We start from the raw sequence: 72,089 nt of genomic DNA, 5'->3' as shown, positions 1-72,089 counted from the left end.
GAAGTTAAATATAGACTGATGATAAACTAAAAGATAAGTATTGTATGCCACAGCTGAAATGGGGAGAAGATAACGTTAGGAAAGCAGTTTGGGAACAGACCAGCTAGGGCAGGTAAGAAATGAAAGCTGAGAACGGTGTTAAATTTCAACTTTACAAGAGAGAAGGGGGTAAGTTTGTTTGGTAATTAAACTGGAAGCAATTAACAAACTGTATAATAATAATGCAACAATATAACAAATTCGAACACACAGAGGAATGCAATACTAACACATGAGGCATACAAAATGGAGAAAATACTTTGCACATACGTTTTAAATTAGCACACAAATTCCATGAATATAATGCACGCACCACCACAACATTATTGAAGAAAAATACACAGTATAACAAATACAACCCCCCCCCCACACACACACACACAAGCAATCCGTGTCTGGCTGAGGAAACTTCCCAGGAATTATCACGAATTATGTGATTACTCTGAAGTGTTGACGTTGGCCGCTGATTCTCTCTCTCTCTCTCTCTGCACAGTTTTTTCTGTTATGCTCTACCCTTCTCTCCTGTCCTAACCCGTTCCTGTTCTCCAGTCTCTCATCTCTTCTCTTTTCTCCTCCTTTCCTCCTTCTCCGTTCCTCATCACCTCACCCTTTCATGCTAATAGTGTTTACGTCTCTATTAATTCAATTAATCCTCAAACGTTTCCCTGAAATTACCACTCCCCCCCACCCTCGAGGGAGGAAGAGGAAGACACAGGGAAGCAGAGGAAGACAGGGAGAAGAGGAAGACAAGGAAAACGAAAAAGAAAATGAACAAGTAGAAGTGAGAGACAAGAAACACTCGAGCACGATACTAATATAGCAACAAACTGACACACAGCTCAACTCTGGAACTGTCTTCCTCCGTCTGTATTACCTTCTGCCTATGAACTCCAGTCTTTTAAGCCCAATGTGTCCAGGTATCTCGAAATGAACGGATCTTGAATTTGGCTTTTTTTTTTCCTTCGAGGGAACAATCTTGCAGACTTCTAACCCTTGGTTTCTTCTTCCTTTCATGCAAAAGGCACACAAAAATACCAAGAAATATAACACACACACACACACACACACACACAAAGGCTGAGAGGGGGGGGAGAGGGCAGACAGGCAGGCATGTGTACAAGTGGTAACGCGTGCGAAAAGAAAATAAACTTAGTGAGAGAACAGTGTAGAGGAAGAAACTTATAAAGGGAAAGGTGGGATACACACTAATGCTCTCAACATGCACAAAAGACATAAAAAATATTTTCTCTCCCTCTTCAAGGAAGAAAGGCGGATGCAGAGATATCCTAATGGCGTCTGCAAGCACCGACGGCACAGAAAACTCTCTCAGTAACACAAAGGACTTACTGTATCAAAAGAAAAATGTGAAAAGAAAAAGTTTTCTCTCTCTCTCTCTCTCTCTCTCTCTCTCTCTCTCTCTCTCTCTCTCTCTCTCTCTCTTTCCAGCCACATATCACACAAAAATAAGTACAAACACAATAACAGCGGAAATAAATCTCTAGTCACACCATAAAACTTGAGACACACGCATATGTGCAATCTCTCTCTCTCTCTCTCTCTCTCTCTCTCTCTCTCTCTCTCTCTCTCTCTCTCTCTCTCCATTAATGACATGTGGAGTGCCCGCTATTTACCATGGTGGGGACAGTGAATGAGTAAGACAAATGCACTCCCATCAGAACGTTTGCCAAGTCTCATATCTACGGTAATAGTATACCAAGACCAACAGCCTCTCTACAAAATAGTCTGTTTGCTTAGGGGAACAAAACCTTATTTCCCATGGGATATTTGTGTACCTGCGAGTCCATGCAAACACCTACACAAATAGAGAGAGAAATACACAGAAATATATACATGTCAAATGTTGTACATCCAGACACACCAACCCCACATAAACCAATATACAAACTAAAAAGTATACATAAAGAAACAAGTATCAGTGTACGTCAACCAATAAACATAATCTATCCAGATATCTATCACCTATTCAATCTATCTATAGCAATATACCTAAATCTTAGGGACTTAGAGGGGGTGGTTACAAATTAATCGCCTCCATATTACCCTGTCCTCTGCGATCAGACTGACTTCAATCATCACTGGCGAGGTGCGGGTTGGAGACATGAACACAAATTGTCAAAAGGCCACAGACAAGTTGCCAGAGTAATGTATAATATGGCACTTAAGAAACACACAGCATATGACAGGAGTGCAGATCCGAATGTGTACAGCACGTTTGAAATCCTTTGGTCTCGAAACTGTTAAATATTAAAGATAACAAGCTAAACTAATTAACAGTAATTTAAATCTATTAACCCATTCTTTACCAATAATTTTAACCAGTTGAGAGAAGTCCTCATTGCCAAAGCATTAAAAACTTTCTCACTGGTAACGGCAAACTGAGAGTGGAAATTTATGAAGGATTTTTTTTTTTTTTTTTTTGTATGCGAGGAAGAAGGAACCAAAGGCCATGAGCCCGCAGTAACAGTTCCCTCCAAGAGAAAAACAAAATACAATATAGAGCCAAATTCAAGATCCGATCATTTTGAGATGCCTGGACACACTGCGTTTGAAAGACTGGAGATCATAGGCAGCAGGAAATACAGACAGAGGGAGACAGTTCCAGAGCTGACCTGTTGCATAAATGAAAGACTGGGAGTAACGGTTAACTCTTGCATTAGAGAGTTGGACAGAAAAAGGATGAGAGTTTGCTGCCAGACGGGTGCTTCGCGCCCGTCGTAGAGGTGGAGGAATGCAAGCAGAGAGTTCAGAGGAGCAGTGACCATTAAAGTAGCGATAGCAAAGAGATAAAGATGCAACCGTGCGGCGAAGAGACAGAGGTTGAAGGGAGTCAGTAAGAGGAGGAGAGTTAATGAGACGAAAAGCCTTTGCCTCCACCCTAATGAGAAGAGCTGTATGTGGGGAGCCTCCCCACACATGAGAGTTGTACTCCACACAGGGGCGGATAAAACCCCTGTATAGAGTCAACAATTGAGCAGGGGTGAAGAAAGTGCGGAGTCGGCTTAGCACACCCAATCTCTTGGAAGCAGATTTTACAAGAGATGTAATATGATATTTCCAAGATAAGTCCCGAGTAAATGAAACCCCAAGCATGTTCAAGGATGATGCAGGATTAAGCTGAATATTATTAAACATTAGTGGGTATACCTGTGGAACATTTTGTCGGGTTGATAGGTGTAAGAACTGAGTCTTAGATGCATTAAAGACAACCATATTATTTTTACCCCAGTCAGAGATACGAGCCAAATCAGACATTAGGTGTGCCACAGCCTCATCCCTTGCTTGTTGAAGTAACTGTTGAGATGGGCGTTGCGGGAACCGAATGGAAAGGTGAAGGGTGGAGTCGTCAGCGTATGAGTGGATAGGGTTAGATGTACAGCTTAGAAGATCACTGATGAATAAAAGGAAGAGAGTTGGTGATAGGACAGAGCCCTGAGGAACACCACTGTTGATAGATCTAGGAGAAGAACGATGGCCGTCTACAACAGCGGCTATAGAACGACCAGAAAGGAAGCTAGCGATGAAGGCACAGATAGAAGGATAGAAACCGTAGGAGGGCAGTTTGGAAATTAAAGATTTATGCCAGACTCGATCAAAAGCCTTTGAGATGTCAAGTGCAATGGCAAAGCTTTCGCCAAAGTCCCGAAAGGAGGATGACCAGGAGTCTGAAAGGTAGGTGAGAAGATCGCCAGTGGAGCGTCCCTGACGGAACCCATACTGACGATCGGAAAGAAGGTTGTGATAGGAAAGATGCCTTAAAATTTTTCTATTAAGAATTGACTCGAAAACTTTTGAAATACAGGACGTTAAAGCAATTGGACGATAGTTGGAGGGTTGGGAGTGGTCACCCTTCTTTGGGACTGGCTGAATGAGAGCAAACTTCCAGCAAGAAGGAAAGGTACAAGTTGACAGACAAAGGCGAAAGAGTTTGCCTAGGCAGGGTGTAAGCACAGAAGCACAGTTCTTGAGAACAACAGGAGGGACCCCATCAGGCCCATATGCCTTGTTAGTACTGAGGCCAGTGATGGCAGAAAGTACATCAACTGAAGAAATTTTAATGTCAGCCATGAGGAAGTCAGAGGGGGAAGTGATGGAGGAACAGCACCGGAATCGTCTAAGGTAGAATTGGAGGAGAAAGTCTGTGCGAAGAGATCTGCTTTATCAGTAGAAGAAATAGCTACAGAACCATCAGAGTAGAAAAGAGGAGGGAAGGATGATGAGGTAAAGTTGTTAGAAAGATTTTTGGCAAGATGCCAGAAGGAGCGGGAAGAATTCGAGTCGGAGAGTTGAGAGCATTTAGTATGGATGAAATTATTTTTAGTAGAGCGAAGAACAGACTTAGCACGATTCCGGGCAGAAACGTAAAGATGGTGTGATTCAGGGGTGGGTTGGCTCCGGTACCTTTTGTAGGCCCTCTCCTTGTTGCGGACAGCATTAGAACAAGCGTGATTAAACCAAGGCTTTCTTGCATTAGTCAAAGGATATGAGAAAGGAATGTATGCTTCCATGCCCGAGAGAATAACCTCCGTAATGCGCGAGGCACACTCAGATGGCTCCCGGCCATGGAAGCAATAATCATTCCAGGGAAAATCAAAGAAGTACTGCCTGTTCATGTTCATGTACGGATGCACAGCAGTCCTTGCAAAAGCTCTGGCACAGCAACAAAGGCCACAAACTTATATGCACGCCAGTACCGATGGCTTATTCTCTGTGCTTGAGGTGGAGAGTTTTAGTTTGTTTGGTTGGTATTTATGGCTATCGGCCACTTGATAGGCCATTAAGCCAAAAAATATATATACATTATCTACACTTACATGCACTTCACATTGTACAGTATATATCCTACAATATCTATGTGCCAGTTCTCTAGAGCATTAGAACTGCGAATTTAAGGAGACGACAAAACAGGAGCAGTAGGGCTCGAAGGCTATGGAGGCTGACAGAAGGTTATGCTGTCGAATCGCTGGAGTCCGAGTCTGAGTCAGAGTTAGGACCGGTGGATAGATGGGACTTCACGACCCCGAGGGTGTAAGAGAGGATACGGTACTCCTCGGGGCCAGTTACAGCCTGGAGGGACCCCCGGCGCAGCTCTGTGAAAGAGAGCAATGCCCGCCGATAGTCCCCTCTGGCATACTCAAGCTCGCCAGCTTCCTCTGGTGCCGAGCCCTCATAATGACGCAGCTGGTCCTCTAAGATCTCGAGGCCCAGCTGGGGGAGGGAGGCAAAGTCATCCCAAGATAACTGTCGGCCCGAGCTTGTAGGCTGTAGACTCGCCGATGCCTGGCTCTCTGGTGGAGGACGGGTCACAGAAGGAGGCGCCACTGAAGTCACAGGGTCGTCGGGAGCAGCAACAGCAGGTGGCGAGGAGGGTGTGACATCCCCCACCTCCATGGGCACCTCAGGGAGTGGCTGAGAGGCAGACTGACGGGAGACAGCACGCCCCGACAGCTGGATCCTTGTCGGGGGAGCAGAGGGCTGCAGCTGCAGTACCCTCGGAACCAGGGAGGTGGGGGTTGCAGATGACCCAGAACGACACTTAGGAGCTCTCCTCCCAGGCCTCCTCCTCACCACGGGTGTGGAGGAAAAAGAATCGGGAATGGAGATGGCGGGGAGCCCGTTGGCCCGGAAGATGGCAGGCAGGCGCTGGGCTAAAACTGCCAAATCTCCTCCCGAGAAGGCCTTGGCAACCTCCACACACATGGTGATGATGGTCGAGTGAGAGGAGGCAGGAGTAGCAAGTAGAGGCTGACGCTGACGACGATCACGAGGAAGGGCGTGGGGAGAGCCCCGCACTGCCTGGCCTGCAGGGCCGGTGACAGAAGCAGCTACAGGGCCCTTGACATCCTCTCCGACAACAAACTCCACCTCCTCACCAGCAGCAACAGAGGGCACAGGGTGGACTGGGTGGGGGCCACGATGGAGGACCGGTGGAGGAACACATCCTTCCCTGTGTCCCGGCAAGTTACGAAGCCGTAACCCCTTTGGACGTGGTACCACTTAACCCGCCCAACAACCTTGGCTGCCATGGTTCTCTTCCCGTAGATGTTCTTCCTCAGGTCAGGAGCTGGTTAGAAAGTCTTGTTTCTGCCCTTGCGGTCGGAGGTGAACTCCAGGTGGAGAGGGCAGCGGCCTTTGTTTTGGTGGGTATTGTTGGTGGTAATGGGGTGACATGGGTGTTACGGGAAGCGGCGGGCGATGTGAAAAACTCAGTTTCCATGCAAACCTGTTGCAGTGAAAAATATATACCGCTTAATTCAGCAAAGATTTTTTGCTTTGTAAGATAATGCGGTGTTGGATATGCAGGGAATTACTGAATCCGTTACTCTGTCGCCCAAATACCTGCTCTCCGTTATCCATCCCTTCCACTCCAAGGCCTTTACTCCCCATTCTCTTCCCTTCTCTTCATCCCTTTGTTGTCTTATCTCCTCCCTCTCCCTCTCCCTCCCTGTTGTTTCTCCTCGTTCACCTCTTTTGATGTTTTCTCCACTTCCTATCTATCCTTTACCAGTATCATCTCATAAACTGCCAAAGTCATCATCATCATCATCAGAATTTATTATTGTTATAACGGCATTATTATAATTATCAGTACTATTATTAACAATCCTATCCGTTCTTTTCTTTCCCACGGTACTGCAGAGGGACGCCTTCATGCAGTGGCATCGAATAACTGGGCACTAGAGCTGCCCTGTTATACAAACATCCCTCAACTCTCTCAATGTCCCCTGAAAGGCGGATGGTGGAAAGCAGAAAACTGGCAGCTGTAGCCTGCGGTCTACTGGGTTTACATTCAACTGATTATGAGACAACAACTACAACTACTACTACTACTACCACTACTTTCACATCCGTCTCATGTTTAGAAAACACACAAGGTAATTGTATCGTCAGATCGCTCTCCTGCAGGTTTAAGCTGACTCACAGACCTCATGAGCCTCTATCCTCCATATCATGATACCAACATCATGAAAAAATAATTTGAGGAATTTGCTGTCATATTCTAGTTGTCTTCACCCCTTTACTACGAAAATGTTTTATAATAATCAGATCAATGTTACTTCCAGACAATATTATTAGAGAGAGAGAGAGAGAAAGAGAGAGAGAGAGAGAGAGAGAGAGAGAGAGAGAGAGAGAGAGAGAGAGAGAGAGCAGTGCTGCATGCTCTGATTACTTAGGCTGACTAAATTGCCAATCCATCCCCGCCTGCTGTCTTGTGGAGTGTTCTCGAGTGTTATATTCAATACGGTACCTTTGCCGTGCAGTGTTTCGTATTATGTGCCTGTTTGGTGTTGTGTGTACAGTAGTCTTCGGACCCTGTGTTGTGATGTGTTGTATTACGTCACTTTGTGGTGTGGTGTGTTGTCTTGTCACTGTGTGGTGTGAAGTGTTGTACCGTATTATGTCACTGTGTGGCGTGGTGTGTTGTATTGTCATTGTGTGGTGTGATGTGTTGTATTATGTATCCGTGTGAGTTGTATTATGTCCCTGTAATTTTTTTTTTTTTTTTTATTATTGTGTATTCAGGTGTTTCCTGGTGAATGGCACTGGTGTGGTGCCTCAGCAAGCCAACAGTGGCATAGGGTTACAGGGAAGAGGCAGATTGTATTAGCATCTAATTAGCTCAATGGTTTCCCAATGGCCCAACAGCGTACTTGTTTCCTGTTGGTGCATGCTCTCAGGCAAAGCTTCAGATGTTGAGATAAGCTATGTGAAATAATACGTAAATACTGCCTCAACTGACTAACTGCTCAGAATAAGGGTACAACGTCTTACTAAATGAATGAAATAAAAAATTAAAGATGTGATTCTCTCTCTCTCTCTCACACACACACACACACCTCACCCACAACCACACAGCCGCCCACAACACCAGTAAAATCACAAGCCTCGCCCTGTCTCCCCGCCCTTCACCTACCTGCACCTCAGCTTGAAGGCCGCGCTAATTACGTCTAAAGTTAATTACCTGTCAGGATAACCAGGCAAGGTACAAACACAAGGACCCGGGGAGCAGTTGCTACCAAGCCAGGAACACACACACACACTAGTCACCACAAAGCCATCAACACATAAAACACCAGTCACCACACACAAACCCAACAACATATAAACATCAGCCACCACACACACAGCCATCAACACAACAACATTAGTCACCACACATACAACCATCAACATTCGTGTGTCTGTCTGCCTGTGTTTATCTGTACGATGCGTGTGCCCCTGCCTGGTTGTCTACGTCTGTCGGTCTATGAATTAGTCTGTGCTTATCTCCGTCTCCCCTCATTTGCAGACTGTTTTCCTGTCAGTCTTATTCAATAGCCTCTCTCTCTCTCTCTCTCTCTCTCTCTCTCAGTAACCAAGTCGGTGGTAGCTTTCCCCCCTCCAAATGAAACACTAGTAAACACTGAGTAAAGAAGCCCCACCAGAACCAACGCCTAGACTTCACACACTACCTTCCGCACAATATGGGTTTGGTTCAATACACAGGCTACTGGGGGAAAGGATGGGGAAGAAGGAGGGAAAGAAAGAAGGAAAGAAAACACGGAGATAGGGGAAAGAAGGGAGAGGGGAGGAAAGAGGAAGGAAAGTGTGAAGAACAGAGTGTTGAGAACAGTTGGAATTAAGAAATTAAAAGAAGCGGAGGCAAAAGTGACGCAGAAAGATGAGAAACAGACACTGCAAAGCAAGGGAAATGAGGATAGAAGTGAAACTGAGAAGGGGAAAGAATAATAAAGCAAAATGAAAACAAAGAAGTGTGAAGAGAATAGATGTGAAATAATGAGGAGGAATGAAGGAGCGACAAGAGAACAGGATGGAAGCAAAAGAAAAGTACGATTAGAGAGGAAAACAGGGAGAAAAAAAAGAGGGGGGGGGAGAAAGATCAGATGCAAAATGGAAACAAATACAGCCAATGGGAGCACAGCAATACAAAAAGGAGGACAATAAGATATTACACAACAGATGAGAAAGATAAGTGGGAAAATTGTAAGTTGTGAGACAAGAAGAGACAAGGAAGAAGCCTGGACACCACTTCTCTTTACCTCACCAACTACCCTATCTGTACGTTTCTTCACTCCTACCTCTCCTCTACCCTCTCTGTCCCAACTTCAAACCCTTTCTTACCTTCCTCTTCCTAACTGCTGTAACTCCACTCTTTTCCTCTTCCCCTTCCTTCTCATTTCATTCCCCTCTCCCCATGTCATCCCCTACACCCCATTCCTTGCATCCCAAATCGTCCTCGCCTGGAAAAGTTTTATGTCATGTACTACAGTATCCGCTTTGAAGATCTAAGGCGTTGCCCCTACGCAGTGTATTTATGATGGAGTTTATCTTGTGGCCAGACGCCCTAAAGTCAACCAATGGCCGTGATCAATAGCATGTATTGTAACCTATTGTCTCATGGCAGCTATCACTTACTCCCCTTTAAATCCTCCAGCTACACGCACAAGCAGACCGACTCTCCACTCGTCAATCCAGTTCACCCAGTTTATGGCATACATAGAGGCATAAAAAATCATATCAAATAATATCTCTTCAAAGACTGGCCAGCGATCCCGACGTTAGATGAAAGACATGTGGTATAACGAATATGTTGGAGAGAGAGAGAGAGAGAGAATGTTCCCTCGATCCACTCATTCTCTTTTATCCTCTCTTTATGTCTATCTAGCATTCTCACCCGCTCTGCCAAACTGATGCCATTCTCTATCTCTATTTTGTTCTTCGCTCTCCATCCTCTTTTTATTACCCTCGCTCAACTCTCACCCTCTCATATTCAGATGGGCTACCTTCTCCTCTCTAACTCAATTACTCGTCCCTCTCTTCCATCCACACCTTCCTGCGTCATTCTCCTCTTCTCTCATCCCTGGCACCCTTACCCTTTAATCCTCAACCGTTCTCAACTCCCCTCCCCTTCTTCTCATCCCACTCTCCTACTCCTGAAATCACCCCTCTATACCCTCCCCCTTTCTCTCAGTTCTCATTCTCCTACTCCCCTCTCTTCCCCTTACCAACTTTATTCTCTCCCCTTTCTTCAACTCCCTTTAATTCTCCCTCTCCTCTCCCTTTTCTTTCAACTCCCTTTCACTCTCCCCCTCCTCTCCCCTTTCCATCGTATCTCCCCTGATTCTCCCCCCTTTCTTTTCTATCTCCTTTATACAATATCCCTTTTTTCAACCCTCCCTCAGTCTCCCCTACTTTCTCCTTTCCTTCTGATCCCCCTTCATCACCTTCCTCCTCCTTTCTACTTTCTGCCCATTACTACCTACTCCCTCCCCTTCAGACAGTAACAAATACATACGGTACTCACAAACTGTTCCCTGTAACAGCCAGGATCAAAGCCATAACCACATATTTCCCTGGCCATTGCCGTATCTGCTCCACCCTCACCTCCCCAACTCTCTCCCTCTCTCTCCCTCTCTCTCTCTCTCTCTCTCTCTCTCTCTAACAGGAATTTGTCTGGTAGAAAGTAATCCATGCAACCCCCATTATCCAAAGGAATTAAGTTGAGCTAGTTCGGAAGTATTTTTTTTTTTTTTTTAAGAAAGGCCTGCTGCTGCACATACACTAAATGGATAACAATTATGGTGGCTTGCCATAAAGGCAAAAAGATAAGGAAAATTAAGGATAAAGGCAGTCGTCTTGAATTCCGACGAAAAGTTTTGGCGACTTTATTACTACCGTACTGCTGTCTGTCTGAAGTGGTGGTAATGCCACGTACGGTATGTGTTCCCCGCAAAACAATAACTGTCAATCATGCACAGAAGCCACTGAGGAAGGGCGCGTGGCCAACAAAGATTTCCAATTGCAATGAACAGTAGGAAATTACCTACTTGGTTTAATGCCAGATGGAACCATGGAAAGTTCCACATACTACCAATGTTAAAAATTTTATCATTAACTGTGATAACTTTCAATTGCTGTTGTAAAATAACTCTGAATGTATATACTACCAGTAAGTTGCTTCAAAAATACCTTACCAGATAATTTTTCAGTCAGTGGCAGTAACAAAATGTCATTAAATAAAAGTCTTACTGGTATTTTGGCGCTCTTAACATGCTCAGTAGACTACATCGATCCAAGATTTTTTTTTTTTTTATAAACTAACCTAATCAAAGGAGTTATGGCATATACAGACTGCATTACTCCATTGGCTATGCAAACAAATAATGGCATCCTAAGTTACAGCCCCAGCCAAAACACCACCACGCCCTCATACCTTTAGGGTACGTCAGATGAGATTACTAACAGAGGTGGAGGGGAAGGGGGGAAATCCATGGATCAATAAGGCCTCCCAAGTATGGTTTGTTTTTAACTTTACATCAAACTCATGCTTGTGTAGCGAACCAAGCATTACCAAGACCAGAAGTAAACGAAAAATAACTGCTCATATTCAGCTGATGTTACAAATGCTACGCCCAACTCACCCTGTTGAACCTTGGAAAAGACACTAAGCTTGTTAAGTGTACAAAACAATAACTAATAATGTACAGCTAATAATGTTACAAATGCTACTTCCGACGCACCCTGTGCTGACCCTTTGTAAAGACTTGGTTATACTGTATTAGATTACTATACTGTATATCATATCCTCCCCTCAGCTAAGCTTTGCTCCCCAGGCCCCTCGATCTTTGTAATTCACCTAACCTAGCATCTTTACAAAGGGCTGACAGTGTGAAGTTGCCATAGCATCCCTGACATCATAAGCTGTGATGCACAGTTGTTTAGTACATTCTGGTCTGCCTCACTACACTGTAAAAATAATAGCCATTATTCTCGTTTCTGTTCATAATCTATCCGATTATTCTGAGGTGCTCACCCATGGAAACACTATCTTCTATGATACTTAATATTAACGGCAATATAACTTTTTGCTGAACTGCTCAGAGTTTGGCCGAGTGTGATCAAGGTAAGATGAGGCCAAAAGTTACTTGTAATCACCCATGGTGGAGGGCATACTTAAATACACTGGGATTTCCAATGGAAATGACGGTGAAAATCGCATGAACCACGAAATAAAAATACAGGAAAAGAAAGATTTATTGCAGTCATGTATGGTTTGAAATAATTACCAAACCAAAAGGCCTACATTCTAGCACCTATATATTATTCTAAACAACTTGTAAAAACATCCATCACAAATCAGTTTTAATTCCTTTAGAATATTTGTGTCTGTTAACACTGGAGGCCACCTTACAGTAAAGCCCTGTCCACACGAGCGGGCAATGCCCGCGGGCACAAGCGAGCAGTTTGCCTGTTGACGGGCACAAGCAGTGAGCCCGACAACAGGAAAACTGCTCGCTTGTGCCCACGGGCATTGCCCACTCGTGTGGACGGGGCTTTAAGCCCCGTCCACACGAGCGGGCAATGCCCGCGGGCACAAGTGAGCAGTTTGCCTGTTGACGGGCTCACCGCTTGTGCCCGCGGACAAATGCGTCAATTGCCACGGGCAATTTACGCATTTGCCCGCGGGCACAAGCGGTGAGCCCGTCAACAGGCAAACTGCTCGCTTGAGCCCGCGGGCATTGCTCGATCGTCTGGACGGGCCTTACGGCTGCCATGCCAGCCCATTGTAAAGATATGAGATTGGGTTAGATTACACACCTAACTCTGACCTCACGGAATATCGCCACATATTTTTATGTCTTTCATAAAACTTTGGCATACACTCATGGGCCATTTGAAAATCTGCTGAAGCAATAGTTTAGACCAATTTACATATAAAATAAAATATTATACCAGTTAGCCAAATTCATGTTACTCAGTGGATTTTGTCACAATGTTCATGGCTTAATGAAGACATATGGATAAACAATGAATTGGTGAATACCAGAATTGTCTGGGTGTAAAAATAAAACTTCCTAAACATACATTTTTTTTTTTTTTGTATCAAAATTTCCACAATGAAAGTTAATAAAATAGAAAATATGAAATTGATGGGTATTTGCTATTTGCCATTTGTGGACAATTTCACGAGCTTTGCAATGACAAAAAAATTATTATCAAACCACATACATGTTGCGACAGACAGAATTTAGCACTATTAGGCTATACACAAACCTTAGTTCTGAGAAAATGATCATCCAAGTTTTTCTCATGCATTACTTCTTTGTGCCTGCACTACCTACGCTACAGCTGAATAAGTTCTTTGGTAACTTCATTCCGGTAGAAAATATGTCAGCAATGATATTATCACACTACAGATATCTGAAAACCGACAATTTTCATCCTCCAGTGAATATTTACCGTTAAGATAACGTATAGGATCAATAATGTAACAAAGAAAATAAAAAAAGCCATTTTATCTATACTGAACAGTTCCTGGGAGCCTAATCCCACACAACATACATACCAACAACTGAAAAATACCACTATATTCATGGTCTAATGCGCACGGGGAAGTAACTAACCTGTCAAGCTGCTGTTCTCCGTCCAGTGTACCAAACTGTTAGAATAGCACTTTAACTCTAGTTTCGTCAACTGTAACTTTACACATTACTCTGTGGGAAATATGAACCGGCAGCAGCAGCAGGGAACATCAAAATGTAACAAAGAAACCCGCTGTTTCACTTCCAACCTCCGAATGATGCTCACACTCCATACACGGACGACGCCGCACCTACAGCTGTGAACCCACAATTTTTTTTATTGTTCTTCAATGAAACATGTTAATTTACTCATGTGTAAAACTCCATTGAATGTTGTATACGCAAAATAAATCAATTAAAGAAGAATAATTAGTTTTAAACGAGGATAACATGCAGAAAGCGAAAAGTACGTCGGCCAAGATTATCAATGTATAATCCATAGACACAACAACGACTAGAGCGAAAGTCGCCTCTGAAGCTGCTTCGGTCTGACTGAACACCGATACATGTTTGGATACTTAGTCCGGAGAGAACATACGAACCTCCAAGCTCTGATTGTAAGCTATAGAAGCGGAAAATCATACGTCCCAGACAGTGGTCTCCCCTATGGTAATAATAAATAGCAGACAAGGTGAACGGAGATCACGGCAAAGTCACGACTGCGACAAAGCCAGGACTAGCTGCAGTCCAGTCCACAGAAATACACGCAGATTGTGGAATTTCACATATTAACACACACACGTGGCTCCAGCTCTAATTGCTAGTTTTAATCGACTTTAAGGTAAAATAAATCTGTCTAGAATAAATGATCCTGCCCAACAGTTGGTAGTGGGTGGGAGCGGCCACCATTCACTTATTCAGTGTAGTACACCCTTTAAGTGACTACAGTGACGAGCCAAATTGATTGCTGTAATACAGTGGGCCGTTTACTAAACTGGGTAGTAACGATATAGCCAAATGAACCCCTGATGGTCTAGTGGGTTCATACACTCCAACCAGATGGGATTTCAATCTCAGGGTTGCCTGGGGTTTATTGCTCACTACTCCGGGGCGTCTCGATGCACTCGATCCGACGTTGCCAACATGATTGGATGACCAAATATGCCAGTGGGGGGGGGGAATGCCTCCTTCGGGGCGAGCGAAGCTTGCAACCCTTCTCTTAAATGTCGGGATTAAGTAGCCTAGCCATGGTTTCCTTCACTTATGAAAGAGCAAAAAAGGATTAGCTGATGATTACCGTGGTCATATCATACCATATTCATATCAAGTCAACAATTCACTAAAAGATCAAACTCTCCAAAATGGTTTGATGGCAATTGTGCCAGAGCAACAGTCCAAAAGTCATTAGCATATAACTCTTACTTAAAATAAAAAACACCTGAATCACTCTCCCAATTTAAAATTGCTAGAAATCATGCAAAAGCTGTATTAAATCTATCTAAATCAAACTTTCTTCAAAAGCAAGCATCAAAACTACTTAACAACCCTAATGACAATAGAATATTCTGGTCAACTCTTAATTCTTTCAATAATAACTTTAACAAGTCATCTTCCATTCCCCCACTAAAATCTTCAGATGGCAATATTACAAATGACCCACGTGGGAAAGCAGATATCTTTGCTAGTACCTTTGCAAGAAACTCTACCATAGATGATACCAGCCAGAATGTCTCAGTACTGGAACTTGATTCTCCCGAAATTGCCCCACTTAAAATACAGACAAGATTTGTAAAATCCATCCTAGACAATTTACCTACCAACAAAGCTCCAGGTCCAGATGGAATTCCGCCAATTGTTTTGAAAAAGTGTTCCCCTGAACTTGCCTCTGTCCTAGCTAAATTATTCAGACTATGCATACGTACTTCTTTATTCCCAAATTCATGGAAAGAAGCCAATATCCACCCAGTTCCGAAGAAAGGAAGTTCGTCTGACCCCCTCCAATTACAGACCAATAGCTATCACATTTTCTCTTGGTAAGGTATTTGAAACTTTAATTAATAAGCATATTGTTAAACATCTTGAATCCAACAACTTAATTAATGATAGACAATACGGTTTTCGCCACGAAAGATCCACCATTGACATACTCAATCTCTTAACTCATACCATCCATCAATCAATAGATTTTTTTGGAGAAACTCATGCAGTAGCTCTTGATATCTCTAAAGCTTTCGACAGAGTATGGCACCGTTCCCTGCTGTCCAAACTCCCTTGCTATGGACTAACGTCTTTTGTTCCTTTGATTTCTTCTTATCTTAGTGACAGGAAAATAAGAGTAAAAGTAGATGATGTATATTCGAATTTCCACTCAATTAACGCCGGCGTGCCGCAGGGATCAGTTCTGGCGCCAACCCTATTTCTGGTTCATATTAATGATCTCTTATCTGTCACTCACAATCCCATTCACTCATATGCAGATGACACAACACTACATAGTTCATTCACACTCAGACATCCATTTACAAAGTCTAATATCTCTACCTCTCAACTCAGTACAGCCATCTCCATAAATCAAGATCTATCTACAATCAGTGAATGGGGACAAAACAACCTTGTCTCTTTTAATGCTAGTAAAACTAAATATATACAGTTTACTAATAGACAGATATTGCCAGATTCGTACATTACCTTCAGTGCTACTAATATTCCCATCTCCAAAAGTATTGAAATTCTTGGTGTCTCACTTAACAGTGCCCTCAGCTGGACCTCTCATGTCAGATCACTTGCTAAAACCGCCTCAAAGAAACTTGGATTATTGTACAGAGTCCGTAACTTCTTCGCCGATGAGCAGTTAGCTATAATTTATAAGTCATGTGCGCTCTCAGCTTGAATATTGCTCACCCTTGTGGAATGGTTGTAGAGAGGTTGCATTAAGACAACTAGACAAAATTCAGAATAAAGCTGTTAGAATCATTAACAACCCTGCCATTACATATAAACTACCTCCCCTGCAAGTAAGAAGGAATGTTGCCTCCCTTGCATTATTTTACAGATATTTTTTTGGCAAATGCTCAGACGAAGTTGCGTCCATGGTGCCACCTCTCCATGCCTTCCCTCGTGCTACACGGGCATCTGGTAGCGCTCATGACTGGAATGTCACTCAACCATATTGCAGAACTTCTGCCTATCAGAATTCTTTCATTCCCCGAACTGCATCTCTCTGGAACTCGCTTCCCCAGAGTTGTTTTCCTCCAAATTTCAACCTACAACTCTTCAAGTCTAACTGTTACAGATATTTTATGAACAGAGGACACCAGTAATCTGGTGTATGGATTTTTTTTTTTCTCCATTTGTTTTTCCTTCCTCCGTTCTGTTATTAAAAAAAAAAAAAAAAAATCATGATGATGTGACTAATCTCCCTGTCAATGAGTGGGCTGAAGACTCGGACAAATATTGCCACTCGCAAAAATAATGCAATAACACAACAGAGGAGGCACCTTTAGCCAAATAATGATACCAATCACTGCTCACTAGCACAAACAGTCCTCGAACCAACAACTACACAAGTAAGCATAACAAGAATCGGTCCTAACATCAGACATTGGATCACATTCAGCATACCAAATTAACTGTTCCTTACAAATAAATTCTCTTGATCATAAGGACACAATTTTGTTTAGTGAACAAGAACTGGCGACGGTGCAAACGTAAATCTAACCCGGACACACAAAAACCCAGGAATGTCTACCTGTTGAACAGAGCAAACATTGGATGCTCTGTCCCTGGATTTAATTGGAAGCCGATTAAATTTCCTTCACAATTACTCAGTGTTCAATATTGCTGATCCCAGTTGAACCAGGCTACGTGATGATAAATAACGCAATGAACAGGCACCTCTTCTTGCACAAGATATTAGTCACATATGTGGTTCCAAAGAATACATTAACAAGAATAAAGTATACAAGACAGCTAAGAATGGTGCAGAATAGCCTACCGAAGAAATTACAAAAATAAGACATTACAAAAATAAGAAATTACAAAAAACAATTGACAAGCATAAACTAGTTAGCCTACACACTTTCCTTGCAGACATCAAACAAAATGCACAACATAACCTTTATGACATTACCATCTGTTATGTGCCTTAGTGTCCACCTCTCGGCATAGCTATAAACACAGCTGCAAGATGGCCCCACAGAAGCAGCTCTTTTCCTGTAGTCGATGGGCCTGCTTGGCCATTGGCCAAACAGAACGGGGTGGAGGAACAATGATACTGCAATTGTTGTAAATTTACAACGTACGTGAGTTTGTCCCAAGACAAAAGTAATGTGGCAAAGCGGGCACGGAACCCAAGCACAGGAAAAGAAAAATATTAGGTAAAAAGAAAGGCAATGATACAGTACTTCTCAACAAAACTGTACAATTTATTTTCCTTTGCACTTTTATCCCTACCCTATCAATGTTCAAGTACTATTAATATTAGGCCCTTTATACAGTTAAAACAGTCATAACAATATATATAAATAGGAAATTTGTACAGTGAATTCAAATATACAGTATACGTCAGACAAAAAAAATAGTACATAACGGATTTTAACCAGACAACTAACTTATAAATGCGTATAATCGATACTACTTGATTTAACTATTTCCAATATCTGTTTACGTTTCCATTAAGCTCCTGCATTATTTAATTTGCATATTACAACACTGATCATTTTCTCAGACATATTCCATCTGTTATTATTATTAAAACGCAGGGTGTTGACGAGGATCCTGCACTTGGTGGTACCTACTGCATTCTGGATGGAGCGGCTGCTGCATCCACCTGGGAACCAAATTTCATAATTCCCTGCACCTCCCTGTCTGATGGACCCTGCTACCAGAAGGGAGAGTAATATCCCTACAACGTACATGTTCTGTACTGTTCCTGTTGGACAGCCCCACAGCAACTGGTTACATTCAGTTGATGATCTGCTTGGCCTGACAGGCCGAGGTTAAGCAACAACAACATCTAAAATACAATGTAAGATATGGCCAAAATGATGAGGTTGCAGCGTCCAAAAATAATCCAGGCTCAGCCGATCCACTTGGTCTTATAAAAATTCGGAATCGAGTAATGTACGGAATGAATGCTGGAACACTGTAATTGAGGCTGCTGTGAGATCAGAACAGAAGAATAGATTTATGTCCACTGACAACACTAGGCTGTCAGCCAAATCCTCGTCTTTTACAAGACGACCCACAACGGTGTAATTAACATCAAGAGACCCAAATGTAATGCTGGATGGAATGGAAAAAGGAAGAAACAAACTCTGTCCAACACTCTGACTAGTCCGAGAAATGAACTCTGATTCTTCCAGCTGTAAAATGGTTTGTACTAATCAGTGCACAAGCAGCATAAGAAAGTGTGGTTACTGTTAGTACCATTAATGTTACTAAAAAGAGTGATAATGAATATAGGAATTTAAGCAAAATGTACTTATATGCATGTACAGTACGTACATATTTACGCAATTCTTTATAAACACTATTTATAGACCAGGATAGATAGATATATAGATAGATAGATAGATATAGATATATAGATATAGACAGAAATAGATATATATAGATACAGACAGATAGATAGATAGATAGATAGATAGATATATTAGGGTACAAAAAATATATGCAGAAGCAAATACACTTGTATATACATTTTTTATATAATCTTCCTGTTTCTTGGCATAAGCAACAATCCTAGTGTTAAAAATGAATATTGCCAGTTTTATACTATGCCAGCATCGAGAAAATTTTCTTTCTTCCCTCAGCTAAACATGAACACCAACGCAGGAGATAATTATAAACTTCTTCAAAACTACCTTCCTACATAATAATTTACATATCTTCCTATGCTTACATTAACAAACTATTATTTGATCCAGCTAGCCTGTATATAGCCCGGCGAAGCATCCTTGTATCTCAATAATCTTACATACGGGGAAGGGTTAGAAAGACTTCCACTCGGGGTTGTTCTGACAGCTGCGGTGTCTGGTTTGCATCCATCTCCTCCTTGCATCATCATCATCATCTTGGCATGCTTTATCACAAGTTCATGATGTACGGCAAGGTCGATTGGCTTCAGCCACAGGGAAGCTCAATCAAGTAGCTTCACCAATTTAGTCACATAATTTCACCAGTTTAGTCATAGTTTCACCAGTTTAGTCAGTCTTACCAGTTTAGGCAGTGTCACGTACTTAGTCACATCATAGGTTTTGTCACATTATCACAATTTTTGTCACATTATCACCTGTTGAATCACGCTGTTCCACCAGTTTATTTAGATTCACTAATTAGTTTCACCAGTTTCGTCACAGTTTCACTGGACATGCTGTTTCCTTGCAAGCTCTTAGGTATGCAGCTTTACCAATCGTCAGGCTGCTTCACCATTAGGCTATCGATAAAATCCGCTAGCAACTGTCAGGCATTTTCACCATTCTATTCAGGCAGTTTCATCAAAGTAAGGCGGTTGAGCCAAGCAGTTTTATCATTTAGACAGGCAGTTTCTCTGCGTTAAACTAGTAGTTTAACCAACGAAGTCACGCAGTTTTGCCAACTTTCAGTAGACAATGCAGTCATTTTTTTTTTTTCTGGTTCAGCTTAGGTGACTTTCACCAAACGAGATAGAGAATAGAATAACCAACTTTTTGGTGAGAGAGAGAGAGAGAGAGAGAGAGAGAGAGAGAGAGAGAGAGAGAGAGTGAGAGAGAGAGAGAGAGTGAGAGAGAGAGAGAGAGAGAGAAACAACAACAATTTATTCACCAACACAGCGCAGCATTTTAACCATTTCCTCAGCAATTCACATAAGCATTTTCACTAATTTTTTGTCAGCTTTACCGAAACTACAATAATTGGTACCTGATTTTCAGCTCTTTCTTGCATGATGGAACGGAAATCCATGTATACCCAGAAGCCTTAATTTTGAAACGATTGGCCCGGAACAAATCGCCTCCACGTCACCCTAACCTCCGCCATCAGACTACCCTCTCTCCAACACACCACTTTCAATATAAATCATCCCATGCTCCATCTAATCCTCGATCTCCCCATCCATCCACCTCATCTTCGATCTCGCACTCCCCCTCCCGTCCTCTACTTCATTTACATTCTCCTAGTCAATCTGTCTTCCCTCCCCGTCTCCTCCTCGACCTCATACATTCTCCTCGTAAATCTCTCGTTCTCCATTATCTCCACATGGCCATGTTATCTCAAAGTTCTTCTCTTAAACTCATTTGTCTAAGTCTCTCCACAGAGCTCCACAAGCTCCTCACTCAAATAAGGTCAGTCATTTCCACTACTCACATTAGTGTCCTTTCAGCAAAGTCCAAGCTTCAATTCCATACGTTAAAATGATGATCACAGCACTGCCGTGCAACTTCTTTCCTTCCAGGCTCGCTTCTATATTCGGTGTCACCGTCCCCAATGTACACTACCTGTAACCTTCCTTCTCTGCTGTACCCTTTCTCGCCCTTTATCCTCTCGAGTCCCATTTTTGCTCCTCACATTACCTACGTAACTGAGGACACTCACGATCTTTTTTTCCTGATCATTAAACTTCACTACGCTACACACACTTCACGGTCGTTAAAATGCTTCACCAGTTCATCCATGCATTTCAACCTTTTCACCAATTTAGTTAGGCACATTTATCAATATGGCAATTCAACCAAAACAGACGACAATTAGAGGCAACTGTCGCAATAAATGCATGACATTACCCATATTTCGTCTCTTATTTGCAAATACTGTGCATATATTTGCTTGCATATGTAGCCCCAAGGAAAGAATATCAGAACAAAAAGGGCTGGAGGGCACGTTCAAAGTAAATTTTGTTCCATACCGTAGCCACGTTCAAAGCCAAATAAAGCAGGTCATTTTACTGGACGCTTTTTTTTTCTCTCTCTCTCGTTAGGAGGTTCTTTGCCCTTTAGGATTTTTTAAAAAGCTTAAAAATAATTTTAAAGGCCATAATTCAAATCTGAGAAAGGTGTCTCGAGATAACTGGCCTAGGTACGTGTTCAGGCCAATCAGCACAGAAACTGACGCGAGGTCGTGGCAACGAAAGTTAGGAAATGGAACGAGAAGAACAAGAAAAATAAAAAAACAAAACAAAACACTTTCCCTTGGGGAAATGTAAGCAGCAGTCCTAATCTTCGCGTCTCCCTTGTCCTGCGGCTCTGATTTATATGGTGGAACTAAAGTGACAAAGATGGTGGTGTAAGGGGTCAGAGAACTTCACAGCCAAGCATTTTACCAATCTCGGTAAGGGCTGCAACCAAATTTTTACCCAGCTTCACCAAAACAGACGATAAATAGCATTCCAAGTCTTCATTTCTTCCTTGTCTTGCGGCTCTGGTTTGTAAGGTGGCAGACTTGATGCGACATCAAGGTGGTGGTGCGAGGAGAGCCAGGCAGTCGTGCGATCAGCGGCGCCACCGTTCACCAGCATGGAACCGAACTGTTGACCCTGAACCTGGGAAAGGTAATTCAAGAAGGATCTTATATAATTCTTTCAATACTCTGGTTTCCGTAAAAGTTAATATTATACAAAAAATAAACTCGTTTCTTCATATTGCCACTTTATTCTTCCTGCTAGCAAGTGGTTAATGATGGCAATATCTAACACCTTAATTTCGATAAAAGTTTCTGCTTCTTGTTGTTCTTGTTGTACTTGTTGTGGTTCCAGGCTCATCTGGATATAAACCCAGTGGACTGCAGGAAACCAAACACTTCACCCGGGGTCCCCCAGAAATTGTTCTTCGAGGCTATATTGAAGGACTGTCTGTGTTGTGACAGTGTGGTGCATAAGGTGAGTAAGTGTATATGTGGTGTGGGGGGGCTGTTTTATGTCTGCGAGTTTTATTTTGTGATAGTACTGATGACAAAAAGGGTGGTAACCATATCACAGTCTGGCTATGGGGGATTAATGTCCTGCAGCGGTTTACGAAGGATGCTGTTTGACCGGAGGTTTTGAATGGCAGTGTTGGGTATGAGTTTCTATTCCTGTTTGTGAGATGTGGTGCATTCTCTGTCTTGTTAGGAAGTTGTTCGTTTTTCTTTTCTTGATGGTGAGTTCAGTGGCTGGGGAGGATTCCATTCGGAAGCAATGAGTTGTGTACCTCTAATGTCCATGTAGTTCTTGACCCACAGTCTATGCTTACAAGAAAACAGGCGACTGGTGTGGCAAGAGCAAAAAATGTCCTAAAAGAAAGGGGGCAATATTCACTCAAAGTTTGATTCTGAACAGCTTGGTAACTGTACGATAGAGGATGAAACTGCACACAAGGAATCTTATGCACATCTTACTCTAGAAATTTTGTGGACATATTACCTGGTGTTCTACCCCAACCTCTGTGCCCCCTTCCACCACGCTGTGCATGTCCGCCCCATCACTCTTGAAGGAGTTGGAAGATGCCACGCTGGGGAATGAGGCAAAGTTAGCGTCGAATGGAACAAATGATGTCCATATATTGCTATTATGTTGAATATAATTTGTTCATTTGAACCATCCATGAAGCTGTGATGTTATGGCACAGCTAAGCTGGAAAAAAATCCCGATGAGGTAACATCGCCGCCGCCGCCGCCGCCGCCACCACCACCACCAACAACAACAACAGCCAACAACAACAACAACCAACAACAATAACAACAACAACAATAACAACAACAACAACCAACAACAATAACAACAACAACAACAACCAACAACAATAACAACAACAACAACAACAACCAACAACAACAACAACCAACAACAATAACAACAACAACAACCAACAACAATAACAATAACAACCAACAACAATAACAACAACAACCAACAACAATAACAACAACAACAACCAACAACAACAACAACAACCAACAACAACAACAACCACCAACAACAACAACCAACAACAACAACAACAACCAACAACAACAACAACCAACAACAACCAACAACAACAACCAACAACAACAACCAACAACAACAACAACAACAACAACAACCAACAACAACAACAACCAACAACAACAACCGACAACAACAACAACCAACAACAACAACCGACAACAACAACAACCAACAACAACAACCGACAACAACAACAACCAACAACAACAACAACAACAACAACATTATCATCCCGACCTATTTTTCCGCCTAAGGATGGGATTAGGCAGGGTCCAAAAAGAAATGAAAGAGAAATACTCAAAGAGGTGGGGGGAGAAATAAACAACAGCATGCACAATGAAATGGGTCACACAGACACACAATTACTCGCCACACAAGCCCATGTGTATTCAGCTGATGGCAGACTTTTCACAGCGAGGAGATTAAAAGCAATGTCCACTAACCCTTTCAGCACGAAAACCTATTTTGCATTTTATTCTTGCAATTACCAGACTGCTTATTCAGCTCTAGGAGACTTCTCGTAATGATGCAATTAAGAGACTGTATCGCCTCTTAATGCAGTATGAGCTAAATGAAGAGTAAAATGGTAAGATTACAAATGCTGCATTAAAAAATATAAACGCAGTGGCCTATCACCACACGAAGTTTTTCCAGTTAATTAACGTAAATATTTCCTCTTACAGTAAAGCCAACATGATCAATAGTTTCATTTCACGCATCACCAACTACAAAAACCTGATGATCAAAGCGCTAGAATAAAAAATACAAACGCGCGCGCGCGCACACTCGCGCCAAAAAAAAATAATAATAATTAAATAAAAATATATACTAGCTTTGTCTTTGGAGCAATAATCTCTCTCACGCAGTTTTCACTTTCCATTTTAATGAGGTGGGAAGAGTTTTACAGGAGACCGCACCTCTGAAACAAACCTCATTAAAAGCTACACCATCCCTCATATCCCGCGGAAAAAGGCACTGCAAAAATTTGCTGGAGCATAAAAATAATGTGGGATTCGGAATTACGCTCATAATGACTACACGCTTTTTGTGTGTGGATTATTATACATTGTGAAGCTTGGCGTGAGATGGGTACGGTATTGCGGCCTGGAATGTGTGCTGGGTGGGGTTTGCAAAGCATGAGTTTCCTTTGCTGGCAGCAATGAGATTATTATTGCTTGGTAGGAATGTGTGCTGCATAACCGTCGACAATAGCAAAAAGAATTCCTAAATTTTTGACAACACGAATAATGTGACTGTTGTTGGAATGATTTAGCTGAATACTCTTTGCAAAATATGCAGAATATTGTCGGAAAAATTATTTTATTCCTAGTTGCAAAACTGGGTTTGTTATTGTTGGCAAGAAGGAGCTTATCAATGTTGGTAAGAATGAGTTTTTAAAATATTCTTGATGGGAATGTATGGTGCACACTGCAAGGCAAGAAGTAAGGGAATAGCTGAATAATGTACACATGACTGAACTGGGTACAGACTACAAGAACGAGCTGCATGTATTACATATTCATATCTATATCTATCTATTTATTTATCTATCTATCCACCTGTGTGTGCGAGGCGGAGGGAGGGGAGCTAAGTGTTGGCAAGATCTAATTAACTATAATTATATAATATGAAGACTTTGGTATTGTGAAAATTGGTCGGGAACTGCTCCAAATACTGGTCCATACCTGAGACACTCCGGCTCTGGATCCTCAACAACACTGCGACACTCAACACTGGCCTCGTCCCCTGCTGCACTGTACATGTCCGTCAGGTCGTCGTCCACAGTGCGGCACGATACTGTACGGGTCCGGGGCCGCGACACTGTAAATGGTAGGGGAGGGGGAGGGGGGGGGTTGTAGAGTTATAGACGGCTTAATATTGTGCCTACATGCAAACTACACGAAGGTAATTGGCGTAAACATGGAGGGTTCAGGATGACTAAGTGGCAATCAGCAAATGGATGACTGCTGAAATATCAAAGATGGTTCTGGGTATTACCTCACAAAACACAATTAGCTCTGACTGCAGCGACAATCTTTTGCTACTTTCCATTGAGAAGTTGTTGGAAATTCTAATTTAATTTCTTTACCTAATAACTAAAAGGACGAATACACAGTAGATGACGATAAGCATCAAATACTATTTCACTACACTATACATGACAACCCTTGAACTTTATCTATGACGGGTTGTTCTTAAAACTGAATCACTTCATCCTTGTCTTACCCTGAACACTTCCAGCAAATATGGTCAAAATCGGATAAAAACCAAGCTGATGCTTGCCATGTGAACTCGACCTTTGACCTATTGCCCTCAAACAATGGGTCACCCCCTTAGCCTACCCGTAATCCTTCAACCAAAGTTTGGTCCAAATCATATCAAAGCTCTTTTTTTTTTTTTTTTTTTTTTTTTTCCCCACATACAGAAACACATGGGTCGAAATCTGACCACGTCCTTGACTGACTGTTCTCAAAATAGACTCCGTTCTTGACATACCTTCCAGGCTTCCACCAAATGTGACCTTAATCGGACAACTGCTGTTTAAGCTGTACTTGTCCCATGACCTTGACCGTAAACCTGCTGTTCTCGAAAGCAACAAGTCAGTCCCTCGGCTGACCCACAACCCATTCACTAAGTTTAGTTAGAACTGAATTAAAAATGTGAGGGAAAAAGTACACAAAACCTCGATCCCTTTGTTGCTTACATAGTTACATGCACAGCCAGTAACAGTGAGATGATGAGATGTTTGTCAGCATCTCCGAACAATTAGGTAGGTACCTAGGACAAAGCAGAGGTCGAGGATTTAGCAAAACTAAGTTAAGGGAGCAGGTGGATGCACTCATCAACCATTCACTTGATGTAGCGCCAACTTCAGATGACTACAGTGAATGAAAAGACAAATGTTTTCTTACAGTCCAGTAAATAAGTTACTACAATTTGCAACCATTTGCAGGTAACCAAAGGGACATCTTGTGGTCTAGTGGATTTAAGCCTCCAGCCGCGTGGAATCCATAATGGTTACATCAAAGGGTTGCTAGGGGTTTATTTCTTATATAATGCCACTCAGGGACATGCGACTGTTCACTCACCTTTAACGTCTGGAATAAGTAGCCTAGTAACAGGTATCTACGCTCCCGATGGGGCAATAAATGATTGGATACAGATAGATAGACTTGAGTAAATAAGTAGTGATACTCTTTTAGTTATTTAAACTTATTTCTTTTCAATTGGCTTACATATATTGTTAATATCCACTATTTAATCTTTTCAATCTCTTACCGTTAAATGGGAGAGTGTGATATGTGATACAGTAAACATGCATTTGCTGACTTACTGGCCGTCTTGAACGTCTGAGCTGAGCGAGCACTTTTGAAGCTCTGTCTGCTGGCGACACTGCGGGGGGGACCCACGCCATTCGCTACAGCGCCACCCTCACCACCACCACCAGACGCACCAACGTCACCAGCCTCTGCAACATGAAGTATAGTGTTGGAGAACGACACCCTCACGTAATGGAACTGCTATCACCAGGCGACTCCGTTGACCGGTTATACAAATATCGCTCAGCTCCCTCCGTACCCCTAAAAGGAGCATGGTGGACTACAGGAGAAGGCAGCCTCAATCTACAGTCCATCGGGTTCATGTCCAGATGAACCTGAGGCCACATTACTACTACTACTACTGGAAGTGTGATCAACAATGCTGCACGTGTGTGTGTACTGTACCGACCGGCTTGCACACACCTGGCAAGGGTGGCCAGATCTACTGAACACTTGCAAACAGTGTGTACGAATCCTGAAGGACAACTGATCTGCAGGGCCGAAAAACATCACCTTCTGCAACGGGGGAAGTGACCCGATCAAAGCCACTCCTTCACGCACAAGTTTAAATATGGAAGCGCTTTTGGAGGGTAGGATAAGTGCATGTGGATTTTTTGTATCATGTGGTTATGTACGAGCACAACATTACAGATCCCAAATCCTTCCATCCCACTCCAACTCCCAGCATTACTTCCACTCCGATCGCTCTGCAACCCTGATCACCACCCTGACGCAGTAACCATTAATGCCATGAACACGAAACAAACTCCACGAAAAACACTACTTCCAACAGTAGCTGTGCATGCCTCTGTCGATGACTTTTAACGCTATCCCCTCAAATAAATTCCTAAATACAAACATGCTAATCGTTATCCTCAGGATCAATTTATCATTACCGGCATTCTGTAACTCCAGTAAAACAAAATATATTATCACATCATCTCAGTCACCATGACTTGCTATCAACATTCATCATCATTATCGTCAGTTATCTTATTTCGGTCTCCTGTGATAGTGAGATGGGTTGGCTAAGAGAATGTGAAAGGTAACACCGATGTTCTGGACATATAAACGAGAGAGAGAGAGAGAGAGAGAGAGTCAATAAAAGTATGACAGGTACCGGAAGCTAAAAAAAAAAAAAAAAAAAAAAAAAAAGCGGATCAAAGAAATATTAAGAATTTCATAATAAAGACAACAACAAAACAAGGAATGATGATGATGATGATGACGATAAGGTGAAAGGCGAGTAAGAGAATGCGTTACCGGTCTGGTCCCACAGCTGCTGGTTGGTGGTGAGAAGGAAGAGGTAGACCACAGTGGCGGGGACGACGGCCGCTAAGGGTAACAGCCACACCCCCACCCACCCACTATCGCCGCTCTGCAACACAACACAAGGGTAATGGAAGGTTTAAGAAGTATTCTCAGCTCTTCATATATACCAATGCCCAGTTCTGGTGACAGGAAGGCTAGTGAGCATCAAGAATGGAGGGAAGACGGCAACTAGAAGTAACATCCTCATTCCCTTTCATCTGCTCTCACCGTTCTGTAACATACCACGCGGGTAGTGCACGATATTGTTCCTAAACACCGTTGATGATGCTGTGCAAAAATGAATAGCAAATGGTTAAGGGATATGTTTGTAAGTCACCTTGCGGGAAACGAGTGCCATCAGTTTTGATAACGCAAAGTACAACTACAGTATTAGTGACTCAAGTGGTTTTATTGGCAGAGCGGCTCTCTCTCACGCCGAAGGCTCATAACCAGTCCGCATGGTGAATGAGTAACAACACTGACGAAAGGTTTGCACGATTAAACCCTGCTGGTATATTGCAAAAAAAAAATACAATTATGGTGTACGATAGGGAGAGGATGGAGGGTGAAAGACTGACGAAGAGAGTGTATGTGAGTGAGGTGGAGGGGGGGAGAGGGAGAGGGAGGCCGAGGATGAGATGGAGGGATGGGGTAGGGAGGTATATGAGAGAGGGGGGTGTGAGTTGGGAGCAGGGCAGTGAAATGGTGGGGGACAGGGCGACGTGGAGGCGATTTGTTTGTGGCCACCCCGAACGGGATTGAGGCGTCTGGCAATTGATAGATAGATAAAAAAAAAATCGAAATACTCCCTTCCTGCACCTAGGCACTTCTTCCAACGTTCCTTCCACTAATGGAAACATTGCTGGGACTTCTTTCCTGATGCTCTTTAGAACGCTCACTATTTCAGACTGGATGTCATCACACGTGTTAAAATGATGTCCATTTAATATATACTAAGATTCAGCTTAAGGAACAACCAGAAACAGCATAGAACAACGTTGATGTGTAACTAAAAGAATTTTCTTGGCAAAAAAAACTGTTGGGTAGTGAGCACTAAATGGAAGGGCGCAATGTTGTGGTGAAGTTGCCACCCGCCAACCCACTTCTCATGTCATCTGCCTCTACACAACACTACATCCCAACTACAAATATATAAAAACTTCCTGTTAGCAAGCTGCATATAACAATGGTACATCTGAAGAGAAATACTGTGTGCACAGCTCCTTCCATGTCAAATTACAATAAATAGTTGCATCCCACCAAGGCCTCTGATATTAATTTTGGTCTCCTCATCCCCAGTTAAAAATTCTCGATACGCTCCTACGAAACGTTAGGATATACAAACTGCTAGGCTCACAGCAGTACGACCCCTGACCTAAAAAAAAAACACGTTTCTTTCATCTATCTCAATACAGAAATAAGAGTAAATTATTTTTTTTTCCAACAGTCTTCTATAATCCTCCGACCGTCGTCATGAAAAAAATAAATAAATAAAATCTCGTTAATACCAAGACACTTACCCTGACCGAGATAGCCTTATCACACTAGCAGTACTAACGGTGCTCAAGTAGTGCGTATGTATTTATTTCAAATCTACAAGTATAAAAACAAAAAATTATATAATAATACCGATAACAGAAACGGCAGCAACAATAAATAATAATATTTATTAACATCATCATTAGCCTATTATCATTACTACTGCTACTGCTACTACTACTACTACTACAACTACTACTACTATTATTATTATTACTACTACACTAATGATACTAATAATAAACATTAGAATTATAAGTAGCAGAGACCATATATTAAAAATATGCACAAAAAAAATATTATCAGTGATGAATCAAGCCTTATCTTAACACGGGAGATAGGGCTCACTGAGGGTGATGCTGAGAGGGGAGTACAGAAAGTGAGTGGGTGGGGTACAGAATGGGAGGATATGGTACATCACCCCACTTGCAGGGAGAAATAAGAGGCATGATGATGATGGATAATTATTGACTGATGATTGATGATGATGATCATAATTATTATTATTATGATGATAATGATGATGATGACGACACAGATACAGATAGACAGCCTGATATAGAGAGACTGATATGGATAGACATACAGACAGACTGGCACACCTGTGCGAGTGCAGTAAGCGGTAATGGTGATAGTGCAGCCACCAACACAGCCACCAGGTCCAGCAGCCTCACCAGTCGCCACAGCTGCTGAGGCGCCAGGTCCTCCATGTTGGTCCTCACCCCCGCCCCTGTCACGCCTATGCCTACGCCGCCCAGCCCGCTACCCACGCCCAATAGCACGCTCACCGAGTCCATCCCTGCCGTGGCTAGGACGATTGTGGCCGATGTAACTAAGATACAGCCTGCGGGAGGAATGGTATACTGCAGTGCAGTGAGGTATAATCAGCAAGTTCTGTCATATCTCGTGCTGTATACACTGGAAGTTAAGGCTGTACTGTATTATTAAAACAGATGGCAAAGGTGCATGCAATCCCCCAATTTCTAAAGGTCACTTATGGAACGGCTATGAGCATTAGATGTGGTTAGTTTTTATGACACGTTATAAAGCGCAATTTGAAGCAAAAAAAAGAAAAAAGTAAACATTATTATGCGTTTAACAAATGTCATTCAAAACATGGAGATTTTACTTTCCCTTCGCACTTTCAGTTTTGATAATACAGCCTTAGTCTCCTGAGTCCAGAGCACCGGACACTAATGATATTTATTATCTGTGGCAAAGTACAGGCATCACGGTCAGGTGTTACGGATTGATCAGACTCATTTTCATCGTCCATGGAGAACTAAGTACGTGTAGGAGAGGAGATACGACTTCTGATGAAAACAGCAGAATATGTACAGTAGTTCATAGGATCGACTTGTCGAACTTCAGCAGTTCGATGTGGCCTTCATTAACTCTTTCACCACAAAAGTGTTCTACTGGCCTGAATGGAGGCGCTGGAGATGGACGCATGTGGTGGCACCGATATAACCAGGAGTTTAATTCCTTGCTTATAGAAATGATTCTCAGTTACGTATACATCCCTGTCCCCCGAAATTAGGATGGTGGACTGAAGGAGAAGAGGAACTAAAGCCTGCAGTCCATCGGGTTTACATTCAGTTGAGCCTGGGGTTACAACTTCTACTACGACAACTACTTCCTTGAATGACTGGTAACACCAAAAATAATAAAAATTATATCCTTGGGCTGAAGGAGTTAACATTATCACAGTCATAACTATTTCCCGCTAATACAGTGGATAAAACGCTGAAACACAGTTGAGAATTTTAGAGTACAGTCATATATTACTTCACGACCAATACCACCACCACCACCACCATCAAGACCACGACTACTACCATCATGGAAACCCAAGAGTCGCCAATTCGCAGTCTATGAAGTGGCATTCTCTTCAGCGACTCAGTTAAATGATGCAATGCTTCCTCCTAAGGAATTTCCATACTGATGCTGGCCACGATATAAACCATGTTCGCTGTAGGCTTAAAGCTAGACCAAGTGCCAGAACCAACTTATTGCCCGAATGTTGCTGGAAACTGCTGGACAAAACAAAAAAAAAAAAAAAAAAAAAAATCTAATGTATAGTAAGATTTGTAACAATATGAGTCTCAACTTCGACGACACTGTTTACTGTATTTGTTGTTTTGCTTAAGGTTCCATCCTACGATTAATGCTTGTGTGGCAGTTACCGATATGTACCCTCATTTCACTCATAAATTAGTACCCTGCAAGGTAAATGGATAGCCAAACCATTTACAACCTGTCGGAGTCGAAGTATACCAAAGTGGAATCCCAATACATAATATATAACCTCTACATCTTAATCCCAAGCATAATTATGGCTTGCATAAACACAGGACGGTTACTGCAGGTCGTGGTAATAAAATAATAAACGATACTTTTGCCACAAAGGTTTGTAAATACAGGGAACTTCTTAAAAAATACCAACTATGCACTTCCACAACATCTATGGCAATAAAATGATATCTTCCACACAAATACCTTATCAATGGCTTATTCCTTGACTAGTTACATTTCATTTCTTGATGGCCTAGTGGTCTAAAGTACCAGGCAGAGTGAAGATCACGTGCCATGAGGGTATGCTGTCACAAGTAAGCATTTAAAAGATAAACAGACAGGTGCAAATACAGAGCGATACAAATATAAACAAACAAGAGCAAGTAAGCAAAGGAGAAGGATATCAGACAACAGGAAATACAAACAGGAATATATACTTAACTGGACAGGGGCCAGTAAAGACAGCAAATACAAGGTATACAGGTAAGAGCAAATACAGACAAACATCATTAAGTATTAACAAACACGATTAAATATAAGCAAATAGAAAGATGCGAGATGAAAGGAGAGGGTAAGCATAAAATCACTGTTAAGCAAAAGGGAGCAAATAAGTAGAGACACTCACCAAAAACAACCGGAGCACGGCGTCTGTTGAGAGCAGAGGGGAGGGCCTCAATGAGGGAGAGAAGGGAGAGGGGCAGAAGGGGTTGTATAGCCACTACCGCCACCCCCAACACCACCAAAGCCACACCACACCCGCTCTGCCACAACGCAATCACAGTATTGTTAGTTATACTGTCAGGCTAAATATATCGGTATACATCTACAGTATCTTGACTGTTGTGTATTAGACTTCTTGCTCATATGTCTGCATTCGTACAGATACCAAAAACTTCCCTACCAAACATGAGTAAATACAATGTGCAAAAGTAGTTTAAAAAACGATTTTTTATTACATTTACCTGCTACATAGAAATGTTTATTCTGAAAGTCAGTTTCGATATTTGATAAAGTTCCAGTAAAACAGATACCAAAACATCAACTAATCTTATCAATTAACAATCTTGGACGGTGATTCAGTAATGCATTTGTTATTATGAAAACGGAGCCACTATTATTTTTATTGTCACTGGAAATAATATTTTAGACTGCGCATCAGTAAAACTTTAGTTAAGTAAGAAACACGAACTCACGCGTAATACTACACAGCTTTCATTCATCCACTGATATACGCTGTGAGAGTAATCCAGAAACAGCAAAAGAAAGACACGAAACTCGGATAATTCATCATTCAAACCTTCGGAAATACTGGTGCCCAATCCCCGGAACCTAACTATCTACAAATCAAAATGTACTTGATAATGCCTTTGGGATAAAGTTACTCCGTAGACTGGCAAGGTTCATCCTTTGTCATGTGGATTTCCATATTTCTTCCATCCATTTCTATGGGTTTTTTTAAAGCATAATTCGATATTCTCACATCCACTAACAATATATTTCCGCCCTCTCGGTCTTCCACACCGCCTCCTAACTGCAAGGTTTATCAAATATACCTTTTCCACCACTGCATCCACATCAATTTTCTCAGTGACCATATCTAAGCGCACATATCTTCTACCTTCACATCTATAGACTTCATTACACCACTTCTTTCGAGACTCTATTATTTCATGGAAGATGTAAAGCACGGAAGTCTATAGATAAACTTCATACACATACCTTGCTAGTCTTACTCCAAGTATAACGTTTTTCATCTCTGGGGTTGAGGAAGAAAGATTCCTTCCCACGTGTTCCCTGCATGTCATGGAGGGGAGTAGAAGGTAGGGGAGGTGTGGGACGGGAATGCCCTTACCCCACTCTACTAACCTCCAAAAAATTATTTCAACCAGGAAAAACAAATTAATACTGTAGTTACTTAACTAAACAGCGGAAGCTTATGGCATGTTTGTGAAAGGAGCCATTTTTATCGTTTACTCAAACAAATTTAACTTATTCATGGATTTCAAAAATCATACTATAAATGTTATCTTACCTATAAAACTGATGAGAACTGTTTTAAGTAAACAGAATCCACTCTTGTCCCTCTTTTGCTACCCAGGAAAAAGGAGCTTCACACTTTTGTTACAGTATTATTACTGAGATAACTTCTGTGTCAAGCACAAATAGCCCTTTTCAATCCGAAGTCTGCTCGTGCTGCTTCCAGGCGATTCTGTTCATCTAAAAGTAACCCTCCCATGGTGAAGGGATTTTGCTTTGCTGTAACAAAGGACTCCGTTGTTACTCTTGTTTGCTATTTTATCTGATACCTTCGCCATACTCTTGAGCCATGGTATGCTTTAGCAAGTACTACTGTAGATTGCTTGCAGCGAAAGTAAGGAACAACGGGAGTGCCATATTCTTCCGCCACTACGAGGAGGGCGCAGTGTGGAAGGTGTTCCAGTCACTTCTTTCGACAAGCTGGAAACACTAGGGTAGTTGTCTTCTATAACGAACGAATACACACACACACACACACACACACACACACACACACACACACACACACACACACACACGCACACGCACACGCACACGCGCACACGCGCACGCACACGCACATGCACGCACGCACGCACGCTCGCGCGCGTACAAAAGCACTCACCAAGGAAGGCGTATAGAGAGTGGTGTGTGTGAGGGCGAGGGGTGTTGCGAGAATGAGGGTGTGCAGGAGCCAGGTGTGGGCGGCGTGCACACCCACCAACGCCCACACACCCCGGCACGTCAATATGGACGCCCACGCCATATCCTGTGCACAAGAACGGGAAAAAAGAACATCACAAATTAAATTCAGGAGAACAAAACAGCTAATCCTATATCAGCCTATCCTTTGTGAGGTAAATGTTAACAAAACTATATTCCTTTTACTCTTACTTGGCCTAGAACTGCCATCCACCTTGAATACAGAGTTGTAGCAATACACCAACACTATAATATTATGTTAGTCACGAAAGAGTACTGTGGAAATGATGCAGAGCCTTACCATTGTCTTTTTCTGCCACTAAGTTACATGAAAAGACACAAAAGGACGAAAATCTGAGTCAGGTTAGAGTAAAAACACTATAAGAAATACAGAGTGATAAAACAGCCTACTGAACAATCAAATTATGCGGTAAAATATATAAAAAGCAATTATTAAACTTTAAATGAAGAGTACATTAAATCAAGCAATGAATCCTTGTATAGCCAAACCATTAAGCAATATACAATAATCAACGTTAAGTACAGTACAATATGCGACATAAAACTAGTATTTAACGTGCAAAATAAGATGAACAGCTAATATCCAAGAATTCATAACCAAGAATTAAAAAGGTTCGACAGATGAACAAGTATTAGTATTACTGTTAGTATTAGTAGCAGTTGTTGCTGCTGTTGTAGCCCCAGGTTCATCTTGAATGTGAACTATAAAAAAAAACAAAAAAAAACAAGAGAATTAAGGTACCCTTCTGCGGTCCACCATCATCCTTGCCGGGGATAAGAAAGGGGGGAAGGGATGTTTGTATAGCCAGGCAGTGGAGTCGACTGGTTATATTAATGACAACCCGGGAAGGCGTCCCTCTCCAGCACCCGAACAAGTAGTAAAGAGGTTAAATAAACAAGAATTAAAAACGAACCATACAAGTGAAGATAAATGAATTAAATACACCATAATAAAAAAAAAAAAAAAAAAACAACGTGAGAAAGTACAGTTTGTCACCTTATGCTTCGCGGCGTCTGGTGAAGGTAGGAAGAGGCAGAGTGGTGTGAGGAGGACTGCCAGGCCCCCCATCACATACTGCCCGCTGTACCACGCCTCCACGCTGCCCAGACCCGCACCCGCACTCGTCCCCACGTATGAACCTGCAGACACGTTACGCACGGTAACGGTAAGGCACAGGCATTATTAGTCGTCGTCTAGGTAGCTATTCAGATTTCGATTCACCTCTTTCATAGCTACAGTTTATGCACATTATATTTCAATATCTTCTTGAACTGTATGCAACTGATAGAAATTACTGTATCTCGATATCAAAATCATATAGACACAGTACAGGATAGGGTCAAGATGTAATAGGAAAATTAACTGTCGAGGAAGAGATGCTACGAAGCCTCCTATGGCACCTAGAATAAAGCCAGGAGATACATGGATCTGTTGCAGTCTGATTTCCCTTGTATTTCTTTATGTGAATATACTGTATGTATGATGGTGGTATGTATGCACTGTAATTTGCATACACTTTGAGTAACCAGCTCATCTACAGGATCAGTCAAAAGTCTGGGAACTTAGGGGAAATGGCAGGCGGTTATAAAGCATAATAACAACTAGAAAGCACTCGGAGAGCGCATACCTCCACCAATACCATTGACATACAAAAAAAAAAAAAAAAAAAGATTCGGATCCACATCCGTGGAGATATTGGGTGGAATACACAGAACCCGGATCCGCTCCAAAATTTAATCAATTGTTCCTTGACCCATGGCCCACTCTTCCACAAAATTTTATTGAAATTCATTGAGAACTTTTGGAAATTTTGTGCGGGATACCGAGGATCCGGATCGGCCCTTTCTTGGCCCATGGCCCACCCTTCCACAAAATTTCATTAAGCAAACAGAGGGAGTGAACTGACCTATCAGGACGAGCAGCGCCATGTTGGTCCTGGACGGCTGTGGTACCCCCTCCAGCACCTTCACTACAGCTGGGTACCCCACACCCTGCATCACACCACACCACCACCACAACCACTGTTAATATTATAATACTACACCACATCACCAGTTACCACACCACACCACTACCACACAATATCCAACTTCACTGACACCAACATAGCTAACATTCAAACACCTGCACGCAAAAACCGGATTAAAATTTAAAAAAAAAAAATGTTATCAAGCATTTTCCTAAAAAATAAATAAATAAACCTGTACCGCAAAACAAGCTTTTCACGGAGAACACAACAGGTGTATTAGTTAAACTTGTAGCAACAGCATTATTCTGTCCTCGTCTTCCATGATTACATACATATTCCAACTACAGGGTAATCCAATGAAAACTTTATCACAAAAACATTTAACAAAGCTGACTCGGACTTATGACATGTATGAGTACAAGCACCTGTTTAAGGCTATCCCCGATTCTGAATAACGATAACAATGACTGTCTTTAACAATGGGGAACCCGAGACAACCAAAGGGTTAACATAATGAATACTCGCTGTCTTGCATTTGAGGGAGCTACATGGTATTTCATCTGTGTAGCATTAAAAATTGATGACTGTTGACATTATTTATTATTGGTAACGGCCAGTCCTGTATTAACTCTTTCCACTAGAAGAGACCAATGGCTGGACTATCGCAGTCCAAAACAAACAGGGTTATAAACATCTATCGACGCGCCCGACAACACATCATAATTCTAAAATTCCATTCACCTTTGGGAGTTTCCAAGGCATGTTCAAGGAGAGGCTGTTGCTCGGACTGGCGTCTTCTGGTGACTGGACCACCTGGCATCATGTGTTTGCTTAAAACAAAATAATAACAACATATATCGTCGAACAACACGTACCTGGAAAGCGCCCTGAGCGATCCTGAATGCAAATAGAGGCCATGGTCCGCCGAGTGATGCCAGGTGAGTGAAGAGCCCCAGCACGCCCGCACCGGCCACACTGACGCCCAGCACCACACCAGCACCGACCCTGACACACCCACACTAACGTCAGGGTACAGGCGTGCAAAATGCGCCGGAGGAGAAGAAGAAAGGAGAGAGGGAAAGCTAAAGAGATAATGAGGGGGGTGGAATTAGGGAGAGAAGGGAAGATGTAGGCTGGAGGAGAGAAGAGAGAAGAAGAGAGGGAGGAGATATGGAATGATGAAAAGCGGTAGGAATTAAAGACATTAGGAATACGGCAAAGGGGTAGGATACCGGGAGGAAGGATTAAGGAACAGAAATGAGATGGAGAGGGGCAGAAGAGTCAGGAGTGGGCAGAGAAAGGATAGTGAGGCAGATGATGGAAGGATGATGGGAAGAGGGGGACTGATGGGGGAAAGGGGTAGGGGAAAGAACAAGAGAAGAGTTAGGAAGAAAGTGAAAGAAGGATGGGGGAGGGAGCAAACCAAGGGCTTGGGGTGAAATGAGGAGGGAGAAAGGAAAAGGAGATGGACTGGGGGGAAAGACGAGGAAAGGAGGGGACGATGGGGAATGGGGAGAGAGGAGAATGGTGGAAGACGGTGTGGACTACAGGGCGAGGGACAGTATATGAAAGGAGGGTACGGAAATAGGGCAGAGGAGAGAGGTTGGGGAGAAAAGTGTGAGAAAAGTGGGAGAAAGTGAGAGAAGAGTAGGGAAGGGCGTGAGCGGAAGGGTGGAGAGGGAAGTAGTATGGGAGAATAGTGATGAAGGGGGCTACGGGAGATGTGGAGACAGAGAATGGAAAAAAAAAGTATGAAGAGGAGCTGAGGAGATGGGCAGACGAGAAAAATGGATGGAAGGGTTAAGGGAGGGGAAAAGAGCTTGGGAAAGGAGTGGATGGAGGGTTGGTGGAGAAAAACAGAAGAATAGAGATAGTGACTGGGAATGGATGGAGGGATATAGAAGAGTGCGAGAATAATGGATAGAGGGACTGAATGATGGAGAAGAATGGGATAGAAGGGAGGTGAGAAGGGTGTGAAAGAGATTAGGGGAGGGGAGTTGGGTAAAGAGAGATTAAAGGGAATGGGGAGAGTATGGAAGCTAAGACGGGAAAGGGAGTGGAAAAAGTTGGAGAAGGAAGGGAGAGAAGAAAGATGAGAAGTGGATGGAAGGTTTGAGGAGGTGGTGGGGAAAGTAACAGGCAGTGGTACTAGAGGGGTAAAGCAAAGGGGATATCAGCAGGGGAATGAACACAAATGAGTGGAAACGGAGGTAAGAAGGAAGGAAGCAGACACAAGAGGATATGGAGGGGGAATATAGTGGTCAAAGGGACAGAAGCAGAGGGAAGGGCAGGTGACACAGAGGTAAGGGGAGCCTCGAAAACTACCGAACCTTGAGTGGTGGCACCTGTGCACGTCATCCTTCTCAAGGTGTCGCAGTATCATATTGACGATATTCTCAAATACTCTGGCTGACAATATCTAAAGATTTTCCAGCTTTGAAAAGTACGTATTAATGTAATGTTTCTGAAAAAAAAAAAAAAAAAAAAAAAAAAAAAACAGTCTGAAATAAACAGCGGGAGGACGATTACCAGAAATGTTAGAATAATAATGAAACAAGAATACAATGAGTGCATGCTTGCCTGTTGAGCAGAGGGTTGGCGGTGAAGGCAGTAATGAGCCACAGCCAGTACACGGCACTCACTATGATGCCCTCCACCAGTATTGACCAGTCATCCTGCATACATGTGATTCATAGGCATGATTATATTAACTTTACCAGAAAACAGGAAGCACGATATTTCTCTGGCTGTTTCACGTATTCACATGTCAAGAAATATCGTGAGTCCTTTCTATGTGTGAAGAGTTTGCATTTCGTGTGTTTCATACACAGACATCTAAGACTGAGTAAGATCAAAAGCGAAAAAATAAGAGCACTAGCATACATAGCTACCAAATTAATAAGAGGTGTGACAGTGTGCTCTTTGCCTAGTGATGACAGCGAGGTGCTGTGTAATTCTCGTACAAGCTGCACCGAAGGTGATGCTCACGCTGCAGTCTATCCTGAAGCTATAGGATTCACTGAGCAATAACACCTTCAAAAGCATTAGCTTATATTCAGTTTATTCTTGCTATTACCAGACTATTTCATTTCCCTAAACAAAAACCCTTAGTAACGACGGAGTTAATAAAAGCTATATCAAACCCCTGAAGTTTGCAGTTTCCCCTAAGGCCTAAGGTGAATACCATCGCTAGGAATAACATCAAGATGACGTCATTTTATTGAAAGACGCCGCACGGAGGTACGGGCAACTTTCCCATTTTTCCTCACTGACTTTTTTGGCAGTGGGACTGAAAGACTTTGGTGAACCTCTAATGCAGTATTTCATTATGTGGTACTATCGGCCCTCTTGCGCTGGTTCCACTTAAATAATCAACAGTGAAATTATTTACGATCGATCTGGCTCATTTACAGTATTTAATCAAAGATCTGATGTGAATCTTGTGGCCCACAGGATACTGTTCATCAATCACAGAATGTCGGTAGCGTCCCACTTGCAATGAAATAATGTTTACTTTTTTTCCTTAAGCTTTAGCTTTTCTTACTAACTCTTACCTGTTTTCCTGGGAGGACTTAACCAATGGCACCCTAAACAGCTTGCAATCCTAGCAACTGCAGGGGACCCCCGAGAAGTCGAGGCAACCCCTTGCGATCAGTGACTCAACCACTTCCTTTGCTACACTCAAAAAAGTTCAATCAAACTTAAAAGAAACTAGGATCTAAGTAGCAGCATTCTATTCTTGAACAGGTTCTATTAACATGATGCAAAACTATGACTCAAACAGCACGTCAGTAACTGTTGTTTCCTGTGTAACAAGTTAGCCTAATCCCTTACCCGGTGTCCGTTTTGTTTCTCTGCTTATTCCAAAGTATGGTTCATTGTACTTTGTACACAATCACCAAAAGAAACCAATTTACCCACAGTTTGAAGACCATTAACCAAGAGAGCATTATACAAGCCTGTTAAAGCATTTTCCAGGGGACCCCCAAATCACTGAGTCCATCGCGAATAACATTCTTCCAAGCAATGAAGGGTAAGACGAGTTTCCGGTCAAAATTTTTTTGAAGTTAGATACTTGTTTGAGTAAAAAATACGCAGAAAATAACTGTCAACCATTATTTCCCCCCAAAATGTGCAGAAACATGAAAAAATAATAAAGTAGCCGAAAAATCACGTGACTCTGAAACAGCCTGTGATTGGTCGTGACGTCACTACTCACATTGAGGCAGCATAGTCTGCTTTGTTGACATTTAGCCAGCAAACACTGGGCTTATTTCTGACCTCTAAGAATGTCCAGTGACAAGAGGAATAATTGTTAATGTTTCGTTCCAATGTGTAAGTGCACTGACAAAAGCACAGTAGGGAAATTATTCCTCTGTAAACCACCCAATAACACTAAACGAAAGCAGTGGTGGCTGGCTGCTCGTCGGAAGTTCCCATTGCTGGAATGCAGTCTTTACTGTTGTGAAAATATTATATTCTTCACCATGTAGGTTCATACACACCTATTTATCTGGAATTCGGTAAAGAAAACTGTGCTTAATTTAACTATTAATAAAATATTAGGAGTCAGAGCGAAAACATGCTAAGGTTACTGGGTATTTCTACTTTAGATCGCCAACATGCCTTGACAAGACTTCTGCGTTGCACAAATACTGATTTAAAGTGCAAATAAGTGCATTTGTATGTTAAATTAATATTTATACAAAGCTAAAGTCTGCCAAGGCAAGCTGTTGAGCTAAAGGAGAAAACACTTCGCCAATTTTAGAAGGTTTTCGCTGTGAATCCGGATTTTTTTAAAGATAAAATTAAATACAAAAATTTGACCAGATTTCGGATCATTAGGTGAGTATGAACCTCTATGGTGATGAAATCTATAACACTTACCAATTAAAAAGTGCCAATTCGGTAAATGACCGCCAATTCGGTATTTCGTCACTCTCCCCTGAAGTATTGCAGTTCAGTCACAAAGTTTTTTTTTTTTTTTTTCCCGGAAAACTAATGATGAAGAGGTCAGATATGAAATATGAGCATGATACCATCATAAACTCATACAACTGAAACTGTACGGCATACATTTAACACTTTCCACCTCATGAGGTACGAGCACCGCTCGGCTATGGTGTAGCTGTAAGCTACTTCTGGTCGATTTCACCACAATTTAATTACCTAACAGGTACCATCCATTTACACCATGAAAAGTATTCCTTCACAACATTCCTGAAGGGGGTAGCTTGGATCTACGGTGGCCATGTAGGTACAACTATCATCTCTGTTACTGGTATTGTGTGATGGATTGGAGCGTCGTCTGCATGTGAATGCTGACGTCATCGCCAACATGGCGGCTCCACTCCAGCCGCAAAGAAATAAAGTTATCACGTCTTGTTCAGTGCAAATGATAAATTAAATTAAAAGATACCTATACCGTAAGTTTTTACGTACATGGCAGAGTGCACTGGCCATGTTTACCCAGAACCGGCAACACGTCTAATCTGCAGGCTCTTCATTAGTTACTCCCGACTTCTTCGTTTTCTTTTCTCTTAAGTTTTCCTTGTGAGGTAAAACTCCCTAATTCCAAAATAGAAGCAGATGCTTGCGCTGTGCCATCCGACAAAAATAAGGTCAATTTTTGGAAGTTCACATCACTCGATCCAGGAAAACTGGAGCAACCATGTCGTAGACCACGTTATTTTGAATCTATTCTACTATAAATTTGTTTTCGGAAATGTATAGCTACCGTGAAAATCCTATATTTAATTACCTCGGATCTCCGCCAACGTCTGCCAGTAGTCGGCATAGTTAACGTTCCAAACGAGCATTTTTTTAAATCTGAAAGCTGGCTGTCAATCGCAAGTGAGGTTTGGCTGGATTAGCTTTGGTTTGGTTAGGTTAAGTATAGTTAAATCATTAGGTTTCTCATTGCTTTGACACGAGATACACTGACGCGTCCAGTCGGACAGACGGCACAACGCGGCCAGTCGGTGAGACAGACGGTAAACATTGCCGTGTGCAACCTGGCAGCTTCCTTAACTACCCAAAAATAGGTATATTTTGCCTTGGGTAGGCCTAATCTCCAGAGCGACTGATATCCGAAAAAAAGAAGCTCAATTCATTCAAATCACACTAAAATCGACAAGATATTTTTTTTTTTTTTTTTTCGAAATCGTGAACTACCGAAAACTGACCAATAATTGTTTATGTTCTGTCATGATATCCACTGTTTTAAGCTGATAAATTGATTTTTAAAATGTAGTCAAAACAGATATGCCACAAAAACATCGCTATATAGGTATACTAACCCTTACAGTCTGAGCATGGCGTTTTTTTATTTTATTCTTCCTGCGATAGGACAATTTTGTCAAACTCAGGACAGACTTTTCCAATTGGAAGGGTTTGATACAGCCTCATTAACCTCTAATAAACTACCAGAGACCGTTCCTTGATTGAATAAAGTCGTCTGGTGATGGGCTGATTAAATTGACAATGTCATCAGACTTGGCAACACCACCACCAACTTTCCATAAATGTTGTGTTTCCTGCTGAAGGGATTAGGTGTAGTTTTACTTGACCCCTTCATTATGAAAGGGCGTTCCTACAAAATAAAATCGTTTGGCGGTATAAGGAATAAAATGTAATAATATGTCATAGCACTGATGGGGTTCAGAGACTATGGATATGTTGGTTGTGTCAAAAGGCGTTCAAGTGGTGAATGCCATCGTCAGGCAATTCACTGAGTGGGTCACCTTGCCACTCTCAAGTCCAAACACAGATAATGCTATCGTTCTCTCTCCTTATCTCTCACGATACTTTCATTTCAGTATCAGTCGCACCTTCTTTGTATTTGCTTTACCACGATAGTACTTCCATTTAACGAACAGTCGCCTGACGATCGCATGCGGAGAATGAGAAAAAAAAAAAAATCTATGGAGTGGGTTAATGCAGATGCTAATTCTAAAGCCTTCACTACGATGCGTCTCCTTTTAGCTATGCAAGATTATCTGGTGAAGGTAAAAACTGAATAAGAGAGGTATCATCCTACTGAAAGGGCTACATACAAGACAGTTAATGTTAAACTACCAATTCTTTGACACTATAAACAATTCTAGTGTATGGTAAAAAAAATAATGATGGAGTAGAAACTGAGAAAGTACAGATGCGTGAAAAAAATGTAGCTCTGCTTATTAGACGAAAAGTTATGAAACTTTTTGTGCATAATCTTTGAAGATCATAATGTCTTGTCATTCGTCACATTGAAATAAATCGTACTTACTCGTACTTTCGTAACTGTACTGTATATATATCACAACAGAATTGAAGAAAAGACTGTCACTGAATTATTTGATAGCTATTATTCGAATGGTACCTGCTGCCAAGTTCAAGGGCGTATCCAGGAGTACAGGTGACAGGTTTCCACTACGTAAACATCCTCAACATACACTACTGAGAGGGAAGGGAGGGGAAGAAGTGAAGATAAAAGGAAACTAGAGGGTACCCCCAAGGGGGACAATCACACCAGCCGGGAGCCGATACATATCTAGCGCGGCTCGAACCAATTTCGAACTTGTAGATTTTCATCCCTACTACACACCTGTTAAATTTTGTGGGGATATCTCAAGCGGTTGCGAAGCTATCGTGCTAACAGACACACGGACAGACAAACAAACTGAAAACAATAATCAAGAGATTTGCATCCCTCCTGTAAAATTTTGTGATGATATCTTGAGAGGTTGAGAAGTTATCGTGCTCTCTCTCTCTCTCTCTCTCTCTCTCTCTCTCTCTCTCTCTCTCTCTCTCTCTCACACACACACACACACACACACACACACAATGAAAATACCAGCTTCGCTATCGCGGTTGGTAATCAATATCATGATTCTGGAATAGCAGCTGGTATGGAAAGGACTGTAGCTACGTATATGAATGATAATAATTAGCGCAAAAAGGCAGCTTCAAGATGGAAATATGTTAAGAAGTGTAGAGAAGCCATAATGAATTCGAGGAATGTAAACTGGAGAGAAATAAAGAATGGATTGGAGGATAGAATTTAAGCAATGGACTGGGATTCTCGAACTCGGGTGACAGTGAACGATGGTTTGAGTGATGAGTTTTCCGTAAATAATGGTGTACAACAGGGGCCAGATATAAGCCCTTTGTTGTTTATCCAGGTGTCAAAAGTTCTTTCACGCGACTTCAGAACCGAACTCCCACGGGTGGCGTTGCGTGCTGACAGCTTGGTGTTCATCGCGAAGAATGCGAGGGTAGCCAAGGAACGATTTTGGAACTGGATAGATGGAATGAGATACAAGGGTCTGAGAGTAAATGCGGATAAAAGTGATGATAACTAGGGTTGGTGGTGCTATTGCCACTCAGAGGGAGTAATAGTCAAGTGCAGTTTGCCTCAAGTGTGGGAAAAGTAACTTCATCTTTTGCAGTGTTTGTGTTATATGGGTAGGCCTATACAGGAGATATATGGTACGAGTATGAGAGGCACACTACAAAATAATGCTGATATCGTGAGTGCGGTGTGTCAGGAAGAGCATGCAGAAGAAGAGAAGAGGGAAGGCGTTAATCTGGTTGAAGAGTCTCCGGTGTGTGGAGTTTTGTTATTAAGGGGACGTGGTATGTGCTGGAGGTGACGCTGAAGCTAGCTCTGTGGCGAGGGTAATGAGAGGCTGGAAGAAGTTCAGGGAGTTGTTGCTCCTCCTGATATAGAGGGCTCTACCTCCTTCCAAAGGAGTCTTTGTATGCTGCATGTGTTAGGAGTGTAATGCTGTACGTAATAAGAGGGTAAGGAGGTGAGACTTGGGCCTCAGACATACAGAGATGATAATGATTAGATGGATGTGCAGTGTGTCCTTAAATGACAGGCCTAGAGGAGTTAGGATTTTGAATAAAAATTTGGGGAAGGCTGGAATATGAATGTATTGTGTTGTCACAAGCAGAAGTTGGTTGAAAATGCCTGGGTATGTGGAGCGGATGAAGGATGACAAATGGGTGCAGAGGGTGAGATGTATGAACGCTGAGGGTAGAGCTGCGTAAGGCAAAGAGTAAAAGTCCTGGAACGGGTCAGAGAATGTGATTTTAGGGATCTGGGACTGAACAGTGTGTGTAAGAGATCCAGCAGAATGGAGCGCCGCCATTGGGTGATAATGGCCGACGCATGGAGGCATGCTGAAGCCATTATATATGAACGACATATATTTGGTCATCTATAGTGACGTTCGGTACGGTATATGGTGCACTAAAACAAATATATATAACGGATGGCGGAACAGTCAAATCAGTTAGCTACGTCTTCTGAAATACGAAAACTTTTATCTTGTTCTTACTACGTCACACGATTTTGCTAAGTTCAGGAAAGACCTCTCATACTAAAAGGATTTGGCTTCAGTACGGTAGATAACATAAAAGAAAGAGTGGTGACAAAGAAAACTCCGTAAGTATTCCCAGCATGTCGTAAAAGAAGAGAAGTAGGACTGAAAGACTAAAAACCCTCGTTTATCAGAATCCTAACCAGGCGACCCCAACGCGCAGTATACCCTGCGGAAGTGGCTCCCGACATGACTGCGGGAGGTGGGTGAGCGGAGGGGGAATGAGTTTACTTTACCCTAATTCATCTCCCTGTGGAGATCAAACAGTCTGTTCTTGATCTCCACACTTAATGTGGGAGGTAGGGTAGCGAGAGGCAGACCGAAAAAGACCTGGGACGAGGTCATTGAGTGTGACCTCAGAGTTAAAGGACTAAATAAGGAAGCTGTCAAAGATCAAGCAGCCGCCATTAGATGACCAAGGCCGAAGCATGCAAGCATGTTGGAGACTTCAAAAAAGAAAACTAAATACGGTATATAACCTGGCAAAGATCCCTAAACACCCTCAGCTCAGTCGATGGAGGGTCGATATGACTTGCAACTAACCAAAACGTTTATTCCAACCTCATAAACAAAGTCATCGCATTTCATGCGAACACTGCTTAATGTTCAACATGTGGAAGTTGCCCAGTAACATATGACAGACATAATAGCAAACCATACCACGAATAATTATTACGGTATATATTACGCAAATATAGCAAGAATAACTTAATCGACTATAGTGCGTGCCACACTCCATCCTCCTCCATGCCGCCCCCAGTCTCAAAGTCAGCACGCTCCCTCTCCAGTAAGGTCAAAATCTACCATCACTATCTCACTTATCACCACTCGTACAATGTTAACATTGCTGGGTGGATGGCTTGTTGGTACAGAAACTAAGATTTGTAAGCTGTCAGTAGAGTAAGCCTAATAATACAGGTGCCTATGTGCCAATTATCTATTTCATCCATGCAAATGAAAAAAATAAATAAAGACCAATGGTGCTTGAAAGGAATGAATATTACACAGTAATTATTGGTATAATACAGAGTTGAAAGTGAGAAACCATAATACAGGTGCCTATATGCCAATTATCTATCCATGTAAATGGAAAAAAAAAAAAAAAAAGGAACAGTGGTGCTTGAAAGGAATGAATATTACACAGTAATGTTTGGTATACAACAGAGGTTAAAGTGAGAAAGCATTATGAAATAGAGAAAGCAGTTGAGAGTTGAGGTGACTGAGGATTGTGGTAGCTTCAGATATCCGAGATGTGTTGTTTAAACACGGCAACATGATGTCTGCGTTAAAGAGATCACCTCAGAGGGAAAAGTACATGAAGAAACTGACAGCAAATCGAGGCATATAATAGTTGGTTCAAAGATGATGAGGACCCTCAGGAGGAGTGTGCTGCTTCCGACACTCGTATAAGAGTGAAACAGGCACAGTGAAAACAACATTCCAGGCCACAGGTCGTTGAAATAGCTTTTTTTTTTTAATAGTTGCAAATATGTATACATGTATGCAGGCTGACTGGCATAAGCAATAGTGTAATCTGGGAGAATTCTTGAATAGAAGAATGGACTGAAGAAGTGAGCTGAACTGCAGGATGGAATACGTGGAACATTTTAAGAGGGTATGGACATGTGTTTATTTATTTTGTTTCGGTTACCACCAAACGATTATTACTCTTCCACCTTAAGAATATTACTAGATATAGCCTCCATAGTTCATAACACGAGGAAAGGAAAATGACGTCACCGTACTAAAAGTGTTAAAAGAATGAACGCACGAGGAGAGGGGGTCAAAGTCTCTTAAGATTAAGTTAAGGGTACTGTGGAAATGAGGAGGCTGTGCTGTGTGGGGGAAAATGAAACGATGCATAGTTCAAGAAGGTATGGAAGAGGAGTGAGGGCTATGGATAGAGAAGAAGGTTTTCAAGAGGGCACAAGGCGTCAGAGATGATGAGAATGAAGATTAGGATGATGGATGAATCTTAGAATGCTGAGATTTCTTCAAAATAAGTATTAACTGGTATTAGCCTTGGAAAAAATACTAAATTCCGCCATACTACAAATAATGTTATCTCAAGTGTGTAATGTCGTTTGGAATTGCCTGGGCAGAATGGTGAAGTGCTTTCATAGTACCGAATGGGTTAATCTGCCCACCTATCAAACAACTGTCTGTCTGTCACCGTTATCTAGAATTCATCTTAAACGTTGGAGCATCTCTACGAACGGATCTATCTCTCAATAACGATTTTTCGGACGAGAGGTGCTTCCCTCCCGTGGTATTTAGCGTCTTTAGCGAAGCCAGCCCCCCCCCCCCACACACACACAAAAGCACACCAAGGGCTATATAACCGAAGGACACTGAAGCTCCCGCATCTAGTACTTTTGTACTTATCTTTATACACTTATGGGGTGACCCCACTGAAATTGTGTAATACCTATTGGAGTGATTATTTACACCAGCAAGTGATAATACAGCTATCGGTTATTTAATTTCAGTGAAAATGACATCACAAAGCTTCTTCAAATATATCTATCTATCTATCTATCTATCTATCTATCTATCTATATCTATATCTATATCTATATATATATATATATATATATATATATATATATATATATATATAGATATATATATATATATATATATATATATATATATATATATATATATATATATATATATATATATATATATATATATATCGTCTATTATCGAAGAGAATAAAATATGTTCTGATATAACTATTTAGGGCAATTTCTCGTTGGACTAGCGATACAAGTTGATATTCGAATAACTGTATTACTATCCCGGAAGATAGATGTGTTTCTCTTGAGAGTTTTTCGCGTTCGTTATTAATTTTACACATCAGAACTGCGAATCGCACACAGCTAGAGTTGACAACGGACTCCTCGTAGGTGAGATGTAAGAGAAAGACCAGGTGGATATGAAAGCGAATAATGATCGAACCAACCTTGTGACTGCATTATTCACAAACCATCGTGTCTAAATGTCAGAAGACACTTCTGTAATTTGGTAGTTTCAAAATCAACATACGAGTATACTGGTTCTCATCTGTACATAAATGTTGCTTTGAATAAACTGGGAGTGGTGGGACTGGGAATGGTGGAACTGGCAGTGGTGAGAATGGATAGGTGATTGGTGAGAATGGCACTGAATATCTCTTGGTCGAGTCATGAACTGTGTGCAGAATGAATGGCTAAACAAACAATAAAACAATCAGTTCTTGTCTCGTTCCCAGGGTCTCTGTTGGTCCAGATCTGGTGGCAAGTGATCATGATGGTCCACATCACCATATTCCTGTGATAACTGGTGAAGAGGCTGCTATCAAACACACTGTGTGATATGATACCAACTTCAAACACACCGAAACAATTAAATAATCGTCTTTTCGTCATTAATAAATAACCGCGGCGGTAATCACTTCTGAATACTTGTAATTTTATCGCACTAGTTATTTTTCTTCATAAATAACGTGCATAAAAGCTTTGTGTTTGTAACTCGAAGAAGTTAATATATTCCATGCCCAACATCCTTATCTCCTATTATCATTTTCTCGTTCAAAACATCCTCCAGAAGAACAACGGTGTGCATTACCAATCCGCTACTCTTTTAATATCATACGGTAAAAATACCAATCCCTGTATAAGATAAATCACTGCACAGTGAAAATGCACAAGGTTTGTGCCTCAATCAATTTTTGTAACGATGCTAACACGAAAATACAAGTAACACTTTTTTTTCTGCTTCCATTAATGTCTTACTACGGGAGCAGTCGGCGTGCATTGGAACCATTGCCTAACATTGTTATACTCGTAACGCTTGCTATGGAATCCTTAGTCAGATCTAGACCTGCCCCCAGTGAAATCATTATGATGGAAATACCGTACTTTTCGTCAAGATGCAAATGAATCAACTGTGGAAGTATCCCATACCCTGCTTGGTACACCCATCTACGTATCTTCTCCAAAATGGCCCTGACAAAATGGATTTCAAAAACACTTTCCAGTTTCACTGGCAGTTCTTCATTCAGTCTTCATTCACTTGTCATATACTGTTCTCTTCGACCTGGTTTTGTCTTGTTTACAGTCCCTTTCTCCCCTCCCCCCCATTTCCTCCAGCCTATTCTCTCTTTTAATTTTACCTTTTGCTAGTTATCATTTGCTGTAGCCGTTCATGTCGTATAAACTCATTTTGCACGTAAACTATATACTTTTCTCCTAATAACGGCTTAATCTTTCTAGTACGATGACTACTATTAATTCTGCTGGTTCTGACGATTTTACGTAACTTAGGAGAGCCCCTCGTTATGTGGAGGTAAGTGAAGGCCATCTCTAACCCCTCCACTTCTGAGTTACTCACGTCCACCTGATTATATGGCGAATTACACTGGTCTGTTCTTGGTAGCTATAGAACATTTTTTTCAGATTAGGACAGTCTTCTCAGGACTGGAGGGGCTATATACGGCCTTCATTATCCCCTTGAATACCAAAGGTGTTTCATTAAGTAAATAAAATCATCTGATGGTAACGAATAACACCAAAATGGACTGAAAGGGTCAAGCTGAAACGAGTTCCCTAAAAATAATGGATATAATCATAGGTAATGATACTGATGGAAGTTAACCAAATTTCTTCATTCTTTCTCCATTCATACAGGAGCGGCACACACGAAAGCAAAGGAGAATATCTGCCAAGTCGGCTAAATGAGAGAATTCCATTTGCAGAGGAGTTCCAGTTTCATATGCGATACTGTTTGGGAAAATCGTTATTCGCTTTCAGTTTGGCGCACACTTCCCCATCCAATCATCCACCTCAAAAGCTTCAATATTAGTACTAATGACGTTTACCTCCAAAAAACAATTTTGTGTGTGTGTGTGTGTGTGTGTCTCTCTCTCTCTCTCTCTCTCTCTCTCTCTCTCTCTCTCTCTTCCATCTATGTATCTATCTATTTATTTATCCATCTGTCTAGAGAGATGGATTGATAAACTGATAGAGAGATGGATAGACATACAGATCTCCCTGATTTCTGTTCACAGCTCTTGTCTCACAGATCTCCAAACAAAAAAGTACATCTCAAGGCGTGCTCTCCAGAATCTTGCAAAACACCTTTATGACTGCTATTCAACTTCCACTTCGAGGAAAATATTTGGTCCGTTCTGTCTAACCTCGCGGAAAAAAGCTCAGATACCTTTGTTCAGTATCTGATTAAAAAAAAAAAAAATGGAATCTTTATGCACAATCTGTCCAATCTTCAACATCGCGAAACAGCTTGGATTCAAATTTACGATGACGCAAAAGGAAGGGATAATACAAAAACTTCGCTTGCTGTATGTTCCTCCCGGAGAAACGAATCATAGTTACGAGAGACATCTGTTCGTAAGTATTTCCGTGAATCCAGCCCAAGTGTCTAGTGCGAGCATTCGAATCGGGACAAACACTAATGTCCCCCAACCCCCGCCGCGGAGATAACAGCTTACAGGACCCCCAACCCTCTCAGAATAATATCCTCCTGGATCTGGTGCCTCCGTATCGTCCCTTCCGCTCCACTACGATGCAACCTAATCTAAGCTAATGGCTACCAGGGGGAAGGGGTCTGTTCGCGCAATGATACTGTCCTGGAAAACATGCAACGCGGGCGAGCGACTGAATATCACTTTGTCTTGTTTATCTTAAGTATATCTCTTTATATACCCTATCTTTATCTTCGTCTGCTGTATATATTTCTGTATTTCTACATCGGCATCTTTCTGTCTCTTAATCTACCCTCCTTATCTACTGATCTCAGCTAGGTCTGTTCGCGCTATAACAGTGGAAACTGTACCGATAGGAAGCAAAGGGATTTCACTCGATTCCGTTTATCTATATCTAAATCTTCTTATCTAACTTCACGTATTTATCAGTATATCTGTATCTGCCTATTGCCTGTCTCATTACCGGTATCTACATTCTTACCTATCTAGCTTTCTACCTAGCTACCTCATACACAACGGGATATATTAACCTGTCCGGATATCTGTCCATCTTCCTCCTGTCTGTCAACATTTCAACCTTACATGTCTGTCTGCTTACCCTATACATTCACCACTCTGTGTCTAACGCATGACGCCGCATCCTGTGAGGATAGATCTCGGGGAGGAAAAAAATTCCAAATACTTATGTCCTTACTGATTAACCCCTTCAGTAACATTACGTGCTGCTTTATTCTTGCTACTCTTTGGCGGCTTTCATGAGTTCAGGAGAGCCCAACAGCAGTGAAGAAGTTAATGATTGCTGTGTCTAACCCCGCCAGTTCAATACATCTCTCTTAATCTAAATAAATCGTCTGGACATGACATGAAAAAGAGACGTTATCGTATTGAAGGAGTTTGCTATCTTTTCCTCCTATGACCTACTACTCTCATATACTCCCCAACATTATTCTCTGTGCACCTCTCCCTCTGCCTATCACTCTACGCTCATACACCCTCGCATATTCCTCCACAGTGTGTTTGGTCCGCTTCTTCTAATCAACACACTCTCATCCTCTATTCACCCTACAATGATAGCTAGATTACTCAATCTAGGCCCCTGATCATCGTAATAAGGCTTATTACATATTACTTTTGGCTTTGCCGCCTAACAGTTTATAAAAGATTATCACACATTTATAGCAGGGCACGGTCGCGCGGCGGGTGTCTGTCAGTTACAACTGAGCCACAGTACAAAAAATAGTGTGTCAAGTGGTTTACTGAAATTAAGGGAGGAGGAGGAGGAAGAGCAGGAGAAGGACGAGGAGGAGGACAAGGACGAGGAGGAGGACGAGAAGGAGAAGGAGGAGGAGGAGGACGACGACGACGAGAAGGAGGAGGAGGAGGACGACGACGACGAGAAGGAGGAGGAGGACAAAGAAGAGGAGGAGGACGAGGAGGAGGACGACGACGAGGAGGAAGGGTGGGGGGATGGGAGGAGGAGGAAGGATGGGGGATGGGAGGAGGAGGAAGGATGGGGGATGGGAGGAGGAGGAAGGATGGGGGATGGGAGGAGGAGGAAGGGTGGGGGGATGGGAGGAGGAGGAAGGATGGGAGATGGGAGGAAGATGAAGAGTGAGGAATGAGGAATCGGAGGAGGTGGAATGGTAGAGGTTAGGAAGAGGAGGAAGGGTGAAGAACGCGCTGACGGGGTAGGGGAAAAAGGGAGCGGAGGAGGGGAGACTGCCGTGAAGGGGGGAGAGGACGGACAGGAAAGGAAATGGAGGGGGAAGGTGGTTCAGAGGAAGAAGGGAATATACGAAAGAGGGAAGACGTGAAGAAGAGGGAGGGGATGGACGAGAAGGGGAGAGGGTGGGAGAGGACGCTCGAGAGGAGGAAGAAGAGGAAGGGAGGGGATAGACGAGAAGGGGAGGGGAAGGGGTGGTGACAAGAGGGGAGTGAAAAGAGAATTCCTGAAAAATTCTTATTATGCCAACCTGTTCCCACTATGCTATACCCACCACTAAACTACCAACCCATTATCATACTAGTACCTATATCATGTCGACTTATCTGATAGAGTCGGTATTTAAGGAATCTTATCCCCATTTCGTAAGCTCTCTTTTGACTGAGTACAGGAAAAGGGCTGGGAATGTCACTGACGGTCTACTGCATAGCCTATCCACGTTTATGGCTTCTGAGATTTAGATAAAAATCCATAAACACCCACCATATCAGATAACTGCCCTGTGGCAAAATGCATTCCTCCTTTTGGCAGCAAAGTGAGACGTCAAATTTGTGGATGTTCGTACACACTGTTTAACCACTTCACTTACACTGTCTTTCTCACTGTATTCTTGCAGATTCCCTAGGCTTATTTTGCTTAGATGGAGTTCTCAGACTCGCGGAAAATACATCCTCCATTAAATCCTCCACTGCAAGAAGTCTCCATTAAGTTGAAAATAATTGTCTGATAGCAGCAGGAATACAATGAAAAGGCTATTCTATCTAAGAGTATCAACAGCCAGACACCATAATCCCGTAAGGGGTGGCCGTTTGACTTCGAGTTTGTTTTACGGAGAGGGCACTAACCCTTCGCCAACCCACTTGTTGACACGTAGAGAACACATATGAGTTTGTTATATGGTTAACATTTGACGTTGTAAATGGTTTCCTGGCTTACATGAAACCATTAGGCTTGTCACTTAATGCAAAGCCACCTGAAATTAAAGAACGCAGTCATATTGAAAGGGCTGAGAGACGAGTTCGTAACCAGAACTGTGAACATTAAAACATACGGTAAGTATATCGTCTAGTTTTCGCACTGGAGTCGGACAGAATGGTGGACGAGTGTATGTATAGCTGTGTGCAGCATGCCCGCCTTAACTCATTCACTTCGATGACTTTTGTTACCACCAAATGATTTTATTCGTCAGAAGGTGCGGTGGCTCAATCGGTAGAGAGGTGGCCTGCAGTCCTGACGGACCCAGGTTCGAATCCCGGCTAGGGCTGGGAACAGATTAAGGATTTGAATTTCATTAAATCAAGCTTTATTGATCTACCAGAAGACCCGCCGACATGTCGTTAAAATACCCCCGCTAATACCAATACACCAGTCCTGCATGAGACAGCCCTAGTATTGATTCAATATGGACGGTGGGTGTTAGCGCCGAAGTGGTGACATGTAGAGGTGTTTGGTATGTAGGAGGACTGCTGGGCCTTCATAGTAGGCTGTGAAGCCTATGCCCAGAGTCGGACACAAAAAATAAAAATAAAATAAAAAATAAAGGCTGTATAAAATCTCCCCATTTTCATTTATATCACCTAAACTGAATAAAACCATCTGGGTGAAGCAAGAAGTCATCGTATTGAAAGGGTTCAAGTAACAAGCGTCCGGGCATTTATTGAAAAAAAAAAAAAAAAAAGTGTACAGCCGAGAAAAAAAGTTCGCCAATTATTTTCACCTCTTCTGCTTCTGTCTCCTCTGTTGGCTAATATTCTCAGTCAAAAGAGGTTTACATGTTTTTTCTGCCTATATAATGTATATACAATACAGATTATTCACTCTGATATGCTAGTGTCAAGGAGGAAAGTGACGGACATTACATACTCGTACGTGTGAAATTTACGTATGGTACGATGTTGAACATAAAATGAACTTTCATCGCTGACTGAACTGTAAAACAGCTAACAAAATACTGCAACACTGGATATCAGCATCAGAAAACACAGGACACTCTAAAAGGCTTTTCATGGTCAGTCTGATAAGATAGCATAATGAACAAAATCTGATAATCATAGACAGGAGTCCAGTAATATCCTAAGTCTGTCCCTTTCGCCACGTTATCAGAGTTCCAAAGCTTTTTACCGGGTATTTCTTATTTGCAGATTAAGCCACTGATTTTATATATACCGGTACCTACATATATATATATATATATATATATATATATATATATATATATATATATATATATATATATATATATATATATATATATATAATAATTTGGTTTTACGCTAGGTATTCCCGAAGGGCTAAGGCGTCGCCCCTGGGTAGAGGACTTTGGACAGGAGCGTGTAGCATTTTATGACCGGATGCCCTTCCTGTTGTCTACCAATGACCCATGGGTGGATTCGATCCTCCGACCCTTCGGTCAGAGCGGAGCGCTCTAACCCAGTGAGCCACGGCTGCTATATATATATATATATATATATATATATATATATATATATATATATATATATATATATATAAAATGCAAACTTAATTTATAATACGATAATCTCTACGGGGCATTGCACATGATCTTATGAACTGCTGAATATTAGTGGCAAAGTTGAAGGATGTAAAGTTACTAATTAATAGGGTTGGAAATTAACTGATTATAAATAATGTAATTTACACACACTGTACCTGTACTATTATTAAAATTACAAGTATGTTTAGCATATCTCTGACTTCTTTAACAGTTCGCATCTTTTTTTCCCATCTTTTAATGGATGCAATATATTATAACTAGTATCAAACAATGTATTCAGTTCCATAAAGCATTAAAGGAACAATGGAATAACATATATTCAATTTAAACAGGTAAGTGTATATCTATAGTATACAGTATAGCACTGTATGCATATAGAGCATACTAAACCTTTTAGTACCGGAGGTCTCAAGGAAGCCGATGAAAATCATCTGGGGATGGTCAGAATAAAATACCCAAAAGGCTGGAATATGGCGGCATTAAGATATCACATAGCTACAAACTGAGCAGGAATGACCACTGACCTTATACTGTGGCTGATATTGTGATGGTGTGACCCTCGCCACACCCTTGGCAACACCCACGACGCCCTCTGCCACCGCCAGGGGGATGGCAGACAATCCTTCTCTGCCATCCTTAGAGGTGCTGGTGTCGTGTTTTGAGGCTGACACCACCTCGGACACCTCCAAAGGGTTCACTACACTGGCAACCCTCCGCACTCTCTTAGAAGTTGAAAATCTCTCAACCTGCCTCGCATGCCCTCCCGGCAATGGTTTGAAGGGTGGGGGGACAGGGGACAACTGCCGCTTCCTATTCCCCTGTCCATGTGGTGGGGGAACTTTAGACGATTCCTTATATGCCACAGAGCCTTGGGGATGGCTTGGGACACCAAGAGAGGCAGCGACAGGAACCCCTAATCCCTCCCTTACACTCTCCGCCTCATGCACTTCAGTCTCTGCCGCATAACTGGACAAGATTATATTTTCCGTCGCTACACTCGAAAAATGTTCACTGTATGTTGATTTACTATGGCTTAAATCTCTAAATACATCAGGATCAGGCGTTGTGCTTCTTTTCCATACACTGTTACCACCGCTACTTGTATTATTGGAGGTGGTTTTACCGCTTTTAAACACAGTTCCTTCTTCTATATTACCAGGGGTTGTGCTAGTTTCCGAACTGTACTTGAATGAGAGTGGGGCGGCAGGGGAACTGGAGACAGGAGGGAGGGCGATGCTGTCAGTGGGAGTGGGCGTGGGCGCGGGCGCGAGTGCGGGTGTAAGTGTGGTTGGCATGAGGGCAAGGGAGGGTAGGGCGGTGAGTATAGTGTCTCGCAGGCCATGGTGCACAAGCAAGGCAGCACAGCATACCGCAGCACGCACCCACCCTGCAAACATAAGACCATCATCATCACCATCATTATCATCATCCAGACCTTATTTCCCACAAAAGATGGGATGAGTACGATATTGCATCTTCTCTGGGAAATTAACGGACGCGAAGCAACATCTTTTCCAGATCCCAGGTCAAGAATTCAGATGTTTAAAATCAATATATCCACAAGCAGGGAACCAATTACCTTAGCACAGCAGTTATTTCAAGTTTCTGAGAATATTATGACACAGTAGTGCCGTGGCAGAGGTCTCTTCTGTCACACAGCAGTATTTTATCAATACACGCACATGCTTCCTAACTGTATAGTTAGTGTTACACACACACACACACACACACACACACACACACACACACACACACACACACACACAAACTTCATTGGTTTAATAACATACTCATTTACAAGCTTAACTGCCGTACTTACACACACACACACACACACACACACAGAAACTTTACTGATTTAATAACACATTCAGCTATAACACACAAATGCAGGCACGCCGGCACACACACGAGCACACACAAACACAAACAACCAAGACTAGAAAAACATTATGAGTATGCTATTTCGTGTCATACAAAACAATCTGATGTGTGTGTGTGTGTGTGTGTGTGTGTGTGTGTGTGTGTGTGTGTGTGTGTGTGTGTGTGTGTGTGTGTGTGTGTGTGTGTGTGTGTGTGTGTGTGTGTGTGTGTGTGTGTGTGTGTGTGTGTGTGTGTGTGTGTGTGTGTGTGTGTGTGTGTGTGTGTGTGTGTGTGTGTGTGTGTGTGTGTGTGTGTGTGTGTGTGTGTGTGTGTGTGTGTGTGTGTGTGTGTGTGTGTGTGTGTGTGTGTGTGTGTGTGTGTGTGTGTGTGTGTGTGTGTGTGTGTGTGTGTGTGTGTGTGTGTGTGTGTGTGTGTGTGTGTGTGTGTGTGTGTGTGTGTGTGTGTGTGTGTGTGTGTGTGTGTGTGTGTGTGTGTGTGTGTGTGTGTGTGTGTGTGTGTGTGTGTGTGTGTGTGTGTGTGTGTGTGTGTACGTAAGAGTAGGAGTGGTAGTGGTGGTGGCAGCGATGGTAAGACAGCACAGACAGAGCAGTGAGTGTCTCTCCCCCACACGGTCACTATTCTTATACCACTCGATTTCACACCCCTCCCTCACTCCGTGAGGGAGGGGTGTGAAGTAACCCTCTAAGTTACAGGTTCATCTTCTCGTTAACATGGAAATCGCAGCACCTCTTCCTTGGCGACTTATTATGCATTTTACTCCTTCATATCCTCCTTTATGATACTTAGGCCTCTCAGTATCGGGCATGTATGAGATATTTTTACGATACAAAATGAGGAAACTGGTTTGTTAGTGTTTATTTGTACAGTACTATAGGCAGTCTTCCTGTCGACTTAGAAGGCTACTCAACACTTCTTCCTAAACACTGTCTTTTGCTTAACACGCCTTCATATACTCATGACTAATGTCCATTTCAGTCCCGACACAGTTTACAAACGCATCATATGCAAAAATACAGTATCAAGTAAGAAATGCTGGGGATTTTCCTAAGTCCACGAGATTACGATCCTATAACACACACACACACACACACACACACACACACACACACACACACACACACACACACACACACACACACACACACACACACACACACACACACACACACACACAGAAAAAAAAGAAAGAAAAAAAAAAGATCCATCGTAGAAAACAATTTTACCTACGTCGCAGGAAACCAGGTATATGACAGCAACAACGCGGGCTTATCTTGCTCTTTTTCGCGAAAGCTTGAGATAAATTTTCACTGCACTCAAACCATTAATCCTACGGCATTAATTTTCATAGGGTATCCTCTCACTGTCCCTCCCCAACCCCAACCACAATTCCTGTTCATCCCGCCCATTTTTGTCCCCCACGCCCACTTCCTTAGCTCCTGACTCTTTCATTCTTGCAGTATACTTTGGAATCAACCTTCATTACATTCAAACAACTAATCATACAGCATCCATTTTCACAGGGTATCGGTACACTCTCCTACCCCAGCTTCACCGCCCACCATCATTAAGACCCATTCCATCCTTTGCTTTGCCTACCATACCCAATCGTTACCTTCTCTGGTGATTTTATAGCACGACATAGTCTACAGGGTCGACAAACGCGCTTGTTTATAGTACACATGCAATTCGAATATCAGATAAGCATTAATTCTTACAAGCTAAATTAATGCATTTAAAAATAAAACAACAGTGAAAGATGTGAACAGTACCCAACACTTCTAACGGTGAAAGAAAACAACAAATTGCATTCATTATTGATCTGGCAGCGAAAGACGTTTAATAAACAATACTACAGCTTATGAGGGAAAGATTATAAACTACATTCAGAACAGCTCATGTTGGAATGATAAAAACTTTATTCAATACACCGTATTCGTGAAATAAAGCAGTAAAAAGGCACTTTCCTCAACTCACCAGATTCGTCTGTAAACTTCTTCATGTTGTAGCGAAGGTGGTGGTAGTGGTGATGGTAGTAGCGGTGGTGGCAGTACTTCTTCACACTCACTCCCAGGCACCAACTGAGTTAATCTGGGACAGCAATTACCGAGCCCTGTAACAGAGTACTTATATGTGAATACCATAGTACCTTGTGATTATTATTCATGATACCAGGTTTGATAATTATTCAAGTAATGGTGAGTGTTTCGTAAAGAAAATGCTACAGCTTAAAAGGTCAGGTTATATATATATATATATATATATATATATATATATATATATATATATATATATATATATATATATATATATATATATATAATGTTACCAAGGCCATTGCACTCGTCCACACAGCAGGCTCTCTGGCACATCTTCCCTACGAGACACTGTAATCTTGCATTCTGGTGATTAACATCCGGGAATCTTATTTTCCAGCTCTGTCAATACTAAAATTATATAAACGCACGATGGAATATGAAAAAAAAAATCAAGGAAATGTTTGAAAGACTAGGGTAAGCACCTCTTCCTTGGCAGTTTATATTGCACTGACACCTTAAGATAAACTTTACGAACTGTGTACGGTAGCCATCACTTACCCTTCGTGACTTAGATACCGGTACTCTCCAAAGTCGAACATTAGTTTGGTACGGTGGTAGCAAGAACGAGATATATACAAGTTTACAATATCGTGGTGATGGTGCAAATGTGCTACATGCAGAATAGACTGGCAGGGAATACAGTATATACCAGAAAGCGTCCTAAGCCCTTAAGAATGCGACCAAGACATCAAAACAAGTTACCTACCACGTTGTCAAGATCCTCCTGCCGCAGCAGCCGCCCCTAGGCCTGTAGAGGAGATGCATGGCGTGGGTGTGGTGGTGGTGTGGTAGTTAAGATGCGGCGTGGTAGTGTGGTAGGGTTATGAGACGGTGTGGTGAAGTTAGGAGGCGAGGCGGTGGCGGTGGTAGGGGCGAGGCACTGGGGAGAGTAGGGTGCCAGCTGTCACAGCAACCATCCTCACACTCTCAGACTCGCTACACCACACTCACTTTGCAACGCAGCGTCTGACCCCAGCTGTTAAATCAGTCATTATATTCAGAATTATACTGAAGTGTTGCATTATAATCTACCAAAGTATTCCTTCTGTCGCCTCCACCATCGTAGTCAGAAAAAAAGGAAGCTCATTAATGTACTTTTTACTTGAAAATTTCAAGGTTGAAGAAATTGGGTGTTTTCTAAAAAGCAACTTTTAGGGACAGGCGGTAGGAAGTGTACTGATGTAAAGGGTACATAGTTGTAAACATTGTAATAACGTTATCTGAATATGAAATTTATGATTACTAATTCACCAGTTTTGCTGAAATAATAGCTTGGAAAAAAAATCAGAAATATGCAATTACGAAAGTGTATGTATGCGTGCTTGCGTATGAGAACTCTGGGATTATTATGCTAGTAATGTGTGATCACGGCTCTGAGGTGTGACTGGTTGATACTGAAAGGCTCAGACACATTTTATCGCGGTCACCCTGCATTAGGCATATGGCAACTGATATATCGTTGATTTGGACCGATACAGACAAATAATTGTGTAAACAGACAGCCACAAACAAGTAAACAAATACATAGATAAACACAGTGATACACATTTTGTAATTATCAACACGCATGAGGTCCACTGCGGGACCAGACTTACTTCTCGGAGAGGATTATTGTAGCTAGAATTTGCGATTCCTTGTATTAGCAATGTACTTATCAGACAGGACAGTCTGTATTGAGTGTAGTGCACCTTAAAGTCGCACCAATGTCATACTGTTTTTGTTAGAGTTCACATGTATAATGCCATCAGTATGAGCCAACAGGGTGTTAACACACGCCGGCATATGAAGGGAAGTACTACCAGCCCAGACAAAGAATGTAAATGATACTGAAAATATATAGATGAGAAATTGTTGAATGCTGTCTAGATTATGTGAGATAACGCTGGGAGTAGATTGCTTTTGAAGAGTGATGAGTTCTTTGATCTGAGTGATCGACTGAAACAAAGATGTGCTGTTTCCATGGTTATTCAACATAAATTCTGTTGATAGATGGGGCTATCACAGATACCAGGTAGGGCAATGGATGTTAGAGTGTCCATAGTGAAAAAGGGTAGGGTTTGAAACCCTGCCTGTACTGTTATCTGCTGATGATACTGCATCGCTAAGTGAAGTTGGATGGGAGTTGTCCGCTGATGATACTGTAATGCTCAGTGAAGATGAATGGGAGTTGCAAGGCCTGATGAATTAGTTTGGAAGCGTATGTAAGAAACGAAATATACAAGTGAATGCAGCTAAGAGTAAGGGGAAAGAGTCTGAGATGAAGCAACATTAAGCACAGTGAGGATAGCTGGCCAGGAAATGGAAATTCGAGTATAAGCGCATTCAAATACTTAGGTAGTGTAATGAGTAGAGGTGAAAGTTCACAAAATTAAATGCATGAAAGAATACTGCAGGGACCGAAGGTGGCTAGTTCACTAAATGCAATGATAATGAATAGGGTAGTGAGTATGGACAAAAAAAAAAAAAAAAAAAACTGCATGACAGTATTGTGATGACCGCTCTAACATACAGGACTGATGTTTTGTCCCCGTTGGAACAACGCAAGTCAGGAGTGAGTGCAGTGGGAATGAGTTATTTATGAGAAGCATGTGGAGTAACATGGAAAGAGACAAATGAGGAAGTGAAGGAACGTTGTAATGTTGATGTGAATGTGACAGAGCGTTAGCAGAAATACTCGATATGGTCTGGCCATGTGAAAAGGATGGAAACTGAAAGAGTTAACAAAAGTGTGAGTGAGGTGGCGGGGGAATGGAGGAGGAGGAGACCGATGATGAAACTGAGGGATGGGCATGGAGAGAGATATATGAGAAGTGTGAGTTGGAGAGGGGGCAGCCAAATGGCAGAGGACAATGCGACATGAGGCAATTTGTTCCTGGCCACCTCTTACTGATTTAAGGCGTCTGGATATATACACATGCACTTCGCGGCCTTATCGGGTCGCTCAGGACTTGCTCAAATGAAAGCCGCTTCTGGACAGCGCAACAATTTATTTGTCGGCGCAGAGAATTCCACGGAACCCCACCCCTAACGTATTCTGCGTAATGGAAAACCAATGGGAACAAGTAGAGGTCAAAATTCCCTTCAGAAAATTTCAATTGACATGAAATTGAAACTGTCATTTGTGACCCCACTGCGTCTCTCCTGCCAAGTTTCATCGAAATCATTTTTTTCCAGTTACGACTACGCCACACACACACACACACACACACACACACACACACACACACACACACACACAAAGTACATACATTACACACAAGCGCGAAAACAAACAAATATAAATACATTCGCGCACGCACGCACGCAAGCACACGCGCGCGCACACACACACACACACACACACACACACACATTATTTCAAATGTCAATTACGACTTCAAATCTACACTTTAATTACTCATATCAGGAAATGAGGCGATACGGTAACTACTGAGTCCCATTGGCTGCACGTAGATGAACAACAACAACAACAAGATTCCACACACTGAAAAAAAAAAAAAGATACATGAATAGGTATCAATAGCCGAAAACATACGTTGATACAAACAAACAAAAACACACAACATCCATACAAAAGACAGACAAAAACATACATGACACAAACGGGCAGAGACGAAAACATACTCGTACATTCAGCAGACGGAGTGTGACAAATGAACTGACGGACAGACTATTAACCTACAAGCGTTCACAACATTAAGTCACACATCACCTGCCCCACCCACCCTCCCACACACACAGTAGCTTACACACGTCCACAACACTCACTGATAGGCGGAGAGGCTGGAGTATCTCTGCTGATAGTAGTTAGATTAAATGACCTTCGTGTTTTACATAGCCTGGTGCCAAAGCATAGCAAGCTTAGGGCTACGGGATCGAGGAATTCAGTACGTGTGTGTGTGTGTGTGTGTGTGTGTGTGTGTGTGTGTGTGTGTGTGTGTGTGTGTGTGTGTGTGTGTGTGTGTGTGTGTGTGTGTGTGTGTGTGTGTGTGTGTGTGTGTGTGTGTGTGTGTGTGTGTGTGTGTGTGTGTGTGTGTGTGTGTGTGTGTGTGTGTGTGTGTGTGTGTGTGTGTGTGTGTGTGTGTGTGTGTGTGTGTGTGTGTGTGTGTGTGTGTGTGTGTGTGTGTGTGTGTGTGTGTGTGTGTGTGTGTGTGTGTGTGTGTGTGTGTGTGTGTGTGTGTGTGTGTGTGTGTGTGTGTGTGTGTGTGTGTGTGTGTGTGTGTGTGTGTGTGTGTGTGTGTGTGTGTGTGTGTGTGTGTGTTTACCTAATAGACGTTTTACAGAATCAAAACAGGTTCTCAGGTCTTAGTAACGCGGTATGTTAAATTACCCAGCACATTTCTTTAACCCCTTTATTATCAAAACAGTTCTAGTATCCTGTTCCAGCTAACCAATCTTTTCAGTCGCGTGAATATATGGAGGCCTGAGTGTTAATACTGCCACTCTTAACCTTGTCTTGGTGAGGAGACCCGGAACAATTATTGCAGTCAACTCCAGCTTTTGTCAGACGCTTCTAATGAACTGACTAAATGGAGTCTGAGAGTTAAATTTAAAGTTTTTTGACAGTTTCATTTGCTGCCTAATTTCACGAACCAGTTGTCCATACCTATTATTTTCTTACTCTCTGCAGTGTATTGATATAAGTGTACGCGAAAATGTGTACATGTGTATTTATGTATGCGTGTGTGACCTAATTGGCAATTAAACAGGTGATCAGAACACAGCGATCCCACACACTGAAGTCAGACCTTGACCAGTGACTCTGACCCATAATCGATCTGGACCCAAATACAATCACTTCGTCCCATATCCACACGCAATTTAGGTGCCAAGTTTGACACATATTGTACCAAACATTTATGAAATATTCTGCTGAGTTTCCATATACCTGTCCGGCTTAAAAAGATGTTCAAGACTACAAAAATTCCCCAAGACAGTTGTTGGTCACATGGCCTATCTCCGTAAGTGTGTCCTTAGTTCACCTCCGTATCAATCGTTCCCAGTGACATTACGATAACAGCCTGTTAAAGGCCCCAGGGCTATAACACAGTCTTCAACAATTACTAGTGTATCTAGCGTAAGCTCCTGGTGCCATTACATGACTGAAAAGTCTTAACATCGCCTCTTAACTGATCCAAACTAGAAAAGGGGCACCTGATCACCATCAGACTGATAACTTAGCCCACTAGGCTACCAGGCATCTATCACGGACGGTCACGTTAAGAATTGTCGAGTATGAATTGAATTATTGTCTGGATTTAACCAAACCCTTTTCACTGAATAATGCCGGTGTCGTATGCACGGAGTGACTTAGGCTGTGCAGGAAGTTACCGTTCGTTTCTCAAGTTCTCTATTTAGCCTAAATTAACATAACCAAACCAAACCTAAACTAACCTTATCCTAGATCAGCCTAACCTAAATAAACCTAAACTAAACAAACCTTTTCGCGAATAAACCTAAATTAAACTAATCTTTTCACGATATGACTGATTTCACAACCTGCCTGTAACATATATATATATATATATATCCCATTGGATCCCAGGGGTGCTGGGCGAGGCATGGCGCAGGGTGGGTACTAAGCGTACCGCCCTCCGCCTATCGGCTCATAGTCGCAAAGCTCATACGTCCCTACCCGGGGGTTTCCTACTTTATATATATATATACAGTATATATATATAATGTACAGTATATATATATATATATTCGGCCACCCTTTGCGGGATTAGGGCGTCGGGCTATAGATAGATATATATATACGGTATATATATATATTCATCATTCATTCATTGCCAGACGCCATGTATCCCAGATATGGTGGCCAAGGGCTTAGAGTTAATTGTTTTACAGGGAGGGGCACTAATCCTCCACCAACCCCACTTGACACGTAGGGATGCCAACAGCATCTGGTGTTCCCAGGCGTTCACCCATCCAAGTACTAACCAGACCCAACGTTGCTTAACTTCGCTGATCGGACGGGAAGCGGTGTACTCAACGTGGTATATATATATATATATATATATATATATCGACTTTTAGTTACCTACAGGTCGATAAGACATCCAGCTATCTTCCTGAAACATGTATTTCATAAAATGATGTTGATAAATGGCACAATGCTTGAGATAACGTGCGGATACTTTCAGCATTGCAGCTAAAAGGTCACTCAGCGCACTGAGCGGAACGGTAACTTCCAACATAATCATTCCATGCATGATGCATACGTTCGTTCGTTCGTTCAAGATTCCCTGCACCTATAGTGCAGGCCGGGCCATACATTAGCCCGGTCAGTAGGGTATGGGCTGATTAAAAAACAGTAAAGGGGGAGGACAGGACCTGGGGATTGCCCAGTACACACGTCCTGTCTCCTGGCTGGCTTTGTGGTGTGTATGTGTCCATGCATACGACACGGGATGACTTTACTGGCTAAAAGGAAACTTCCAGTGGTCCAAGGGTAAATCCTATGGCTGCATTAGATTTTCACTGCTACGATTCTTTAATCGTCTTTGTCGCACAATCACGTCACTTATTTTCTAGTTATTTTTGCTATCACCATACTATTTTAGTAAACTTAATAGCGGTTTCTCTCTTGAATAATATCGTGTAAACCTATTGAGAATGCGGAACCCAAGTCTGACCTCTGAAGTGAATGAGCTGCCTCTGCACTACAGGAAAGTTTTATTTCGAAGAAGAAGGGTAAAATACAGCTTTCATTAACATCATCACTGGTGCTCGCCTAAGTTAGATATAATCGTCTGGCAGTAGAATAAAATGGGAATGACGTCCTCGAGCCGAAGGAATGCAGAAAATGAATGAATGCTTTCGCGTCGTCATAAATCTCGGTCATTATATCCCTCTCATGCTTGGAACAACGCTATGCTAGTCCGGTAAATCTGTAGCTTAGGGGCATCGTCAGGAGGAGGTTTCCAATTCAGTTTTTTTCCTAATTGTTTTCTGTATTCTTATTCTGTGCGACAACTGTTTCCTGTTCATATCGTTTTCCCGAAAAATTTCAACTTAGGAAGCGTTCTGACTTTCCCTTGGTTCTGGCAGAGGAGCTTGTTTGATGACGGTGTCCTACCGAAACCTTCTCGGAACCTACTTCTGCAAATTAATTTACGTGCTATGCATTTTTTCCCCTACTGTATTTGTCCTTCCTTGCTCATGCAGCGTCATGTGCCCTTACTAATTGTAACTGTACTCAATATGATAATTTTTGCCCCGTGGATGCATCAGTATAACCCTTTCCTTTCATATTCCTTTCCTGTTTGGCCTTCAGCGACAGCATTCCACAGTGTTGGGGGTTGTGCTGAATGGTAATAAATACATATAAATAGAAATAAATACATACACTGAAAGCCTTTACATACCCATAAATATAGGTTTGGCTACATTAGGTTGGGGTGGGTTAGCTTTCCGCTTGGCTAATCGTGTTTACAAAAAACACTAACCAGTCCTACAAAAACTGTAGATATTAAAATGACTATTGATGGTGATGCCTTTAAGCTCCAACTTCATCTCTATTCTAGCTATCTCCAGACTGTTTTATTCAGCTGACAGTCAGCCTAGGAGACCTGAGTATTAATGTAATATTGTCATCATTATTCAGCTGAGAGTTGGTTATAGGAGAAAGTGTTACAATAACATGAACACAAACTGCTACGAAAGAAACATTGTGAAAACCTGCATATCCGGTGGTCAAACTGTAATATATAAACTTTTGCAATATGATTTGGTTCATTATGATAAACTTAAGTCTGTTCAGTATTGGTTAGGTTGCAATATATTGAACATGACAACAGTGGAGTGATAAAATTGGTAGATCAGTTATCGTTAGGTTTGGTTGATTCCCATTTGGGTATTATAACATGATAAACTTGCAATGCTGCTTAATGGTTTCGAGAAACTCTGAAGGAGTACTAACCCCTTTAGACAGATGACCTCTCCGAAGCTGAATAAAACTACTTGACGTTAGCTAGAATAAGATGGATAACGTGCCATTGTAATTAACGGATTAATGGAGGTTTTACCCCCTTTCGTCAGATGAGCTCTCCAAAACTGAATAACACTGACGTCCAGAATAAGATAATAAAACGATCATCGGTTAAGGCTTTTTTAACAAATCGGCCTCGGGTTATTACAACTTCTGCAGCATATAGCAACTGACACAGACATTTTTCCATTTTAAATGAGGCAAGGGGGAATCATATTCAGAGCTACAAGTTGAATTACGGCTTACCTCGAACAAGTCGACATCCAGACCTGATGTCACACCAAGAAAAGTTTGACTGTGGCTGAAGTCATGGACCTGGTGGTCTGGTTAGCTGGGGTCACATTTACCTCTTCATTAAGTATCATTAAACCCTTAAGTCCATAGCGGTAAGGTTCTCTTTCTATCATTCTTCTACCGTCACCCTATTATTTTGGTTACGAGAGACCCACGTATTAAAAGCAGTTAGTCTAAACTTAAAGGGATTAGGCTAAAGTTGTAGCAACCACTTGTCTGAAGGAGTCTTGTTTCCTCTTGCAATCGCCGGACGATTATGCATCTCAGAAGACACCTCTCGTTGTGAGGGGATTAAACGCCTAACATCCGCCATACTGTTTCATTCGTGTACGTTCTCTTACTTTAACAACCAAGCAACCATTTCTGACTCCTGAGCTCACTGTTCACTGCCGACCACTTCACCGACAACCAACGTTACCAACCACAATATGTTAAAATTTATCTCCTTTCCTCTGGTTCGCTGCAACTGGGAAGAGACCGATTCAAAACTTAACACTCAGTCAGTACTGTCAACTTACCCGTTCACTCGAGATTCAATAAATTTCGCACACCGAGTACAACATAGCCTATCCTACATTTCTACCCACTTTCCACTGTCTTGTAACAGAAGAAAACCATGCAAGACGCAGCTGAACTCACCCAAAAGGGCCAAGACACTGCTAAACCAACTAAAGACTATCAGATTTGAGTCTACAGTTTCAAGAGTTCCTAGCTCCACACGTGTAAACGAATAACCTTGGGTTCCGAACTTGTGCTTCTGTCTACTCGATTATTACAGATTAGCTCGGCCGATCAGCACTGCTTTATGCTGAAACACATGAAGATAATGTTGGGGATATGATAGCCTTGATACAAGACTGAACAGTTTATTATAGGCTGTGAATCAATGGAAAATGCATGACATGTGGTTGTGTTGCGTTTTAACCTTCAATTTACGGTTCTGCGAATTTCATGAAAAGACGCAACACATTTCCTAAATCGCGGCCAGGTCGGCCGCCATTTGCGTATGGGTCAGTACTCTTAATAAAAATGGCTGTGTATGTGTGTGTCCATTATCTGTTGTCTACATTAAAAATTGTACTAAGTTATCCATATACAGTATAGTTTCGTGTTTGTACCAGGCCTCTAAGATGTCCATATATGTGACTTCATACTAGTTTATACACATGTTTTCATTTGCATCCTCTAAAGATGAGTGCTGGAAGTACGACTTGCAAGAATTTTGGTACCGATTCGTTTTGTGTGTCCGTTGCGACTGGGAGGTGTAGTACACTAGTAACCACATCTCGACTCATCTGCCATTCTCAACACCAACGAATTCAAGAATTCCTTAAAACAACAATGGTCAAGCCACTCTGTCGTAGCACAACTTAGTACACTTTGACACTAAGTAACTGAATGATAATTTCGGAAAATTCATTAATACTCTATCACGGGCGCAGGTCATCCAAATTTCCTACTCAAATGGGTCTTTCACAGGTCATCTAGGTCAGGTTTGAGAATGTTTGGTGTGACAGGAATCAGGGGCTTCCAACTTTAGGTGTAATGACATTCCTAGGAGGTTAAAATCATAGAGGGTCTAAGGAGCGAAGCCCTCCCCCCCTCCAGTCGCGTTTGGTTAGCTTGACACGATCATCAATAAACAGAATGCCGCGGGCGTCCAAGCAGTTTCCTTAAATAACCCTAAAAGTTTTTTTTTTTTTTAATGCCTTGTAGTTTAAAACAAACAAACAATTATCTGTGTTGCATACGGTGTTAAAGTTACTTTCCTTAGGAATGTAAGAATGCAAGAAAACAGGACGAATTGCCGCGCCTGTATGGTAAAGTTTTACTGAAGATTTATTAAACTGACAGGTATCCTACCTTAGTCAAAGGCTTCTCTGATACACGAGTAACCTTTTTCTCCTACTGTGGCACACCACGAAATTTTGTTTACGCTTACGCCGGCTGGGCTCCGTTGTCTGCGCTCCAACACTCTTCGGCGCGCCCTCTGGGAGGTGGTCACTTCTCGGGAGGCTCTCTCAAAAGATGGTTCTGCCCCTTGTCGCTATGCCGCGTGAAAGAACTAGATCGCCTTTATGTAGAGGATAATGTTCAACTGAATTTCTATACATGTCTGTTTCATGAACAAATTTTTGGCAAGCTGATTTCACACAATAACTACGCATGACGACTCAGTATGGGAATTACTTCTATTTTTAGTACAGATATATCTGTAAAGATTTTCTGGTACAGAGCGCAGAAAACATACAAAACGGGCAAGTTTTTGCTTGAAATGGTAGGCTAAGTTTTTGAAATGTAGTACATACTAGCATATCTCAGATGCTATGCTGATTTCTTGGTACTGTAAAATTTTATGCAAAACTTTTACCTTCTAAAGTAACAGTACCGATGCCTTTACTAAAGCAAGCATTCATCATAACATAGCTTATCATTAAACCTAACTGCACTAACTCACCCTAGCTGACTAATCTAGACTACCGCCGGACCTAACCAAACCAAATTAAATTTTGACCAAGGACTAACACAGACTGCCATTAAACCCAAAAATTTCAAATTCAGCCCCGACCTTACTGCAGCTCTGCCTGGGAATAAAACCCAGTGGAACCTATGGCCTACAACCTTAAGTAATAGCAGGCGAAATGAGCCTTAAATTGGCTTCTGAGTATAGAGTATAAACAGCAGTGTGACCCAGAAAACATAATTATATACTGTATGTTGGGAGAAAATAGTTAATAGGTGGAACAGATAAGTGGTACTACAATACAAGCTATAGACTGAGTCAACCTGGGGTTTTCTTTCAAATTTATCTTTAATGCATTCTAGTAGGATGTGACACAGAACCAAAGTAGGCTACAGTATTTTCTCATCTGATAGTATTGAACAGTATAGTCACCGACTTCAATTTTTAGAAAAAAAAAAAAAAAAAAAAGCATAAAGTTACACTGTCTGGCAGCAACGATATAATGAAAATTAAACTAAACTAACGAAACTATGTTAAGAGTTTACAGGCAAACCCGACATTCAAGATACCCTAGTTTTGTAGACTTTGATGCTAGCCTTAACTTTTTCAAATGTTACACCACAAGAATGAGGGAAGGAATTGTTATTTGAACACAGAGTGGTTTTCGTATTTACATACTGATTTCCTGCCTCCGAATGGAGGTAACTAACACCAAGCCCAGACTTCCTACCTCCGAGGAGAAACTAGAGACGATGTAGTAAAAGCTGTTTGTTTAGAACCAGCAGATCGTTACCATGACGTCAACATTTCGGCTGTTTGCTACATAGAACACCGCAATATCTATGGCAAGCTCCGCCTCCCGCAGGCTGCAACCACATGGCATACCTAGAAGCAACACTGCCTAAACGATTCTGTTCAATCGAGAAAAATCCTAGCAACTGAAGGATTAATAACTGAATCCCTGACTCTAGTTTTTTTGTTTTCCTTGCTGCAACACTAGATGATCTTCAGAAACTTACCTAAACCTTTCAGCGATGACAAATTCCAGCAATGCTTGGAAAATCCCCTTTGTGGCGTGAGAGCAGTTGACACAAGACAAGGAGCCACCCAACTGTTGCATGTCACCGCCCTGCCGCTGCCACAAAACTCTCTTATCTTCGTAATCTCTTATCCGGTGGTTTTTATCAAGGACCTTCAAGGCGTATCAAGAGTTACCGAGTGAGGGACTGCGTGATAGTGGTGGCCTACTTGCCTCGTGCTGGATGGGTGAACAATCCTTAACACCTTCAAACAATAAACTCCTGCAATATATCTTTCCACCTCATTTCTGCTCTGCTCACATCCACATCGCTATTAATACTGAGCATTACCTCACCATTTTCTCGTGCACCATTGTGCTCATCAGATCAAACCAGAAAATTTACTTGCGATTTCTAATTCTCATAACACTTCCACACGACTCTGCCTATACACATTCCTATTTGTTCATTCTACTCCTCAGTGTGGCTAACTTCAAACGCATTCCGCTGGTCACTTGTACTTCCAGAGAATTCTTTTCGGGCTCCGAACCCCATTTCGCCTATTTGCACTTCTTCGATTAGTTCATTACCCTGCCACTCGTTTATGGTTCAAGCACTATGCACAACTACAACACCTCACACCAACTCACACAAACTGTTACTTCCTATTATGGCTGCTTAACACTGCCGGTGCCAGCCGTATCCTCTGAATTCCCATGTAGACAAATTTCACAAATTTGATCAAGACACAGGATTCGAAACCTGGT

General features: G+C 42.0%; 1 protein-coding gene and 1 pseudogene across 1 annotated transcript; both read right to left on the bottom strand.

Moving 5' to 3' along the window:
- Window positions 1–21,696: 21,696 nt before the first annotated feature.
- On the bottom strand, window positions 21,697–59,455 carry LOC145411418 (uncharacterized). The gene is made up of 14 exons (XM_080281457.1): window positions 59,431–59,455; window positions 56,097–56,959; window positions 39,056–39,150; window positions 37,351–37,480; window positions 36,413–36,497; window positions 35,503–35,645; window positions 34,408–34,551; window positions 32,392–32,527; window positions 30,074–30,315; window positions 27,885–27,999; window positions 26,636–26,770; window positions 24,987–25,122; window positions 22,735–22,822; window positions 21,697–21,876 (listed from the first exon to the last, which is right to left on the bottom strand). The coding sequence occupies exons 1-14, from the start codon at window positions 59,453–59,455 to the stop codon at window positions 21,697–21,699; spliced, it is 2,517 nt and encodes an 838-aa protein (XP_080137583.1).
- A 5,991-nt stretch (window positions 59,456–65,446) lies between these two features.
- Window positions 65,447–65,565, bottom strand: LOC145411508 (5S ribosomal RNA; annotated as a pseudogene).
- Window positions 65,566–72,089: the final 6,524 nt, after the last annotated feature.

This window comes from Coenobita brevimanus, chromosome 89, assembly GCF_032717465.1.
Source record: "Coenobita brevimanus isolate Jiangsu-jjx chromosome 89, ASM3271746v2, whole genome shotgun sequence".
Classification (NCBI taxonomy): domain Eukaryota; kingdom Metazoa; phylum Arthropoda; class Malacostraca; order Decapoda; family Coenobitidae; genus Coenobita; species Coenobita brevimanus.
Note: the sequence above shows the minus strand (reverse complement) of the source record. Positions and strands in the feature narration are given on the sequence as shown.

What these genes read in the sequence shown, in the direction of transcription:
- LOC145411418 (XM_080281457.1), bottom strand. Translation starts at nt 59,455, where the DNA reads ATGAAGAAGTTTACAGACGAATCTG. An exon ending in GCCAACCCTCTGCTCAACAG is followed by an intron (nt 37,481 to 39,055) that starts GCAAGCATGCAC and finishes TGGGTGTGTCAG; the next exon opens with GGTCGGTGCTGGTGTGGTGC. An exon ending in AGGTTGGGGTAGAACACCAG is followed by an intron (nt 21,877 to 22,734) that starts GTAATATGTCCA and finishes TACCTTTCCCAG; the next exon opens with GTTCAGGGTCAACAGTTCGG.